This window comes from Neodiprion lecontei, chromosome 3 (assembly GCF_021901455.1).
Source record: "Neodiprion lecontei isolate iyNeoLeco1 chromosome 3, iyNeoLeco1.1, whole genome shotgun sequence".
In the NCBI taxonomy this organism is placed as follows: domain Eukaryota; kingdom Metazoa; phylum Arthropoda; class Insecta; order Hymenoptera; family Diprionidae; genus Neodiprion; species Neodiprion lecontei.
Window position 1 is genome coordinate 5,912,504 of NC_060262.1, and position 60,948 is coordinate 5,973,451.

Below are 60,948 nucleotides of genomic sequence, written 5' to 3' on the forward strand. Positions count from 1 at the left end.
GGGCCGTTTTGCGTTTAGTCGCAGCTATCGTGGAAAACAACGCGTATCACTTTCACAAACGTCGAGTGAAACCACAGAAATTCACACATAAATTTTAATCGTTTGCATCGCGAATCCGAACAACGTGTAATCACCGCGCCGCGTCTACCGATCGACTGACTCTGAATCGACGCTGAATCGTCAGCCCTTATTTACCCAAGATCTCAAAGTCGCTTCGGACGCTTTGTTTCCAAAACAAATGGGTCGTGTCCCGAATAACCGGATACGCAGATTATCTAATCTTGTATTTCTAGAGTCGAATTTCGCGCTACTACGTCAATTCCTCACAGGTTAAAGTCGGAACTGATTCGTTTCAGTTAAAAATATGCCTGTAGAAAGTGTCGAATGAAAATAAAACAAAGTGTTATTTTTTGTCAACTGTATTCTGACTTTCGGACGATAAAAAATACTTTGATCGAATTTTTATCAGAGAATTGATAAGTGTTTAGTGAAAATCTATTATTAAATGAAAATTAAAAGAAAATCTTCTCAATCAAGTGAATTTATAAAATTTTCCCCGCTAAAAAATGAACCATTCCACGTTGTTGTATACAAAAAATCATTGTTCGAAAAAATGTTGTCCTTAATAATTTTAACTGCATCCTCTGAAATTCGGCAAATAAAGAACAAGCCTTGATTTTTCTCCGCCGTCCCACCGAAACTTTTCACATCAATTAAACATGTTTTATTAATTCTTTTTCTTCTTATTCCGATCCTCTTTATTCTCGGAACCTTCCTTTCTTTCTTTCCGATCAAATTATCACCTGTATTAAGTGAGAGACACTGCAAACGCAGCTGAGCCGGTCAAGTTCCATAGCCGAAAGATCCGATAAGATAAGAATTCTCGGCCGTTCAAAGTTCGAAGCTTATAACGATCCGTTCCATTCATCGTCGACGCCCTCGCAGGTCGCCGTCCGTATATCCCTTTATCCCTTTCATTCGTTCACCCCCCGTTTCCTCATTCCACTTGCCAAGGTGTATTAGAGAACCATTGTATTATCTCCCCGACTCTCAGTATGGGCGAGATACCGACCGACCGACTAAGACTCTTGCTAAAGAACCGTCGGATGATATAAAAATTCTCAAAAATCCCCCTTCCCTCTCAAAAGAAAAAAAACCGAACACTCTTCGATTAGTTTCAATTTCTTAATAAGTAGAATTAGTTTTATACACTGAGAGAAATTTTTATTTCCGGTTACCGCTCGGTCCTTGACTATTTTCATATTTTACCAAAATCGAAAAATATAGTTCTGGGTACCCAATGAAAATTAGTTTTCTAGCTGTTAACGGAAAGTCTAGTAGAAGGGACACGTATTTTAATTATTTTAATAATAACTTTTAAGCAACATCCAAAAAGAGATCAAATAATATTCCACGCCAAAAAATAAAAAAAATAAAAAATATGCAAATTATGACAGTGGAATAAAGTTTGGCGCAGCTTTCATGTTTCGGTGAAATAAGTTTTGCACTGCGAATTGAATCCACAATCCGAATATCGAGTATTTGTTTTGGGTAATTTTTTTCAAATTTTCACTCGAGCTACAGATAGTTTCTCTTGAATATTTATTCTATACACCTGTTGTTTTCAAGGTAAATAACTCAAGTTTTTGTACCTCTATGATAAATAATTTTTTTCAATCATTGCACAGAAGCAAGAATGAGTTCGTAGAATTCTCTGTGACGCGGGGTGGTAAAAAAAAACTTGCCATTTTCAATGCTCCGAAATCTTTCAACAGGTTTGCAAACAAAGACTCAATAATATGTAGACATACATAAGTACACGAATATATAGGAACATGGTTTTGAAATAAACAAACAAAACAAGAACAAATGCCCGCAGTAATTCGTAAATACTGTTGATTTTTCTCAGGTTTTTCAACGCATCGTCCGTATCGTGCCGAAGAAATAAACCAAAATATTTCCGTGTCGGTATGAAATGATATACCAACTTTCATCGATCGCTAATAGCCAAGTTTTTGCGATATAATAACGGCCTGCGTGAGTCGAGGTTGCCGAGATGAAAGTTTAACTCGAGAGAGAGAAAATTTCGTACAGTAAAACTGCTATTAATACGTACGTACGCGTACATAAATGTATGTAGGCGCGTGTATGTATGTACAGGTTTAGAAAACAGTTGGTCGTAAAAATTGAAAGAATACGAGTAAAAAAGGTATCAACGGCAAGAAAATCACCGCCAATCTTCCAAAGCAGTAAAAATTAATAGACGAGTCGTCACATGTGCAGCGCGATTAAGGGGAATTAACGTAGAGGTTCAAGATTTTGAAGCTTTGCCTGAATTTGATTGTTTGTAACAATGGTAAGAATGAATCTAGCCGGATTATACTTTCAGGGGTGTTTATTCGCATATTTGGGAATAATTATCCTCTTTGGTGTGGTTTTCTGGTCAATTATGCAAGATTTGATTTACCTCGATTCCAACTGAACGGGTAATCCGATCCGGAGTCTTCTTGTCTGGATCTATTGATTAGACTCCTCTTTACAGATCCCCCTGGAAACTAATCCCTAAAAAAATTTTTCACGATTATATGATAACAAATATCCCGATTTGTTCTTAATTTCGGGTTTTTTGGTCGCCATTTTTGTAATTTTCGTATGATTTAAAATTTTTCAGGGGGAATCGATAGAGAGACTAAGAGACTCCGGGTTGGATTACTCGTTCGGTTGGAATCGTGGTTGAACCCAATTTTGGCTCGTTGGATCAATTACGTTGGAACGTCTATATTATTGACCTGGGAACCATGACACACGATATGATCATTCCCAAATATGTCAATAAACACCCCTAAAAGTATGAGCCGGTTGTACCATTGTTATAAGAAATCAAGGTCATGTAAAATTTAACAATCTTGAACCTCTACAGTCATCTTAATCCTGTTATGCATACATTTTTCCTTACATGCGATTCACCTGAAGTTTTGCAGTCATGGGCTTTTGGAGTCACTGATTACGAATTTGTACTTGAAATTCCAAAATTCAAAATTACGCATTCAATATGGCGGACAAACAAAACCAACTACGAGACAAATTTTAAAACAATTCTCTATAATTTTATGGTGTGTATCAAGTTTGTGTAAAAAATAGAATCTGGATTTTCATTGTAGATTCGCTGAGAATGCCTGTTTCCTGGAAAAGTACAAAAATCGACCGTTTGTTTCAAATAAATAAATAAATGAATTTGGTATGTTATTTAGACTTATAATTAGATATATTTCAGGGACCCTGTGGAACCGAAAAACTCGACAGTTGCTACCAAAAAAGTAGTTTAATGAACAAAAAGGTGGGACGCTGAGCTTCCCAGCGTGAATTGAAGGGTTGAAGGGAGAAATCTACGTTACCTGTATCGATTCCTCGTTGTCAACCGCAGCGGATCTCCAGATGAGGTGTTTCAGCGCGCGATTCGATCTTAAAAAGGAAACACGCTCGACCATGACCCGAGATAAGCGCGGCCTGCAACAATGGACAATAAGAATCCCATGCTCCACATACGCGAATCTCAAGTGCCGTGTAGAGACGCGTATACGGATAGTTATGCGGCAAAAGTGTTGTCGTTAATTGGCGTTACGCAAACTCCCCGCATTATTATACATGCATACATACCCTGTTACGCGAATTAATTGCACACTCGCCTGTTCGAGATAACACGATTATTTTCACTATCCTGTTCAGACGTTTGCCGTAATATAAATGCAGCTGCGAAGAGTGACTCATAGGGATTTTATTTCTCGAGTATTATACTTGATTGAAACATAGCGTTGTTCGTACGTTATACGCATGTACGTAAGTCGGTAAAATAAATTCATTGCACTGTTCAGTTGGTACTAAGAAACCGCGATTTTTTTAAAACGTTCCGGCAATTTTAGAAACACAGAAATAAGTTTGCGAAAACCTTATCATTCATTTTTCTCGCTTATCTATAGCAAAATATGGATTATTTGAAAAGGATCAGCAATAGCAATCGTCTTATGTTAGCCGAATAGAAATTTTCATTCGCACGATGGTGCCGAGAATTCAGTGATTTAAATAAATTTCAAGAGGATCGAACACCTTAACGATGCAGATAAATTATCGACATGCCCGGATAATTCAGACGTTTGAAAAAAATAAAATTCAGACTTCCGTATGGAAAAAGAGACGCTGCTTTCGGGGCAATTCTTCTTGAAAAAGGAACATGATTTATACATTAGTTATTCGAACAAAACTTTTGCACTCTTATTCATTAAAGATTAACAGTTATTATGAGCTGCAAATGGGAAAAAAAATTGAAATTCAATACAAAATGGAACATCTTGAAAAATGTTAAAAACAAAAATTTTGAATCAATCTTTCACCTGATATTCTTTATCTCTACGCCCATAACGATTGTGCACTCCACTTGTTCCTATGATTCGTCACTCACGCTGTTAAAGAAAGATTTACAGTGAAATTTTTGAAAATCGTTACTATAAGTCGTATAAAAAAAATCTTTCGACAATTTTTACATTATGGTAGTATAGGGTCTCAAAACAAAGTTTCAGCATCCTACGATGAAAGTTTATGCACAAGGAATTTTACCCAGCGGTGGACACAATCTTCTTTAAAGGATTCCTTGCATATACATTTTACATACAGCAGGAGGTTCAAACTTTTTCCCAATGCATATAATACCATAACTTAAAAATTGGTGGAAGGATTTTTATACTACTTTTTTTAAATCACGTAAAAATTATGAGACCGATTTTGGTCCAAAAATCTTCCCTTAACGCTTGTCTAACACCCTGGGGTACAAACGACCACACGTCCTTTTTTTCGTTAATTAAAAGTACCTGAATCTGAAAAAATCGGGTCTGCGACGCCATCTGGCATTTTAATATTCCTTTAAGAACTTCCAAAAAAAACATCAAGTGAAAATGTCGATCAGTTTAGTTTTCATGAAAAAATTTGTCGCTGGGGTACAAACGACCCCAGTGTGTCAAGTACATTATTCTACAGAAGCGTGTCGAACAAGGGATAATAAAAAGAATGTAAAGATAGTGGAAAAATGTAACCTCAATCAGGGAACGATGTAAAAGATCGACTAGACGCATCACATCAGGGAACCCCGGATCAGAAAGTCTTCGGCGGGGCGTACGAACCGCGAAATGTCGATAGAGGCCGGATGATCGGGGCGCGGGTCGGCCGCGAAGGCGTTGGAACGATCGCCCGCGGTGCCGCTGACTATTTATCATAAGATCGATCGGTATCTCGGACCGTATCGATTCTTCTAAGGGGTTCAATTAACGTTATTAAAGTACCATTAATCTCGGTCCCGGTATGCCGGGCATCCGATGGGCCGGATCGGATCCCCCGATGACTCTGTCACATTGCCGCGTACCCGGTCATCCGTGGGTTCGAAAGAATATAGGTGGAGGGAGACCGCTGACCGGTCGACGGAGGAGAAACGGAGGATCGAGAAGGTGAGTGGTGATTTTCGGGGCTTGTGTCCTCCCGCGGGATGAAGCGCGGTGAACGGCAACGGAACGTAAACATGTGAAGGTAAGAACCGCGTGAAGTGATCGCATTGTATCGCGAGATGAGACGGCCGATTCCCGGTCGGTATGTGCTGGAGCTGTGTCTTCGGGTCCTCCTCGATGATCTCGGTTGAATATGCATGCCCAGGTAACAATGTGCCGTTGTTGGCTCGCCTCAATAGCGTATCATGCAGCGGTTCTCACCTGGCTTTCGACCAAGGCCAACAGCCCGAGACCTCGAAACGACGCGACGATGATCAGGTGCTATCTTCACGTGTAATACCGGTAAACGGCTCACACTCCGCAACCGGTCCCGCTAACGAACTAGATCAAACCGACCGACTCCCGGAGGAAGGGGGGCAAGAACTGAACCTTGCTGGTTATAGCTGAGAGGCGCAGCTGCATTCATGAATACTCATTAGTCAACCACTTGCTTCAATCTCTTCTCCTCTCCTCTTCCATCATACTGCGGAGCTGAACGCCGAGCTCGAAACACTTTTGGCTCGAGTAACTTGGATTTTCTTCCATCGGCAGAATCTTGGTGAACGATAAAACAGTCAGACAATATTGGAAGGTAAAAAACTTTTCATTGCATAGCGAGACACGCTGTGTAATCATTGTAAGTACATGGTTTGGTGTCACTTGACCGATAATAAAACCCTTACAGATCTAAGAACGAGACAATTTATGGAGAGTAAAAACTTCACCGGTCAAGTCGTCCATCAGTCAAAATCAAACGACGTTCAATATAATTCCAAACAGTTCGGTATACTGTTCAAATTCAATCCATATTGAATTCGCCGCCACTTTGAACTCTCGAAGCCCGTACAGTTTCATAATCCTGCACACAGTTTGCTGCTGAATTTGACAGTACGTGTTGAGTAATATCCAACAGTCAAGAACACACTTTGCGGGTTGTTCCACCGAGCAGATTCAAATCTTGCACCAAACAAGGTTAACCATGACATATACCATGAAATTGTAACAACATCGAACGCGACTCAATATCATATTCACCGTGAAATCGGCATCCGGTATATTCCGATTCCAGACTATTCTCGATTCCCTGCCGATATGGACCATCAGCTGTAAAAGGAGCAAAGGCGGCTGGTAGGTACAAAATTGACGGTGTGCACCGATGGATGCACCGGATCGAGCGCGAGGTCTCGCCAAGGTAGAAACGTCCTTGTCAGTCACCGGAAGCATTGCCTTATTCCACTGTCTCCTCCCACCGACTTCCGGCAACGGGGTCTTAGGACGCGGCGGCGTGCAGCCACCGGTTATCTAGCATTACCACGGTCTTGTGTCGGTAGGTAGACGTTAGTTGGTTTGTGCAAAGTCCCCGGAATCGGGATCGCCATGGGCAGGGAAGCGTGCACCAGCCTCGTCGACATCCTGCCCCCCACGGAATTGCGACACCACACGGAGAGCGGCAGAGATCCCCGGACGCCGGAAGAAGTGCTTGCGCAATGAAACTTTACTCGTGAGACAATGGGTGAGGAGAAGTCAGGTTGTCTCGTGTCCCAGCCGAATTATATACCTTGCAACTCTTTTCGACCAATTCTAACGGTTTCCTTGTCGGACTGGTTTCTGCTTGACTAATTACTCTCCAAGCGATACGTTAATACAGACGCATGAATATGCAATATTCTTGACTCATATGCTCTTCGGAAAAGGATCGGTGTGACGGGTTAGCCGGCCTTCATCCATTCATTCATTCGTTCAACCATTCAATGCCTGAAATATATTTTTCGTGTGATTGATCGTCAACCGATTATAATCGCAAGTCACGGACTGGGAACCGTCAATCTCAAACTTAAATGGTCAACGAATTTTGCCGTATAATTCTTTCAATCAAAGTAAGACTTAATACTTCATCCACTGTCCTAAAATGTGAATCTGCCCTCAAAAGACTTGCGGCTCTTAATTACTATACGCAAGAAACAAAAAAAGGTGCATCAAAAAGAACCCAATCACATTGGAAAGGAATCCGGTCTAATTATGGAAAGCCTTTTGAACACGGATCTTTCGATCAGTCTAGAATAGATCCAGTGATTCATCGAAACAATTAGTTCAACCTCTGAGCATTGGGATCTATAAGATCAGAAACGCCCTGAACACGTAATCGACACCCATGCACTTGGAAGACGATTCGCATTGTTCATCCACAACGTCGAGTTTCTCCTCAGCGATTCGTGATGCAGTTTTGATTTGACCGAGTACTTACATTGGGCCATTAATCAGCCGACTAAGTCGCGGCTAATTGGTCCTGGTTATCCAACAACGAACATTAATACAAGGTGCACTTTGGTGCAGGTACATTATACACAATACGTAACTCTAAGGTTGATCCCTCCTGTACCCAAGGAACAAGGGGCGGCGAATATGCGCGTGTGTCGCGTGTGGGTCGCGTGTGATTCATCGGCCTAGATGCGGACAATCTACCGCCTGCGCAAGCCTAGGCATTATTACGGACTCAACATTAGCCCACACTGAGGAAAGCCTCGGGTATTCCACTCCATCAGCATCGGAAGTTATCCACGGTAACCGAAACAGTTTTCCGAATTTCGTCTACCTGAAAAACTAGTATTTAATCTTACTGACAAGCGGATTTCTACGAGGAATTTAGTATTCCGGAATGAAGTGTACGTATGATATCCAAGACTCGATGAAACCAGATGACTTCAAGTGACTTCTCACGAAACTTACACCTGACTTTGAGTAGTTCTTGAGATTTGCCCATGCGACAAAACGGACAAGTTTGTTTGATTTGCTTTGAGGAAGACTGAGTACTCTGATAATATTTTTAGGAGAGATTCGCTGTTGGTGTTTGACTCGTTGGCTTCAAACCGTTATTAGATACTCGTATTCGTGCAGGAGCGAGAACGAATAAAATCCATGCCCGCCAAATGACGTGCGCAGGTCATTGTGGTCGGATTACAATGGTGTATTGATTGCATAATGCGATGAATCTTTACACGTGACTTGAACTCTTCGAACCCTCCTAAACGGATCAGACGGACCGCCGACCATTATTCAGAGCGACTCGAGCTGGCTTCAGAGGTCCACTTTGTACCGGACACTCAAACAGCCCCGAAGGTGACCCTCATTTATTCACTATTTTCAATATTTTACCTGCCAATACTCGGTTCAGGACCTGACAAAGATCATCCGCAACTTCACTCGTGGATGTGTGTTTGTATATGTCCAGAGGTAGTCCGACTTTCCGCATACAAAACTTACCCTGATTTTCATTATCTTAAACTCTATCCCGGGTCAGTGGGGGATACATTCTGAAGTTTACGTCTCAAAAATGCCGTGTACGTGAACATTTTCGAACATCATGAGTTTCATAGTGAACTGAAAAACAAACGAGTCAGTATATTGGTAGAATAGATTTTTTTGGTGTTGCTCGACGTTCGTTTCCACGAATCTCTCATACCCGATTCGGCTGGTTCCAATAACGTTCTACAATAATTTTATCCGCAATCCCGAAATATTGAATGCTTAAAACCCGTCCTCCAATGGCTGATTTACATTGATTTGTTTATACTACGAACTGATACGGAAAAAAGCTGCTTAACTACAGTTCTGTGAATTGCTTGAATGGGTGAAGAAATGTCGTATTTCAGTGGAGGTTAACCTTTAAAGTAAAACATGGGGTCTTTCGGGTCTTGCGTTTATTTTGGCAAGTCCTTTGAGGCTTATAGTTGAAGATCCAATGGATCGAAATTTCTTTTTCGTAGAGTGGAGAAATCCGTGTGCCTTCTTGTTTACAAGATATACACATAACGAGAAATCAAGCGAGCACAAAGGTCTCCATGTTTCACTTTAAAGATCATGGTACGTAGGCGTGGCTGTTGATACGTGCGAAAATCGGGCAAATTAGCCGTAGCAGAGAGAATATAACGAAGAAGAAACAGCCTCGGTGTCTCAGAGTCTCTCGCCCACGTCCCTGATCGCGCCCATCTCCAAGCTTCGAACCGGAAGTTGTTCCTGGCACGAAGTACCGTGGTCTGGGGGTCAGGGGGTTAATAAATGCGGCTGCTCTCACGGCGGAACGGTTTATTAAGATTGTAGCTCTATCGGACGGACACGCGTGCGGTGGGGGTGAAAAACGCGGCGTGTATCATCTCGCATGATCCGCAGTCCACACACGAGATATTCTTCAGGTCCAGGTATATGCCCTCTACGCATATTCACTCTGGTATCTCAGGTGTAGAAGCTTGTTAGCGACGTGCTCCAGCAAAACCACACCGACTCGAGCGCGTGCTGCCGATTGACTTTTTCGTCACTCAGCATCGCACGCGCGTCTCTCTCTCTCTCTCTTTCTCTACCTCTTTCTCTCTCAACCGAACGTGCAAGACTCGTCTCGAGACTTCCCTCCAGAGATCTTCTCCTGCCACAGTTACGTTATGGAGGGTAGAAGTAAGGAGAATTTCACCAAAAATCAGGTAATAGTGGTTCAACGAGTCAACAAAATGGCGCTCATAAGTAATAACCCTTTCATGCATAAATTTTTTTTTTTTCTTCACATGCGATTCACTTGAAATTTTGCATACATGGGACTTTTGGGTCGCCGATGACGAATCTGAACTCGAAATTCGTAAATTCAAAATAGCTAAATCCAATATGACGCACGTGAAAGCAAAAAGTTATTTGGTCTTGATAAAACTTTATGTTACATGGATTTTGGGGTCGCTGATTACGAATCTGAACTGGAAATTCGAAAATATAGAATGGTGGATCCAATATTACGGACAAACAAAGACAACAAGAAGCGAATGTTTTGAAAAAATTCTATATCATTTTTTGGCCCATATTCAGTTTGTGTAAAAATTGGCATTCGGATTTTCGTAGTATATTAGCAAAGAATACTTTTTTATTCGTGGAAAAGTACGAATTTCGAACATTTATTTACATGCGCTATTTTTTCAGTAAACAAATAAATGAATTAAAATTTTTTTTCAAACTCAGAAATATTTCAGAGATCATGTGGAATCAAAAAACTTGGCAGTTGTTGTCAAAAACGTAGTTTAATAAGTACAAAGCTGTGAAAGAAAGGTGGGACGCTGAGCGTGAAGCTTTGTGGAACTTTTGCTGCAGCAACGCCATTTTAATTTTCCTCTACTTTATGGATACTTTCTTTACATCGAGATAGTCCTCGTTACCTCTATATCGTCGTAAGCTACGCTTAGGCCGTTTTTCGCCAGCCATTTTACTTTCCCCGACTAGCGCTGAGAGAAATTTATATAGTGCTGCACTTACTGTGAAGAAATTTTTCTTTCAAATATCTTTACAAACAAGTGAAATCTTTCAGGGTGTCAATTGTTTAAGAATTTTATCCTTTAACTTCAGAATGGTGCTACAGCAGCAACCAGAAGTATCATTTTTACGAAATTTTGTTAGTGCAGCTTCCTAAGGACTGTTTGAATATCCATTTTTTCTAAATTTCCTTTTTTATTGAGAATAAAAACACCAAAAAAATGTAAAGATTCAGTTTAAAGGTCGTCGAACCACAACGGTGATCAACATAAATTTGTAATTAAATGTTGGACCGTGTAATAAAATCTAATGGATTCATCTAAAAATCATCAGTTACAGATCGAGATTCGTAATAATTTTAGTACATTAATATTACCGTGTTGCAAATTAAGTAGAAGAGTTGAATAATTTCTCCTAATATTTCCGTTGGATACAAAGTGGTATAAAACTTGTTCAATTACATAATTCTCAAATATACAAATCTCAAGTATTCAAACCGTTATATTCTAAAGTTCTATGCTGAATCCTAAATAAATAAATTGCCGTTCTTAACTCACACTGCCCAAAGATATACAGAAATGAAGAAGCTTGAAAGTTCATAAACATTTGTATAAGAAACTCAGTTTGTAGAACGATTATTCAACCAGCCACAATTTGGATAATGAATAATTGGTATCAGGTCCGATAAAAATCGCGCATGTATCATTCGCTGTAAATTGATTGAAAAAAACCGAATGAAGTCATGCCAAAAAAAAAAAAAAAACACACAGACAGATCGTCTTCAATCAGCAGAATTTTTTGTTAATAAAATATAATAAATGTCTGTAAGCTTGTGCTCAAACATGCATTGCGTTAAATTGAAAATTTACTCGACCAGTATAATACGGTATTATATAACCTAAAAAAGCAGAAGAGTCGACGGCTAGCCGAGTGATAAAAACGGTTCCAGGATAAAATGTTAACTAATTAATTAACGAAATAGCAATTTTAGAACCGGTCCAATTCTCAGCAAATCTCATTCGGTCATCGCTGTCTGCCGAAATTTTTGTAACCGGTTAATTCAAAGAGACGCGAGCTATTTGGTATTAGAAATCTGTACAATACACGACCGCATACCCGTACCGACAAAAAAATCTTACCGATCCATTTTCGAACTACAAAGTAAGAAGAAGATCGAGTCGCTGCGTGGGTTTTCAACGAATGCCTGTCGGGTTTGTTATCTTAAGGGGGTCACTCGGCTTCTTGTGGTTATAAATTGCGACGGATTCAGTCAGTCTTGTTGCTATAATCGTGATGGATTTGAATAAAAACTGTGCTTACATGTGAATGTGTATACTTATAACGTTGGAAAGCTTTCGCTACGAAATAGCTGGCTGCGATTCTTCTCCTAAATATCACAGCTGTCGAGATAGAGGATTGTGTCTCACTACATAACAAAAAACAAACAATTTATATGCCGTGCTCGCGGTATTCCTTGACATCCACTCTTTCGAAATGACAAACTGCATTCCATTAATGATATCGAAAATATAACGACTGCAAGGCTCGTAAACTAATAACTCTTTATCGAGTATAACGTTATACAATAAATTTCAAATTAAAATACAATTTTACAATTTGTATTTCGTTTCGCCGTATTTTCAAAAAACAAGTACAGTTTCCATCGTATTTTTTTTCTAATTGCAAGATGAGTTTTTTTGTATTTTTTAATCTGTTTATTACACTTTTGTAAACAGTGACAAAGTAGAATTAAAATATATGGGGCATTCCATGACATCTCGATCAAGATTCTATGTCGATGTCTCAGGTTGGCTTTATCATTTTTTGTATGAAAGTACATGACGAAAAATGTAATCGCAATTTTTTAAAGAATTTTTCTACCCAGCATATGTGAAGTGTGATTTGAAAACTTTAAAAGAAGATTCCACTTTGTAAAGTCTGAAAATTTTTAACACTTATTTGAAGATGGAGATTTCATAACTTCAAAAAATAAATAGAAAAAATGAAAATAAAACAAATTTTTGTTAATTGCATTTTTGACATAAAAATGAACATAAAAGCTCGTTATTATATGGACCGAAAAACGTCTATACATGCGTTTTTCGTCATGTACATTCATATAAAGAAAAAAAAAAATTGTAAATCGAATCTGAGAAATCGACGTAAGATCTTGATCGAGATGTCACGGAATGCCCCATATATAAATAATGAAGAATCTTTTTACAGAACGTGTGTCGAGTCAATGATATAATTACATAATTTTATCGCTTAAGAAAACGAGCAAGTAATAAATAACGTAAAATGCACAAAAAACAAAAACAGAAAATTGGGGGAAAAAAATTCTCCTCACAGCCAATGACGAGGTGAAACAAGTATATTACAATCCGATCGCTGATGCCTGTTGGCAGGTAAATGGGAGCCCGAATTGAACGAATTTCTGTCATTTGCTAATGAGCTCTGAACCGAGCGGTGACTCAGGATTAACTTCGCAGACTCTGGCTTCACTGTAATCGTCGTCGTTCAACTTAAATGCCTCAGTCACTCGGGTCTAGCCGGTGTTCCTCTCAGTCTCACCGCGTATTCTTATTATAATAATTCACGCTCTCAAGAACCGCAAAAGTATACAGACTTATGCTGAAGAAAAAAAAACAAATAAAATTCCGCAAACGCGCTGCAAATTGAATTTAATGAAATGAAAATTTTCCGGGATATATGTATAGCAAAGTCTGCGATTTTATATGAATGTACCTTAACGTTTTGGCCATCGAATTGAACGAATTTATTCAGAAACATAATCAAAAACATAATTTGCATTTATGCAGGGTTATTTTTTTCTGTACGTAAACCCAGCGTTGTAACCAAAATTCATTCAAACCTCTTGAATGTTTTTTGTTTTTTTTTTTTTCATTTTTTTGCACTCGTTGCCTTAGTTGCTCTTTTTAGCTTCGGCATATCTAAAATTTCACATTTATAAATACGATCAAATAAGACCTAAATTTCAACGAACATTACGAAATGAAAATCGTCTTCTCGTTTTCCTGTTCTCAGTGATACGTGCACCGGTTTTTCGTACCGGTAAAGGAGTCAAGCTGCAATTAACACATTTTCAGGGTTCCTCGCGGCGCCTGAAAAAAAAGAGGAATACAAAGTTCGGTCAGTTGGTCGGAGGGCTCCTGCAGGATGCCGTTGAGCGCACGAGGATAAAGAGCGAATAATCGAGCGAGATAATCTTGACGAATGTCGTTTTCCTCTCGTGAGCAAAGTCACCCAGTAACCGTACCCGAACTCCTTCGGGCAAAGGAGTTGGATGAATTAGATATGCGAGCCGCTTTCACCCTTCTAATGGGCCCTAAAGGTCCCGGGTCCCTGAACCAGGTGCGGAGGCAGAGAACGTCGGACGTCTTCATCTGCTGGCACACCCTGTGTGACGTCAGGCGTCCCGCGATGTGGACGACATGATAGATCCGAGCGTGCAACGTCGTCACACGGAAGCCCCGCAATTCATTCATCCGTTCGTTCATTCATTCATTCGTTCATTCGTTATAATGCTTTCACGCGCGCATGACAATGGCTCGTTTCACCAACCGGATTTCGGATTTGTTTCTGAATGTTACCTTATGCCGTCCACTGCAGCGTGTACAACGCGTTCTCCTTTATTCTTCCTTATTCTCCTTATCCTATACTCCGCGTATTGTACTGTACTACATAAAGATGCGGCGTGCCTCCGGGCCCCATCCAACCCATCGCATAATGGGGCCCGTGCATCGTCAGGCCCAAACTCTACCGTCAATGAGCCCACGATCCGCTGATAGGATACCGTCGACGTTCGCCCTTCTAATGACATGCACGCGCTGTAGGTACACTGTCAAAATATTAGGACGAACGGCTTCCGTCGTCAGACCTGGAGCACTGCCTTCAACGAATAGAATACGGACACGGGAGTGTCTTGGTATTGCTATTCAACTGCGAGGATCCGAGCTGTGAGTTATGTCGTTGGTGAGAAATTACGTCCAGTCGGTGCGGGGCAAAATCTGGACTGATAATTATTTCGAGTCTCGTTACTTCGGTTGCGCAAAACTCGACACGGTTCAAGATTCGATGGTCAGAATTTTTGGAGAGTGAATGTGGACGTTGGCCATCAAGTGTCGAGTCACGTTGGTCCGAATGTTTGTCAAAGTCGAAACTGTCAAATTTTGGAATGGAGTAATGGATATTGGAATTGTAGGTCAATGAAGTACGTCGCATCATTTTTTTCGTCAACGTTTCGACCCGAGTACGGATCCTTCTCAGAAGATATATCATTCATTTACACAGTCATTGGATCATTATTTCATTGGCCTACAATTCCAATATCCATTACTCCACTATATCAGCGAGGTCAAGACTTGAATATTCTTCGAATCTTGAAATCTTTATGAGGTAAGAAATAATTTAGATTGACCATTAAGTACCAAGTTTTGAAAATTCAGACCGATCAAATTTTCAAACGATTCTACGTTTTTAATTCTGCTCATTCTGCCGGGCTCCAATTTTTGGGAAGTATCTACAAATTCGAATCAACCGTTAAGTGTTAAGTGATGTCAGTCCAAGTCTTGAAAGGTCAGACTGATTTAATTTTCAGACTATTCGAACTACTCAGGGGTCGAAATTTCGCTCGTAGTTAAAGTTTCTCAAGGATTTAGGCTCAGATTGATCAATATGATCAATTAAGATCTTCTCACAAAAGTCACCTTTTATTTCTCTCCGAGTTTCATTCTCGCCTTTACAATATCCCCGCAGAGATCCGAGGTGGTAACGCGAATCGCATATATAATACACATTAATTTGTTTTACGACAGGAATTATGCAAAGCCGTGGGTTCTTTGCATAAAGTGCCCTGGATTAAAGACATGAGCCAGAGGCGAGCGCGGAGTCGAGGTTGCATATCATCCAAAGAAGAGAGAAGACGCCCGGAGTCCGGGAGTCCCAAAATGGAGTTGTAAATTCAACCCTGTCAAAATAAAGAAACCTTTTTCCCCTCCCTCGGCTATCAATTTCCCCGTGAGACAGGACCGTTATAACTTAGACTCTCGGCGATTTTTATTCGCACAAATAGCGCGCGACAACGCGAGCAGCCGGTTCCTTCCTTTCGTTTTTGACTTACTGGATTGAAATAAAGGAGCGAGAATATCGGCGCTTCTCCAACCGCTTCCTCCTAATCAAGTCAACAAAATTCCACCGCACTCGGGCAAATCGTGCCGGTTTTCGGTCCCCGACAGCCTTGACGATCAGGGACCACTCCGCATGGTCGAAGGCCCAGACAAAAACCGAGGATTCCAAATCGGCGAGCGTCGGGCACCGATGATCATCGGCTAAAAATATCCGGTCAGACTCGCGGCTCGATTCTATCCGCCGTTTCCTATCAGCGTATAAACTCTCCGACACATTCTGAACCTAGAACGGTTCGCCGCCCACGTCGAAGTATGACGTCCATCGGATCGCCGCGGATATTCCAACCTTGAATATCGTCCCGGTAGGCTTGTTAGATTTCAACTCATCGCTCACTTAAACCTGCGGCTCGAGGCTCGCCTCGTGCTCTCCATTATGATACTTTTTTTCGCTGGACTTCCAAGCGTCGATTCATAAAAATTGTCCCAAGGTTGGCATCTCCTTCGTGTTAATTGTGGAACTTCTTTTTCGACTGCTCTTGTAATGCCGAAAACGACTTCGTCGGCATTCTTCTATAAACAGGAATCGACGAATATGTCTCGCACTGGTTCATTCTCACGATGTTCTTTCCTGCGTCTGATAATATATCAGAATTGTTAGGAAACTGGTTGAAAAACTGAGGATCGTTATACAGCGAATAACTTGATGTGTTATAATTGAGCGTCAATCAACATCATCGGTTCGGATAAATGTTGGAAAAAAATATTCCGGATGACTGACGCTGTAAAGAATGGTGGTATTCAAATTCAAATTAAACAAAAATTGACAGGTCTCTATTACCGTAGAAAAATCTTCACGGTTATTCCAGAAAGACATCGGATGTTGACACAAGATCATGCTAATCTTCGGTAATCCACACCGCACTTTTCTCACACTGAGTAAACTCCGTCGTAATTCCGTGTTCTTTGTAACTGATTAAGTCAGCAGAGGCGTGGAAAAGACGTAAGACGAATTCGAGTAACGATTTTTACCAAGTAGAGGTAAAAAGCTAGGAATGCCGGTTGATGGAAGAACCAAAATATCGAATTTTCATCGATGCGAAAGTCTTGTTCGTAGAATTTAAAAATGTGGAAAGTCCAAGTTTATAAAGTTGCAAATATTCAAAGTTGAAATACAGCAAGACAGAATATAGAAAGGTCAAAACATAGTACAGCAAATTCGATAATATGTTCACGATTTAGAGTTTTGCATTCTATGTTCTCACCTTTCAATCATTTCCTTACTTCTCCATACTTCGACCTTCAACGTTTCAAAGTTCTCTTCATCAAGTTTCCGTTTCTTTGAAAATTCGATATCGAGACCCTTCAATTTTTCGATCTTTCCATATTTTTACCTTCATCCTCCGGAGGTGAAACCTCGCTCGTTCGGAGTCTGAAGTCGTTGGCCGAACAATGGTAACAATTTTTCAACACTAGTACCTGTAGTACCTGTATCTGACAATTATCCCGAGGTATAACCGCGCCCACACATTGTCCGTTCGACCGAGCTGGTTCTGCAGTATTTGTACGATGTGTAACGAGCGGTTATTGGTGCCTAACGAGTCGCGGAAGACGTTCGTGCCTCCTCGGAGGTGCGATGAGACCTGGATGAGGACCAGGTGCTTTTATTCGGATTTACAGTTAGCCGCGCATATGCTCGAATCGGAGTTGCCCAACCTCGTCGAGCATTCGGACAAACGAGCATTCGTATAAATATGTTGGAAATTCCGGGCCCCGGGTCTCTAGACAAACACGAGCCATTCCCGTCCGGGTTCGAGAGCTCGATCGTTTATCCCAGCATCCAGCATCCAGCATCCAGCGTCCAGAATCTCTCCCCTTCAGCCCCGTCGGGGATAAGTTAGTGAGCGCCGGACGGGCTGCATTTACTGGTACATTAAGAGATAGCGTAATAGAAGCCTTTATGCATACTTAAGCGTTATTTAATTGTTCCCCACGCTCACCGGCGCACTTCCATTAGCCGGACTCCTTCGCAGGCGCTAGGGTATGAAAATTAAACTGCCTCATACCTTCAGATTACGCGATATTAACGCTCCTTGACTTAATTTACTACTCCGCCATTTACCTATCTACGGATCGAGATACACAAACGATTTTGACGATCGGTTCACTGCCGCGGGGCAAATCGACTCGAACTTCATTCAGTAACGTGGATTACGGAATTGAGAAGAATTAATAGAAATGTTTCATCTACTGTGAAGCTGTTGTACGTTTCACCGCAATTTTGTTTTATTTCTAATAACTGTTTCAAAATCATGTTTCGTAGGTATGAATCAAAAACATGAGATATAAAATTCTGAAGATCGACTGATGCTAAAGAAATATCGATTCAGTACACGGTCAACACTGACAACAAAATTGAGAAAGAATTGAGGAGAACATAGTCTTGCTACTTTTGGGCAAACTGGATTTTTTCTTTTTTCGACTAAATATTTCTTTCGCACAGATAATAACACAATTTTGAAATATATGTCCATTTCACTGACAATGAGTGAAAAAAAAAAATAATGGATACGATTCCGTGGATACGACTTTTTTTTTTGTAATATCGAATTTGAGCAAAGTATTTGTTCACCAAAATGAATCGCTGTAACGTTTCTCTTTTGAAAACGGTGATAATCAAAAGTATCATTGTTATCCATTATTACACGAAACGCTGAAAAATGTATTAATTCGACAAAAACGTATTCCTGCTTGAGAATAAATTTTCGACCCGTTGTAAAATGAAGTTTAAAAGCTAGAGTTAAAGAGTTTTTTTCTTTATTGGATATTGATCAGCGGAGTAGATCGTGCGTTGCGTGACGGATATAGAGAGGAACGAGGAGATTTTATTGGTCCGAAGAAACAGCAAGTCCTCCGCCTTATCTAAATTGTACCGCCCTCCGGGTTATCCGATAAATGACAGCGGTCGTAAAATTGACCGAGCAAAACTTTTCTATAAGATAGTCGAGCGATGCCACGCGGCTGGTGATGGATTGTACGAAGCCTTCGAACCGCCAAGACTGGTTGAAAAAATAAAGATTAAAATAAAGATGAAGAGAACCCTGAAAACGTGATAATGGATAGTCAAAAGAAGGGAAGGGGGGGGGGGGGGGGGTAATTAAGTAAGGTGTAAATTCACACGTGCAGCGAATGGACAGAAATGGTGAGAATGCGGTATAGTATGCTAAATAAACTACAATTTAACGACGACTAATTGTAAATCAATCTCGTTGAATTCCTCGCCATGGTTGGCTCGTTTGTATTTCAGATTCACGCGTGTGTGAGTCCGGTGTGTCTAATCGTAAGCCTCGGGTAGAGGTGCTTATAACTCCTACCTGTATTCCCGGTCTCCTTCACGGACCGATGCCCTGGGTATATATGCAAATGCGTGTCGCCGTCCCGTGTGTTCGCGTAACCGACCGACGGACCAACCAACCGGCCACGTCTCCACGTACGTGACTTAATTTCAAACTTTAACTCGGGTTACCATACACGTGTAATTAACACCGGATAATTAATAGACTACCGGTGAATTACGAACTGTTTACCTTCCCCCTGACACGAGCCAAACACGCACACGATTTACCGCCAACTTTCCCGCTTGCCGCCGCACCGGAAACACCGGGGAGAAGGTGAAGGAGAAGGAGAAGAATAAGAAGAAGACGGATGAAGAGTTAAACGAAGGGGAGAAAGTGAGATCGGATGCCTCAAATATGGGTTTAATCAAACTTTGTTTTCATAGAAAAAAAGGCAAAGAAGAAGAAGATGAAGAAGAAGTTCGAACAGTCAAGCAAAGGATGGAAATTGAGATCACGTGCGTCAAAGATTGATTGAACAAAATTTTTCCGAACCAGAAGAAGAACGAGCAGTCGAGCGAAGAATTTCAAATAACATCAGATGCATGAAAGATGATGTTTGCTTAAATTGTGTCATAAGGGGAAAATTCAAGGAGGTTGGATAGTCGGGGTTTCTCAATAATAACACAATCGTTTCGCGGGTAATTTAGTGAATTACAACTTGCTCGGGCGTAAAAACCCTCCCAGGGTGGAGGGAAAATCTCCGAGCAAGACGGATATTGCAAGGAAGTTTGTTGACTGAAGTAACATCAGACCCAATGACATAAAGATGAGGAACTCCAGAGGTCGACCTTTATTTCTAGCTTAATTATCTCTACCTAAGACAGCTCTCTTATTTCAGTCTCATCATCGTAGGAGGGACGGTCTCAATAGCAAACGAAAGAGGACTTGGACCAAACTTTAGAATTGTGGCAAGCACACCCTACCTAAGCCTGCAACGCGGCCGCAGCCGGGGCCTCTTTCCACATTGCAGGATGTGGACTCAAGGTCCCAATAGGGGTGTGCCCCGGCAGCGATTCTAAGATCACCTGCCCGCGAGCACATCATGTGACTCGTCCAGCCGATGTCCCATGACTACCTTGATGAGCTAGCCGAACAATTGACTAGTGACTCTGAAAGGCGAGCTCATAATAGAGAGCGGACCCAATACAGGAAAACCAGTTGAGGATAAGGCGGTTTACGAAATATGCGCCAAGCTACGCTCGTCCGCACTCACTCACGACCGAAACTTATCTGCTCCAATCCGCGAGCTCATGGTTATCAGGGCACCAAGCGGCACCCGCCTGCCCTCTGGTTCTAAGCACTGAAATTACAAACTAATCAAGCTGCTCTATATTCTGAGCTGCACTGATCGCCAAACGGGCGAAAAGATGAGTTAGACCAAATTTTGTTTCCATTAAGTTTGGATCGATGAAAGAATTGTCTGGATCAGCTACATTCTTTTCATTTCTAGCAGTAAAACTTTTGCAACAGGAAAAAGGTCTACGCAAATTTGTTCGTTTCGAATAGCGCAGCTATTGCACGGAATCAAGTTGATGTCTTTACTCGAGTGTCCAAAGTATCGTTGTTATGCGACATGAGGTCCAAGACCATGACACAAAACAGAAAGCAATTCAAAGAAAAGGTTGACTGGTGCCAATTGTTCAGAATTCGAGGAATTTCTGTGTTCTGTAAAGAAAAAGCTCTCCATATAGTCAATTTTTTCTATAGTGGCTGAACTGATTCCATGCGTGTCTTGAATTCATGATCTAAAAAACTGGTTGATCAGCCAGTTTTGAAGATTAGACATCACCGATCGAATTTCATGCATTTCTATACTCTAAACGATCATCTGTCAGACCGAGTTGAGAAGTTCCGGGCTCGGTGACCAGGAGCTAAATGAGTCGAAGATTGCGGTACACAGGTGCACACCGAGGGAAGGAGTGTGCATGATGATCATTGGTGCAATGGTGAGACCAGGGCTGAGATCTTCATCCCGAGTCGGACACTGAGGAATACTTCACCTTGACCTTGAATCGCTCACGTCGGGTCGCTAATCACGCGAGTCTCTCGAACGAGAGAGGTATGAAGAACTGAAAATGAAAAGAGCCTTCTTAATTAGCGGGTAGTCAATCTCGAAGCTGGTAGCCGCGACGTGCGGGTAGGATTAATAACGACATACATTCAAAAGCCGGGGCTTCTCTCCTCCTAATGACTGTGCGAGAATATCGTCCGTTTCAAATTTCCTTTATCATTCAACTAGCTTCACGCACACTTGTGGACACTAGCTCACGAAGCGGTCAGGTACATACGCAACTCCGCTTACGCTGGGGCCCCGATCAATCAACCTTCTCTGCTCCGCTCGAACACGCTGGAAGTAGAACGTTGCCGATTTACGATCAGACTACAGGTCTCCGGTCGTCCATGGGCAGCTTTATTGCCGTTTTTTAAAGCTCCTTCTTGCGACGTCAACCTCTAGTGTCTATGAAAGCGCCCGCGAAGAAGCGGACAGTCGTTATACGTGCAACCAGGGGCTTCGGAAAAACCGCAAACTGAAAGAGGCGGAAGAACCATTCGAAAGGAAAAATTAAGACTGAAGATCGCAGCGGATAAATGAGGTACGACTAGCAGAGCTGTTATTAGAGTTATTCAATCATCGGCAAACTTTCCGTATTTCAATCCTTCTCCAGTACCCTTCACGCTTCTTGAGCTCATACCTTTTACACCTGTCGGCATCCTTTCCTCGCCAGCAGATTCTTATTCATTATTCTTTGTAGTCCCAGTTCGACGGTTTTTCATCTTTACGCTAGAAGCAACCGTTGCATCGTTTCTGAAAAATAGTGTTTCCATTCTTTTCGTATAGATCGCTTCAAGATGTCCGATCGAAATTATCCACAGAGCATGTTACATACGTCAGACCTCAGTCGTTCGTTATTCCTTTCGTCAAAAGCACTGCAATTGACACCATTTCCAAGTGAAAAAGGAACTGACCTCAATTCGTCAATCACGGGGTCTACTGAAAATGGTTGATCAGAGTAGCTGGAGCTATCGGACAACGTGATCCTCGAACGGCAAATGACGTTAAGATCTGAGAAACAATGTTCAACTGTCTACACGACCACGATTTCCCCACATTGCAGGAAGGGAATTCGATGGAAGTACGTTTCGCCGATTAATTATACCCAAGCGAGTCGCGAGGCGCACGATCCTCGAGTGGTGGGTACAGAGTATAATATCGGTTATGCAACTCCCGGTGCAGTCTTCCCTGAAGATGAGCAGCGGCCTCCTGCGGGCGACCACGCTAACGACCGCGTCTCTTGAATCGTAATGAGATAATTTTGCGTAAATCATACACCGCGTACGTGCACACGGCCATTCTTGTCGTCGGTTTCAACCACCCAGCTGCCGCCGAGCGTTCGTCGGAACCACGGAGTGTGCACTCTTACTCGGCACACCGCTCCGTGTAACGCACTTCTCGGGACTACCTGCAAAAATCTTTATTTATGGCTGTAGCCAAGCTCGAATGGTGACCAGCGTCTCTTCGTGAGAAGACAAGACTCCATTAATACCTGTATTAATAACGCCTCGTGATATTCGGGATCTTCAGTATGCCCTTATACCCAAAATAAAGCTCAAGTTTAAGTAACGATTTCGAATATGCACGGTATACTCAAAATCTTCTTTAAACTCAATCTTTGGACACTTGTTTTACTTATCGTATAAACGGGTGCCGTTAGTGCGTGACTCAAGCTTATGGTTTCGTGTTGTCCACAGCGATTCACAACGGAACATAAACGGTTCATCCAAAAATGATTCTCAACTTAACACCTGTTCAGGGTAACGTCACATCATCGATGCATACTGCCTCTAAACACTATACAAATGGATCGATGTATCATTTATTGTTATATTTTATATATCCACAGGGTTTTGAATGTCGTTTTATCTTTCGTTTGAAGTCATCCTCATACTTTTATACCAAACCTTGACACACACAATTCTTTATAAACAATCAAAAGAGGAATTGTTATCCACACTTGTGAGGAAAGTTTCTAACTGATCGGTATATAATAGTACGGATCAATTTATCCATAGCGAGTTGCGTTGTTGATCATGATCGAAAAGGGTTCTCAAAATCAGAACACTGTAAACAATTAGTCGAAGAACCTCTCGTTCGTGAATATCCTCCACCAGCACGAACCCGCGTCGGCCAACTTGAACCATTCAGAGATAGAGAAGAATGCGGAAAAAATAAATCATTCAGACCGATGACCCTTCTTTAATTCGCTGGAAGTTGCCTCACTGGTTTCCGTGAAACGGACCTGCAGTATCCTCTCATGCAAGCGAGAAGAGTGCGTTTTCATACGGTAATGTGGGAGAGGTCGATGGAGGTCGGATCCAGAGGTTGTCCGCGAGGATGACCCTGCCTCACCGGATCCAAACGAGCCACACTGCAGTGCACGCACGCCTAGGTAGCTGGAGAGGCGTTGACTCGTGGTAGCACATACGGATTCCAAAGCTTTCATATGAGCTTTGTAAAATTTGAAAACTCGCTGATGCAAGTAGCTGACATTCGTCGCTCAATGGTTGGGTAAAATGGCCTGACCAAAGAGTCGGGTGGAAGTATGATGAAAAACGAGAAGGCTTGGAGTGCAGCGGCTCAATTCTCTCAGCTGTCTCGTTCGCCAAGAGCGATGAGTGACTTGACACAATGACGCAACGTGTCTTACAGCTTTGCAAACAGATTCACCGTCGTCGCGAATGAATTTTCAGGTGTTGATCAGGCCCGGTGCTCAACGATGGATCGGATGTGCGATTCGGAGGCTGCCGTCCAGACGTCTCACTCCGGTAGGTCCGTGGCCAAGAAACTTGACGAATGGAAAGCATCAATTGCCGAAGATGGGTGAAAATTCTAGGCCGTCTTCGGAGACTTCGAGACGAGCTGGAGTGACCTCGGGTTAAGCGTATCCATCAACGATTAACCTGTTCTCATGCTCGCGGTCCGCGTTGCGACACTCCAACGTCGAATTATCCACCGCTTAATTCTGCGCCGATGCTGCTGTGCCGGGAACGAGTGAGGCGAGAACGGGAAGATGCTCGTCGAGAGGAGCCGGAGAGAGGCGAGGAAAAAACGGTCCAGGAGAAAAGGAGTCGCCTCGGGTTACCGGCCGATACTTATATCACCATCACCATCACCACCACCTTCAAGCTTCGACCCGCGTCTCCTCCCACGACTAACGATTGCTCGACGACGATCATCGGAGGAATCAGACTCACTTTCTCTGTCTCTGGTCGTCGCTGCTGGAGTCTCTTTGAAGATGCTTCTCGTAGTTTTGTACAGTTACTTCTTCAACACCGAATCACTTCGCTACTCGGGAAGATGCACGTCGTGACAATCGAAATTCCTCAAGTTGACGGGAAAATTTCATCATCAAACCGTTTGATCGAAATGCCATCAGCGACATCGGAAGGCATTGGTTTAGTTTTAACTCTGGCTTGGTTCTTACGAAATTGATCCTGATCCTCGGTCGAGATCAGTCAAGTTTTTTGCCTGTTTTCTTAACTGGTTAAAATCACTGTAAAGCTCAGTCATAAGATCACATTTTTTGGGACGTATAAACACAACCGGATGTCTAGACGCAGAGAGACTCGTCAATCACTTTTATGTATCCCTCACCTCGGATTTTATGTACTCTTCACGACAATTGCTGGCTCTCTAGCAGCACGGTGGTAAATTTTTTTCCCTGTCTTCCTTCGATCGTTTTAATTCTCTGAGTGAAGAAGGAAAAAAAATATACACTTTATTTCAATAAAAAAGGTGTTGATATACGGGCGGCAAAAAGTCGGCTGCTCTATCAGCAGCACTTCCGCACTTTCGACCGAAGGCTTCAACCTATAAGATACGACGATCCGTTTTGCTTACCTGTAAAGAAACTTGTTTTTGTCGATGTGGGAATGAGGTTTTTTTTATCTATAATTCGGCGTAAAATCGCGGGATTTTTAAGAAACATCGTGATACGTGAACGTGGAAAGTTGTAGAACAGAAAAAATTGTTTGGAAGGTAAGAATGATTTTCGAGGAACGTTGATTACAAGGTGTGGAATAAAAAGAGATAGGAGAGAGTAAAAAATTCAGGCACCCGGCTTTCGTCGCGCGTTCCAGCCTCTTCTTTACGGGTCAGAGTGATACGAGAAGTTTTATAACCAACCACGGGGCACGTGTCAAAGTCGCTACGCGATACGTGGAATCCAAAGATTATATCCCTTCTATCTTGAGTTTGGAGTAGAGATCCGTTTTACAACCGGTTGACACTGGTTCCCTGGCATACCTACGACTCCATTCAGAAGTTCATCTCAAATAACTCGAATGTCGCTTCTCTTCGGTCCGTTACACCAGAATTTTTTATCCTCAGACGAAGTGATTACTTCTAGAAATACCTGCTTTTTTAATTGGAATGATTAGATTTTCGATCTCTTCGATTGCAATTTTTTTTTTGCTTATGCGTTTTTAAATCCACTCAAACGAGAATTTTTAACACATGAAATTCCAAACTAATCATCTTTTTTGCTGGTTCCGTATATATATTAAACTCTATCGAAAAAATCAATAATTTTTTTTTTTTTTTTTTAAACTCAAGTCGAAAATATTGGTCGAAATAACAGAAAAAAATTCTGTCTAATTTTGAGCTCTTAATACTAATATTTAGTGGTTCATAGTCGCGATTTTATATTTCCTGTTTAAATAACACGTGACAAAATCCTTTGTTGACATTTGACCCTGAATAACTTTTGAAAGAGTTGGTTTATCATGAAATGATGAGAGATCATTTTTGCAGAGCGTTCAATTCCCTACAAAAATACGTTCTGATCCCATCAGTACACTAACGCGTTGACGAGTTATATAAGTCCAAATTTGAAAAAAAAAAAAAAAAAAAACTTTCCCGTATTATTTAAATGGGAAACAGAAAATCGCGATGATGAATTTCTGAATATTGACATTAAGAGTTCAAAAATTGACAGCATTTTCTTTCCATCCATTTGGAACAATGTTTTCCACTTGAAATTTGAAAAAAAAATCTTTGTTTTTTTTTGATACAGTCTATTAGTGTTGAAATTAATTTGTACCGTTTCAAAAACCTTTGTTAATGAAAAAAATGTAATAAAAGTGTAGAATGGAATCTCATGTTAATAATCCATTCCCTATACTTTTATCGGTAAATAATGTACATATCAGAAATCAAAGATAAGGATAAAGATTGAGAATAAATGGACGTTAAAACATATTACAATCAGAAGAAATTGTTGTTCCAAAAAGTCGGTGATATAACAACTGGCTGGAAATAACAGGCGTAAGATTTTAAGAATTCGAAGTTAATATAAATTTTATTAGCTCAAAGCCAGTGTTCAACAACAATTTCAACCGGCATAATTAACGCGTGCAAAGTCCTCATTATTATACACGTTCAGTTACACGTCATGACGCAAGAAACAAGCAAAGTCGTTTTGTTTCTTCATCCGAATACTTTGCCCTTTCTTTTTCTGTCGCGGGTTAAGGGGACCCTGGACGAGTAACGTTCTAATAAATTCATTCAAACAAAAAACATAAACTCGAATTCTCAGTTACTATAAGCGAATGACATCAATGCCAGTTTCAACGTACGTGGTTTTAAACTCGTAACGCGTTAATATTGACGTTGAATTTCATTTTTCGAAGCAATTTTACACAGATGAAGAAATCAAGCCACACTAAGGAAGAAAATCACAATTCAACATCAGAGAATATTCATTACAATACTCTTTGGCAGTTATAAATACGATTCATTGATTCATGGAAAAATATTCTCCTACCTGTAACGATTACAGGTAAAAAATTAATTTACTTCATGTAAAATTTCCTTTCGTATAACAGGTGAATTAAGCCTGTCGAGTCATTAAAATATCTCATCCAGGGGATTATGAAAATAAATTACATTGTCTTCGGACTTTTTAATGTATACAGTCGAATAATAACGCGTCATTATGAATACTTAATTTACAAATGTTGAGAATATCATATTTTACGATTAACTCTCTCCGCCATAACTTCAATACGAAATTTATTTTCCCAGAGAAAGAAATAACGACTTGGCTAAATCCGTACTTTTCCTCATTCTGTAACGTCCAACGATTAATCAAAAATTCGGTTAATCGGAACGTTGTAAGATTTTCTTGTTTTTTTTTTTAATTTGTTCTCGTAAGCGATCTTTTTAGACTCGATGATAAATTCTAACGTTTAACGTTAAAAAAAAAAAAAATAAATAAGTAAAAATTTCTTCGATCCCGATACACTTAGACGTGTGTTCACGTGTAGTACATATACAGCGATGAAAACAAGGTGATAAAATATTCGCGAGTTATCTAGGCGCTGGTTCCGTCGCCCGTGACGACTTCCTCGGATTTCTGGTTCAAGGCTCGCGACTCCTCTCGTTTCTTAAGATATTTTAACGACGTCTGGCACGAGCTCTTCAGAGCATATATATATATACAACCGCGTTACATGCACTAACACAAAATACGATTACACGGATTGCACGGGCTGTTTGGCGAGCGTTTTTTGCAACCGCGGCAAAAAACGCGGATCGGACCGCGAACACATATAGCTACCATACATGTAACATCCGCGCATACGACAGGAACGCGTGTTATCCGCTTGCCTACACATAAAACACAGGCATTGATGAACACGCGTGTGTCTGGATGCGTGTATTCGCATCTATACACTCACGCACGTGTGCAATCAGGTAGGTATTATGCTGCAGATTCACTCGGGTAAACACATTCACTTTAGTGACGGTCCTCCTCCTCTTCCTACTCTTCTTCTCGGCGTCTTGTGGATCTGCACGGTAAAATATGTACACGTACATACATGTATATATATATATATATATATACATATATGTATACATGTATATAAACACATGCAAGCAATAAGCGTCCTCGTTTAATCGTTACATCGATCAAAAATCAAGACCTCCTTTGCGCGATTATATTATTATAGAGGCGGCCGCCTTGCGCAACCGAAACGTAAACGTTTATTTTGCGGTGTTTTATTTTTTTATTTATTTATTTTTTTTTCTAAATTGTTTTCTTCTATTTTTTATTATTATTGTTTGTGTCTTTTTTTACGTAGCTTTATTTCTCACACGTTCGAAATTAACGTTAAATCCCCCCCCCCGCTGATCGTCGGTATCTACGGTCAACAACTTTTACCATCAACGAATTAGCAACCGATTGTGTTTTTCACTCATCCCCGCGGCTTCGGTGATATCTGCCAGATGTATTCTCTTCTTTCTCACTTTCTTCACCTTACCTCATCTCTTTCTTTTTATCTTGCCTGTATCGAACCATATTTATTTAAATTTTATCCTCTTGTTGCATACCGAAAATTACAGTCTAACGAAAATCGATCGTTTCGTTGGGGTGAAATGTTTTTTTTTTTGGTTTTTTCGAAGACTTGTTGGACATATAGGAAAATAGATCGGCTTTTAAACTTTGCTTGTAATTCTTGTAGCATTTATTGAGGATTCTATGAATGCGCGGTTGAAATTGATGGAAGTGAAATTTATCAAAACGACAAAGAGAATGTCGCCAACTTCGTGGTAATAATGCCTGCAATAATTAAGAATCTTGAAATGAATTTGACAATATTTTTAAGGCCAAACGTATACAGTTTGTGTAGTTTTGATCGGCTATACCTCATTTTGTTTGCAAATTAATTCTTTACAAATCGTCTGACACCAATTTTTTTCTACTTTACCTGCTTAGTTAATCGTAAGAATACGGAATAATCCGTTGTCACCGGTTGTATAAGCCACGAATTTGTTCGTACTTTGGTGGAAAAATTATAGTTGGTTTTGAAAATTCGTTTCAGACAATTTGTGGATAACGAATCACTTGCCATTGCAATAAGCCGTCAGTAATCGTATTTGACAAACGATATGCAATTTCCGTTTTTTTTTTTAAAAGTCCAGATAATATCGAAGAATCAAATCCACGACCAAATTCTAACCCCACCGTTAGATTTTTTGTATTCCAAACAGATCGCTAGATTTATCAGAACTCCCGACAATTGTAAAAAACGTTCTCGATTATGTCCGCAAAGACTTTACTTTTTTCAAGTGAAATTTCATGATTGTAGAATAAAAAAACTTCCTACCGACCGATCCGTTAATACAGAGAGTTTAGTCACCCGCAGCCCGTCAGAAAAATATACATGTATATAGGAGAGAATTAATTTTGAGGTGAGAAAAAGGTGAGTTGAAAAAAAGAAAAAAAAAAAAAAGAATTGGAATTTAAACCAATTCGTAATTACTCATGCCTCGCGTATAAGATCGCTTAAAATGCAACAGTGACGGGCTGGTCATTAACGAGCTCGTCAAGTGCCCGGAAATAGCTTGGAATTTGGTGTAAGCGAGACTTGGCCGAAATTAATTCCCACGGTGCATCTGTACCAAAACTTTACACGTACGTACAAACATTCATAAATATACATATTGCACACGTGTATGTGTATATAGATTTTGCCATTAAATCCCTCGTTACATAAGGACCACTTTATCCGTGATAAATTTGAAATTCGAAAAACGAGCGAAAGAACGATTCGCGGTGCAAACTGAGATAGAGACGGACGAATTTCTTTAAAGCGGTCTGTGATTAATTACCGTGATCGATGGAGGGATCAGCCGGTGTGTATCTTTCTCTATCCTCGGACCCGATTTACGCGGATCATCATCCGCCAGTTTCTACAGCGTTAATTCTCACCCGGCGAAAGCATCCTACAATTAAACAAGCGAGACAAAAGGAGGGCGTGTGAATTTTTGATCGATTCGAGGTTCAACGCAAATTTTTTTTTTTTTTTTCTAATTCCATCAAAAATCATTCGACTGACCAGCTTCCTCGTCGAAATTCAAACTTTGTCCAAACTTTAGTCAATTTATAACAATCTCCTGTACCGATTTTCAAATTTTGTTTGAGAAAAAAAAAAAGAAAAAAAAAAAAACAACATTGTCGTTTCACCGACCCTTCTACTTATGTCTCGTAATTTAACTCGTATTCTTACACGCACACAACTTCTAACTAATCGCACACCTCTTCAGATGCTCTTTTCACTCTGGAAAGAACTTTTCACACTTTTTTTTTTTTTGACTTTTGTTTTTTTTTTGTTACCACCTGAGTAAAGCGAGCCCTGAAAAATTGACAGAAGAGAAACCGAGGAGTGATTCGGGTTTCGAGTATAGTAAACGGAAAAAAACACACGGGACGTAAATATATGTGGAGTGGTTCGTAAGGTTCGACGCCAAATGAAGCCCGAGGGCAGAAGCAATTCGGGGTCCAGGTTATAAGCGTCGCAAGACAAATTAATGGCATGGAAACCCGGGCTTAAACTGACCCGATTTCTTCGACACTGTCACCCGTTACGCAACCGAATTCTATGTTCGTTCCTTGTAAAATTTGTTTTTATGTATTTATAGATATTAATTTCAGTTTCCTTTCAACCGTATATATTTATGACATTTCTGTTGACCAGTAGTGAATATTTTGTTTCGAAATCCGAACATTCCGCGGTAAGGATTTCGAATACGTTCGAAACCGTACGTAATGCCGCATTTATTCTCAATCTGAATATGAAATTTTTACCATGCGTATCGTAATTACAGTTTGCCTGCTTCACTTTAACTTGTCGTGTAAAATTTTCGATATTTACTGCATGTAATGTCCGGTAGTACGACCTTCGTTCGTACGACGAAATATATAAATATCGATAGTTTTTCTGGGAGATGTCTTTTATTTAGAAAAAAATGGGATTATAACAAACGAACAATTTTCGGGTTGAAATACTTTAAATTATACTAATAGAGGTGAAGTATTTAAATTGGAGTATAAAGATGACGTTAAAACTTTTATAATACATTACCAATCGTGTGAGAAACGCTTCGTTCTGAATTTTGAACGTTCGTTGTACTGACAATGATGTATTTTGAAATTTTTTTGTGAGTTCAATAATTAGTTTCATGCATTATTACACGCGTGAAGTGAGGCGAGTACTTGCAGCCAGTTTCAAGAGACTTGTTGTACGTTTTAGGTACTTTATGATATATGTACATCTTTCCCTCACTTCGTTTCACAACGCATTTAAATGAAAAACTTTTTTTTTTTTATTTTTTCCCCCTTCATACGATGGGTATTTGCTTTTACTCACAATTTGGTAATTTATTTACAACAAACTAGCTGGATAAATATACGAAGTTTACCTCTTCACACCAGGCATGACCAAGCGCGGTGCATGTTCGACATTTCATCACGGCTGACTTGGTGGTACCCACCTCTAAGGTGTGTATAATAATGCGTCGTTAGCAATCGATGCCAAGTACCTAGAGAAATTTCTTTCGAGACTTTTAAGATCTTGACATTATGAATTTATCTTAAAGAACAAAAATTAACGTGTTGTTCCTTTTCTCTTACCTGTTGTTGTTGTTTTCTTCTTTCCCATTATTTCATTCCACGAATGCCCCTTTAAGTGCTAATATATACAGTCCGCTTCAAATTTCTCGACTTTCACTCAAATATAAGGAATAATTTCAATACTGCTCACTTTTGTATTCACAAATTATGTATTGTGTACGATCTACGTATCACGATACGAATATTCAATCAATTTGAAAATTGCTGCAAAACATTTTTGAAATTGTAAGAATTTTTCTCAGTGAATTTAGAATTCAATTTAAGTTTTCAAATCCTGAACTGGGAGAAATTTTTAATTCCAGTTACCGCTCAGTCCTTAACTATTTTCATTGTTTACCACAATCGAAAAATATAGTTCTAGGTAGAAAATGAAAATTAGTTTTCTAGCTGTTACCAGAAAGTCTAGTATCCGTTACTATTCTTTCTCCCTACGATCACTGTTACTTTATTTTCTTGCAGCTGTTGCGAAAATTTAATGCTTGTGCAACAATAAATTGACGTTAAAGCCTTGTTCAACTACATTTTGTCAAGAAGCTTGTTGTTGTCATTGGAAAATTGGTAAGAGAAATGAATAAAAACTGCGTGAGCAACGCAGCCCGCAACCAGCCGATTTAAAATGCAACAGGTGCGTATAGCGAAGACTGGAAAGTGGTTCGCCACAGCGATCATGAGCATGATCGCATGTTCGTTAGAGTGGCGATTCGTGTCTAATGACTGAATGCAAAATAGCCTTTCCTCAATTAGTCACAGGTGAACCGTACAGCAAACGTCGGTTAACCCGGTGATGCGTGCCTTTGATACGTTGTGCTGTGTGCTAAGTACCGTCACCGCAACTCTAGTTTCATTTCATGTAGTCCGGAATAATCTGCAGCTAACAAGCGACCGCAAGCCTAGTTCCACATTATTATCCTCCACCGGGAATTACTTTCTGGTGTCCAACTATTGCTCATTTTTCCTGTGAACATTAATTTTCTTCTCGGATCGCCCCGCCACGCGACGAATGAATCACGAGTTATTTTCCGATCCAGGAATATGGATCCAGCAACGAGTTATCGTCGATTACTCGAAATAACTATCAAATGACGGAAAAAAAATATTTCCACATCAGGGCTCGTCCGGGATTTGAACCCGGGACCTCTCGCACCCGAAGCGAGAATCATACCCCTAGACCAACGAGCCGATATAAAATCTGTTTTACGCGCGTTTCATATCGCAAAGCTTGACCCAAACGTCCGTCTTTTGTTTACAAGACGCTGATCACGGATCGTGTTTTGTTTATCGATAAGGAAGATGCGTTCGTCGATAAGGAACCGGATAAAACAGTTTCGCATTGGGTAAAAATAATCCGAATCTTCGTTCCATTCGTCGACGGCGTTCGTTCAAATTTCATTCTGTTTTCTACCGATTACAATATTTATCCTTGCGTCGAAGATGGATACAGTAACGTTCGTTAATGCCTTCGGCTTTCGGCCGACTTGTTATCGGTACGAAGCAAAGCACGAGTTCGATTCCACGTTCGATTATTATGTGAAAATGACACCGAATCTCTCACGTCGGCAGCATCGCCGATCGTTGTCACGTAATTCGTATAGAATGGAGCTCGCATTTTCTTTCGGAGTGGAAAACAAGCTAGCCCGAAGCCCGTAAGGTATTAACGAACGTTAACGTTACGTTTGATATTCTCGAACAGTTGAGCAACGCGACAACAGTCTTTGAACTCGGCTTAAACGGCCCCGTTTATAAAGGTGTCGCCATCTGTTGATCGTAGATAGAAGCGGCGCTGAGTTTCTTCGCATCGTGTCTTGCGCCATAAAGCTAGCATTGAAATCCCCGGCTCGTTTATAGTTGTATGTAACGCGTTTTAGCAAGTACCGCTGCATAAATATAAAGCTCGTAATCTTCCCCGGTCGGCAAATTAAAATGAAAATCACAACGCGCGTTTGCGTAATATTTCTTTTTTCCCCCTCTTTTTCTTCCCTACTCCGCTTTTGCACCTATCACCGTTTCTTTAAATCAAACCTCGATCCTCTTGACTCCCGTTGGCTATGGATTATTAACAAAACGCTCTTTATTTTACGACGCTTATTATGATGTGTACCCATTTTAAACACTCGGGCCTCCAATTGTATCTAAGTATATATAATAAAATGCATATATAGGTATATATATATAATATATATATATATTGGTCGGGTGGGTGTAACGCGTTCATCTGCATATATACCAATATATATATATGTGTGTGTGTGTGTATACATGTGTGATCGTGTATAATATTGTCTCTGCGAACGCTGCTGAAATATAATGTCGCTCGTTCGCATAACAGTTATTCGAATTTATTACACGCACATATGTTACACACACACACACATATATATAGATATATAAAATTATGGGATACCGTTGATACCTTGTTTTTTTTCCTCTCTTTTTTATGAACTTATATTTTTAGATACATTCGACATTCGATGTTTTAACAATGCTGCTCTTAGGTGGAACGATTCGAAAAGCTCCACTGTTATTTTGAAATGGAATTCTCTCGGTGCGAAGATATTATACTCCTTCGTAATCGCGTCAAAGAAATCTTTACCCTTTAACTTTTAACCTAATTGATGAAACTGAGGTCGAATATCACCCCAAAAATCTTTCAAGCTCCTCGTAGAGTCCCTTGGCCGTGGTAATTTTGGGTGTGAAAATTGAGAGAGCTTTTTTTCTATCCTTAAACAATACCTATCTTTTTTAGAAGTCATTGTGGAAACAGGATACGATTTTTTGTACAACTGTTAGGCGATTCTACCAAGATGTGACCGAATTAGGGTTAATCGATGAGTAAACATTTTTAGGTTAATAGAACGTTGTAAATTCAACTAATGCGATGAATGGTTACAAGATTCTCAAAACAGTGGGATCAAGAAAAGTTGGCATTACAGGGATTTCGAGAAACTTGAAGGAATCTTGAGAACAACTCACATTCTTGTTAGTAAAATTACCGTAACTGGAAAAATATTCATTCTGTTTTCAAGTCGATCGAAAAATGAAATCATGCAAGATGTGAAAAATTGATTTGATCGTTTGAAAAGTTGTGCAGCATAGCCGAGTGCTTGAGTAGGTTTAAAAATTCATTTCCTGTCATAAACGAGTGGTCAGAGTATCGAATAAACTTCCGCCCACGAATATAACTTCGGTTCCTAGGTAGAAATGATAATTATTAGAGCGGCGCAGGTAAACATAATTACACACGATTGCAAACAAAATGAAAATTCAACGATACACATACACGGCGAGAAATGTTGTCTTCTGCTCGGGAAAATCCTTGATTAAAACAGAAATACCAGCCCCGGAAATGCCGAAAACACTGCCTTTCTATGTCGACCCTGCAACAATACGAGGCATCATCGTTTTACGGCTATGGGACCCCCGTGGTGAGAGGAATACCTTTGCAGTAATAGTTTATTCCCAAATAACCGCTCGGCCCATTAACGAATACACACAAAACTGAAAATCATAATATACCCGTAAAATTATTAATTTTTTTAAATCGGTGTGAATATTCACAACCCTCATTCTATTTACATTGCCAATTTTTTATCGCGTGACGCTAGACACCAGAGACTTTTTCAAATTGATTCACGATTTTCAAATCAAATTAAATCGCTGTGGTCATTTCCCAAGCAATAAGTTACACAGGTGCCTCAAAATACGTTTCGATCATATCTTGTATCCAACTTCGAAGCATTTAGACGTTTTTAGTCAGTTTACGATAGGGTGTTGTTTTTGCCTTTCGGACATGTTCGAACCAAGAAGTCTTTTACGTTGAACCTTTCAGGTAATATTGATCATTTTTAAGGGTTTAAAAACAAAACAAAATAAATAAAGATAGAAAATTAATGCTTCTCTTGCATAATTTTGCCCGCCAACGTATCGACTTCTTCCTCTGCAAAGACCCGGCCGAAACTTTCTTAAGACGTCTTTGAGACTTTGAGACACTTTTCCCCCCGCTGCGTTTTATGGGAATCCATAAATTTGAGGCGTTCCAATTGAACGCCCCGGCTTCTGCATTCTGGATTGACGTCCAAGTATGCGCGCAAGGTAGCCGGCAGATCAACGGGTTCAACTCACCGTGTTACAACCCGCTCTTTGAGCAACCCGGACGGTAGGCTAATGGTAATTACATTTTAACGCTAGGACATAGAGAGTACGCGCACTGTGTTATACATAAAAAAAATTATGTAATTCGTTGTGCGGATACCTACGTACAGCTTGTACGGTATAACGTCCCCGGGTTGAACGGGGTCGAGGTGATTTCCTCCATGCGGTACCTACACACTTGTTGTACACACAGCGTGTAATAACAATTACAATAATGATAATAACAGTCTCATACATCCTCGGTCCTCGGAGCGACATTTGGAAACGGTTTGATAATACTTTAATATCGCAACGATTATCAGGCACCGAAACATACTTTCCGTACTTCGTTATGAAACATTAGGATTCCAAAAGTTCCACACTGAGAAAAAATTTCATTTGTTACAGTAACTAGAAAAATTCAATAAAACAGGTATCGTTAAGAAAAAAACTGTTTCAACATTGTCGGTATTACGAAAAAAAATTTTTAGTACGTAAAAAAATTTACTGCAAGATTCATCATCCAGACCATAGCATAACCACTCATCAAAATATACAACCAAAGTCCGGTGAACGTGAATCTGTTGACTGTATTGATAAAATTACGGAACCAAAATCGAAACTCTGAGTTATGTATAAATACACACACATATATATATATAGTATATGTAATACGGGTATGCATGAACACGAAGTTTCCCAACGCTAACGAACCGTTAATTATCGTCAAAATCGATCTATTTCTGCAACCTCTTTGTAAACGAGCTCTCTAATTTTCTCTTCAGTAAACGTAGAACTGACAATTGTTTCGATGTGTTCACGCCTTGGGCTATCAGTACACACATCGACCACCCCCCAAGTACACGAGGCGAGGTGTTGCACACACGTACCCCTTGCCAAAGACGTGTAATTAGCATTTTATGACGGTCGGATCGACGCCTTTATCACACATGATCGCTATAAATAAATACGTATGATACGACAACTCGGATTAAAATCAGTAACGATCCATCGGTGCACCGAATAAATGTAGACAAAATGATATTGTCTTATGCGAAGCAAATCTAAATGTGTTAATGAGGAAGGAAAATGAAATTAAAAACTTTGATTAAGAATTACGCAATCTAAATTCATAACGGAATATACCCTCAATATATACATAAAATAGAAACAGTTTATAGAGTCGAAGAAACTGATTGACGGAAATTTTAATCGAATGCGCCCGTGTATATATATATATATGTGTGTGTGTAAAATATTCATATACATGGATATATATAAAATGGTGTTGATGAGTCGAAACCTTAATATTAATAAAATAATTCGCCGTCAATAATCGACGATAGACACAAAACTGGGTAAGAAAGGATTGATTTATCACCTTATATAGCTCACCGCAGTTGAAGGAAAAATTCAACGCTTCACTGTTATTGGCATAATATTTAAAGGTATGTTGTGCAAAAATTTATCACTTTATTGCAGGTGCGAAATTTTGTTGATACTACGGTCCGTTCTTCGTGTCGTATAAATATGGTTCACACCTAATCCCGCAGCAACAGCCTACACATGTTCAACCACTCGCAATCAAGTCGAAGGCTGTAACAAGAACAGAAATGCACATTGCGCATAGATCGGGTGATAAAAATCTCGTCTCGAGAGTGGGAGAGATCGATTACCGAAATATCCAAGTATCGATACGGATGTATTGTAATAAAAAGGATACGTACAACTGCGTTTAAAAAAAACAGTGCTAATCAAATTCCAGACCAAAAATACAATATCGTAAAAGTCAACAACGTTTCAGTGTTAATTTGTTGATGGGTACCGTTTTGTGTTGCAAAAAAAAAAAAAAAAAAAAAGAAAGCAAGCACAGTTTACACCATCGCCGTTGAATGTTGCTTGAATCAAACTCCTCGGAGTCTCATTGAAACATGTCTTACGTAAATTGTATGAATCTTATCTTAAAAAAAAAAAAAAAACAATAACGCATAACATCGATCCGACGATTTCGATGAAAGATGAAAATCGTCAACGCCGTGCGATAAACTCCTCGCAAGAAAATCGGCAAGTCTAATAATCCCGTAATGTTTGGAATCTGCAAAGGTAAACACGGCTTAACAAATCTCATGCCAACAAATGTATGGAAATATTATTGTACAAACGATAAGTAGGACACTAGCAGAGGCACAGTATCGTGATTTCCCACGGCTTATCATCGTCACCCTTGAGGGTAAGACGGAATCTCCGAAGCCCCTCCCCTCACCTTCCCCCCCTCACCCCCCCACCCATTCGTGGGCCTCCGTCTCTCGCTCTCTTTATCCTTATCTATCGTGTAATTTTTGTGCGCCTCCCCTCTCTGTCCCGCATCGCTCCCTCTCTCTCTCTCTCTCTTTCTCTCGCGCGCTCTCCCCCCTCCAACCACGAGGGACCGCAATCGCGCCCGGGCATCATCGCATCGCGCATCGGTAAGTCCCACAAGAGTCGACGTCCCCTCTCCGCCCCCCTCCCGTACTACCGTCATCCCTCCTCCTCCTCCTCCTCCTCCTCCTCCTCCCCCTCCTCACGCCGAGGCGACAGCCCGTGTGGCTCACCTGTGCCGTGTGGATGGGGCCCTACACTTCTCCGGTGATGCCCGCGCGCGTAGAACCAGCCAAGACGAACGAACCAACGTATTTCGTATAGTGTCTAATCGTAAAGCCTGACTGAACATAGTGTTGTCCGATTTTCACGCGGTATTAAGGCGATCGTGTTCCGACGGTAATCGGGGGACGCGATTGTTTCGTGATATATAAGCATACACACACACGCGCGAACGCGTACATATGTATGTATATATACGTATACAGACGATTGAGACGCGTCGGAAATTGTGATATCGCGGGTAAAGCTGGTTTCGGACAATTTTAAACCACCACCCCCCAACCCTCCACCTCCTCCCCCACCCCCCACCCGCCCCTCAACCCCCCGCTTATCCCTTCCATTCCGCTGCAGTTACCCTTCTTCTTCGTTACTCCTTCTGGGTGCATTTTTTTTTTTTTTCTTGAATTTCCTCTCTCTCTCTCTCTCTCTCTCTCTCTCTCTCTCTCGCTCTGTCTCTTGTTGAGAAGATAACCCAGGCAGTGGGGGCGGAGCTGGGGACCGAGAGTCCAGGTGGACACCCTCAATACCAAGATCAGGAAAGTCATTCACCCACCGCTCGTCGGATCGGAGAACATCCGCTGGTATTGATGCTTCATCTCCAAGCGTCCGTCCTCGTCGATATTGTAAATCGTTTGTGAAAATCGTGGTAACAACACACGCGCAGTGGCCAAGGGATTATAAAATCAACGCTGATAATTGTGGATGTTGTGTGCGAAATTGGACTACAGATAACGTTTGATTTTATTGTTGTTTTTTTTTTTTTCAAATTGTTTTATCCATTTATTTATTTCAACGTACTGTTTTTGGTTCTTTCTCGTTTTTTCACTTTGGCGAGTTCTTTTTTTTTTTTTTTCTTTATTTTCCGTAACACGTGTTGTATAACAGTGCAGAGATTTTAACTCCGGTCACGTTGTTTTGCCGAGTTTTGTGCAGACTGATATTGTAACTATACATCGATGGTGTTAAAAGACTCGAGTTCGTCATTTTGACAACGTCGTGAATACACTTGGTGCTGATTTTAATGGACACATTTGCTCATCGTTCTTGGATTTCCTCATCGGTAGCCGTCGCTCATCGGCAACGCTTCTAACAAACTACACAGTGCTATCCGACGTTGAGCCTCTTCCTGTACGCCGTTAGATTGTGTTTAAAACGGAGTTTTCTTTTTTTTTCTTCTTCTTTTGCAAATCGTATGACTGACAGTGATAATATGGATTACGGATCGTGAAATTTTTCCACGTGGTTTGTCTCCGGGAAATATCCGAGGAAACTGACTCAACTTGTACGAGAGATCCGCCAAAGGTGAGTCATGAAACGATCATATTACGCACCGAGAAATAAAATACAATTTTTTTTTCAAATTCTAGACTATAAAATCGAGGTAATTGTGTGATAAAAATGTCGGCGTTAATCCATTTTGACAAGTAATTGATGTCGCTACTTTGCTAAACAATATCACAAACTTTGAAATCGATCGCTTGAAAAAAATCACTCATGCGAAAATAGATTCAGAGTAGCTCGGAAATTCGTTTTAGTTTAGTCATTCTGAGCACTTGGCAAATTAGAAATTGAATTGGACGGATCAAGAATTTTCAGTGAAGTGACTCGGTTGTGGTGAGACTGCAAGTATAAGATCGTTAGACTGACTGAAATTACTGTACGAATCCAACTCGTCGGAAACGAGGAACAGCGGTTTTTTAACAAAAGAATTTCTCTTTTTTATGCAGGCATATTTCAATGTTAATTGATAAGTTTGAAACAGTAAAACAAACGGTGGACTTTTCGGGATTATCTGGGTCGAAAGTGAGCTGATTTTTATCTGTCAGATATCACGATTTTGGTTTCATTTCCGAAGCATCGCAATGATTTTCGTTCATTGAATGAATAAATTTTGTAATCTTGACGAAAACTTATTTAGTTGCTGGAAAATCGCGGTTCATCAATTTTTACATAACTATCACGAATCTTGTTCGATGACCAATTGACCAGAACGAGTTTCATCAATCCTGAACCTTGATTATTCCAAATCACTGCAGAAGCCGATCGTTATTATACACTTAAAACAAAAAGATTTCTTCATAGAAAGTAATTACACCGTGACTAATAATCTACATTTTCCCGCTGTGACTCGAACTCGGGACTCAAACTGAACGTATTTCAGTTGAACTGATGTAGGATTTTTCATCGTCTCATTTTTTCATTTTTATTTCGCAACTGACGGCCATAATCTGGAATTCATTCGAGTTTTCGATTGCGCTGTGAGTGATTAGGCGATGGAATTTGCGGGACTAATCTGCTCCCATATAATAGACCAAAACGGCATCGGTACGCTTTACTACAACTTTTTACAATTGTCCAAAATAATGCTCGTTTACTGCCACCCCTTGTAACGCTCGGCTGCCGTTGGAAAAAAAAAAAAAAAAAAAGGAAAAACATGACCTGGGACTTATTTCGAGTCTTACGGGCGCCTCCGGGGTCCGTGTTATGGGTATTAAACCTATGCCTATCTATAAAACGAATGGCACGATTTAGCCAGCGTTTTACTGTTCAGTTCAAAGCCGGTGCAGTTGCGGCCGATCGTTTTTTTCTTGCCAAACCGGGAGCTCCCGATCGCCAACCTTTTTTTTTACCGCAATAAAACTTCACTACGTGTTTCCCTTTTTCATTCGCCAGTTTACACCTCCTCGAAAATATTGAAATATCGCTACAGTCGGTTTTCTTTGTACGCTTTTACGAGTTTTTCAACTTCGAATGCTCAGTTTTTTAGTATAATTCGTAGTTCCAACGGTAAGGCTGATGAGTAAAGTGATCGTGGAGGTAAAATCGGTTGCGTGGAATCGTTGAATCACCGAAAAGAAGTAATCGGAACTTTCTTAAATCCTGATACCGAGTGTGCGGGCATGCAGATCACAAGCGATCCGCGCTCTGTTGCCGATCTCACCGATAAAAATTCGAAAAATTCAGATATCGTTCGATTTTTAATGCATGGCATGGTTTTCATATTCCGAAGGAAGTCATCGTAGCGATAAAATCGGTTGTGAAATCGGTTGAGTGGACTCGTCGAATCACCGAGAACATTACTTACGAGTTTTTAAACTCCTAATTCCAGTATCTGTACGTGCAGATCACAAGAGATCGGTTGTCGATCTTATTAATGAAAATTTGAGAACATTAAATATCGTGCTATTTTAAAGTAGGTATAGTTTTCACACTTCGCACGGTAGAGCCGGTGAAAGAAGTGATGGTGGAGGGTAAATCGGTTGCGGAATCGGTTGCGTGGAATCGTTGAATCGCTGAGAAGAATTACTTGGGAGTTTTCATTCACTTAATTCCAATATCCGTACATACGGATTACAAGAAATCGGTAATCTGTTACCGATCTCGCCGATAAAAATTTGAGATTATCCGATCACATTCGATTTTCAAGTGTGGTTTTTCTACTCGGAGAATAGAGCTGGCGAAGAAAGTGATCGTGGAGGTAAAATCGGTTTCGGAATCGTTGAATCGGCGAGAAAAATTAAGGGGATACGATCGAAGTCCCAGCTGCGATTCGTTTGCGCATTACCGACGCGATTAGATACCAGCTGCGCTATAACGTGACGAAGGATTTTGCGGTGCGCAGTTTCAACGAAGCTCTGTGCGCGGCGCAAAAGCTCAGCGTCGCGGTGTCGGACGGAATTATTACCGCAGGTACGATATTGAATGAATAGAGGAAATTATTGCTGCAGGTTATAATTTCCCAGTGCCTGTATACTCTGCTCTCCAGATATCCGATAATCAAGATCACAGATCGTGCCGCAAAAGGCCTTGTCGTAAGTTGCGAGATCCTGCGCAAAGCCGTGAGAATTATAACGCGCGCGCGCTCGAAATGTGATCGTTCTTGCTACTCGACCGCTGCTGCTGCTGGTTACTGCAGCAAATGCGCCTCTCCATTCAGCGATTATTTGAAATCGCGGTTTGATTGGCTGGGATTGAAATTAAAACACTGAGGAAAATTTCGTTCCGTCTCGGTCAAGTATTACGAATGATTCGTATGGTGAACCCTGACTCGCGATCGGATCGAAAAAAAACAATTATTTATCAACGCCAAGCACTAAGGCTCGCATGCTTTGTCTATAATAATAGATTGTCTTTGGCTTACGGAGAGAATTTAATGATTCTAACTTAAACAATGTTAAAAAAATGGATCCCGAACCATGAGATACTTTTGAACTCTGCATGTCAAACTCACCGGCATTTTCTGTTGCAAAATTGACTCTTCGTCACAGCATGCTAAAAAAATAATTGTTTATTAGAAATCATTCCGGATGAATTGATCGCGAAAATGAAACGTGCTATCGACTTTTCGCAAATGCTCTACGATTTGAGTAAAATATCTTTAACAGGACGTTATAGTTTACGAACCCGTTCGTCAAGTTCACTGTGACTTTTTAGTTTAAATAATACCTCATGGCATCGCTGGCTACCTCTTTATTATTGCACCACTGCACGTTGCAACAGCAGTAAGAAAATGTAACACGGGTGACTGGGCAGTAAAACTAAAACAATTGCATGAATAAAAATGATTTGAATAAAATATTTATACAGCAACAATACAGTTTTCTGACAATAAGTAGAAACACTAATTTTTTATTTCAATTTTTTATACATTAATTGCGAATGCACCAGTTGAACATTTTTATAAATATCTCAAACGCAACGTGATATCTCCTATAGTTTTGAAATGTTTTCGAAATACATTAATTACATAATTCGAGCTTTCAAAATTTTTACGTAGATCTTAAAACGTTCCGGTAAGATGGAAGAAACGCTTCCAATAAGTAATAATAAGAAATTTTGATTACTTTCGAAACGTTTTCGAAATAATATACAGTCGTTATGAAACGAAAAGTATGTCCGAAGTATATCAGGATGATAAATCAGTAGTATCTGAAAAATATCGCGAATTATATACTTGTAACTGTCAACGCAAGATTAATGAAACATCAATAAATACAAACTAATGTATACGTATCGTTTAAAAAAAAATATTCAAAAGAAATGGGTAATCAAAATGGCAGAAACATTAACGACAAGTTTACGAAATAATTAAGCTTCACCCCAATTTCAGACTGAAATATTAGTGAAAAAAAAAAAAAAAAAAAAAAAAAACTGGGATGTAATCGCGGGCTTCGCGATATAGGTATACAAAAATAAATAAACACCATACAGGATACTTTTCACTGATTTCCGGCAAGAGAAAAATGTACAATAATGAGAATAAAAATGTCAATGCAGTGTAACGATAAAAAGAACAAGTAGAGTGGTGTTCCACATATACCCGTACTGGAACCGACTTTCATAGATGACGGACTGTCGCTAAACGAAAAAGTAAATTCGGTCTAATGGAAAAGGCATATCCGTCTCGGTGTTTGATTAACCCATTGGACAGCTCGAGGCAGCTCTTGCACCGAGTACACAAACGCAGACCGAGTCGACTCGGAGGTTTCGCCTCCTGACCTACACTCCGTTGGGTTCCACATGTCGGTGGGGGGGGCCTCTTCGATTTGTTAACTTTTCTAATTTATACTTATATTCACGGATAGGACGCGCGTGCGTATTAGGGAAGGCTGATCGCCGTTACCACGAAAACAATTATTCACCGAGTCTATACGATACGTGGGTATAAATGTGCGTACATGTCTCCAGACGCACACCAGGTGACTCGTATTAACGGTCGGACGTTATGAAAGAAGCGAAATTCTGTCAACAGTTGTATGTTTCTACATATATACGAGCCGCGAGCATGCCGACATACTCGGAAATTATTTCGAGGGGATTCATTAGCGGCAGTGCAAGTCAATAATTATACCAGTTCTCCTCTTTCGAAATACTCGGTGGCTGGTAAGTTGTGACACTTGTCTACGTGGGATTTTGCATCCTGAAACAAACCGATGCAGGGCTTACGTTTTTCCGTCGAAACTTTCCCCCGTACATCTTGCGCTTTTCACGAAAATCAGGTCTGATTTTAGTTTTACACACTTTTGACCCCATCCTCAACTGCGAGTTGGAGTCAAAAGTCTTTGGACAAGAGTCAACGCCATTGGAATTAAACCGCGAAGCTCGGTATTCTTCGGGGTTCAATATTTCGAATAAAGGCAAATGAAAAATTCGTCATTTTTGAAAACTGTGTTGAAATAGAATTTTTACCCAATTACGACGTAGTATGAAAATGTTGGTACAAGATATTCGTTCACGGTGACGGTAAATTGCAAGTTTTTGTTCGATTTTCAGAGTGTTTATACATGTACTGAGAATATTGTCACAATTCAATTTTTAATATTTGTCAAAAAAAAAAAAACAATAAAAAAAACATAAAAACAGACTCAACAGAATGTCACTGTTTGAAAATACAAGATGATATCTTGTCAGGTTTTTGGTGTAGACGTAATCATATCAAGTTTCGTAAGATCAAGAAAAATTGATAACATTCGTTCACGAAATTTAACTCAATGAAGAAATTTTTTCTTTCATACCGTTCAATTTCAAGAAAACAGTTCTTTTTGATAGCTGAAAGAAAAGCTACAATACCGTCGTTTATAAAACGCGTATTTTCCAAATTCGGAACTGATTTTGTATGAAGTTCTTATCAACCGATATGATTCTGAAAGTGATCGGTGTGAAGAAAAGTTTTATTAGAGAAAAAAAACCTTATCCAACGGTCCTAAATCTAAATGACGAAATCGCTTTCAGCTTTTTTATCGTATTAGAAAATGCGTACAACGCATCAGCGATCAATCTTTCCCCAAGTTTAGTTCTTGCTTTCCTTCTCGCGTTCTCGCCATATTTTGGTTTTTGCAACTCGATCATCGTTGTAACAGGTATATAATAATAACAGATATGCAGATATCGCCGTCACGCTGCGGTCGATTCCGTACCGATCGCCAAAAACCGCACGCGCTAAGATTTCCGGTAAAGCCGCACGGATATCACTTAGCCACAAAGTAGAATCGGCGGCTCGTGATTTAATCTATACGAGAAAGTCGAACGTTTAGAGAATCTCGCCCGCGGAAGAAGAGTAAATATCTAAGGGAAAAAAGTTTGAGCACAATATAATAAATAACCGGGAAAATGAATTAAACCAAATAAAAGAACGCGCGTAATGATATACAAAAGCGAGGACCGTGTGACCGCATCGATTATCCATCGCGGCTACAGCAAACCGCTGAAACTGCCGCATTAGCGATTCGATCGATCGATCGATCGATCGATAGATAGATAGATTGATCGATCGGATTAAATTTCACTTTACAACTTTTCGCAATTGTCACACTCGCTGAGCAATTTCGACTTGAACTGAAGGTAAATAAGGGGAAAAACCGAAGCTCTGAATAAAAAAAGTAAAATAAAAATAACAATCGGCGATAAAAAAAACATCGGTGAAAAACCGACAACGCGGTCGATGTGGCAATTTAGGTTGTGGCTAAATTGAGGCGGTTCACGGATCGAGTAACTTCTGCAGAAGTCATGAGACCATTGTGTGTATAATGTTTATATACAATACAGACACGCAAAAGCTGACAGAATCGAAGGAGTCACGATAAGGTAAAAATAATAAGAAAAAAAAAAAAAAGAAGAAGAAGAAACAATCGCTGACAAAACAACGAATACACCTTAATTTAATTAACACGTTGCATTTTAAATTGAGTGACTTGTGTACGTATAAAAATAGCGCGGTCTGTGTAAAATTCGGTTAAATTGGCGTATCCTAAACGATTGCTGCACATTATTGTCACAAATCTGCAATTCTGCGGTATAGAAAACAACCTCAACATCTAATAGCTGCAAAATCAGACCACGGGCGATTCTACAATCGTCTAAACGCAACGGAACGAGTAAAGACAAAGAACCTGGTCGATTTTATTCCGTAATTGGTCAGCCCTTTTATTCACCCACGATCGGTTCCTCTCGATCAATCCATCTGAAATTTTTCAGTGATCCGCACCTACGGCTGTCGTCGTTGATCGTTTCGAGGTGGAAAAAATGCTAGGTGAGAAGTTGCTGCACGGTAATAAAAAGATGACAAACAAAAAAAAAAAAAAAAAAAAAAGAAAGCGGGAAAGAGGAAGAAAAAAAAAATAATGGCTAGTTAGCGAGTCCGAGCATAAGATCGTAATCGCGGATGGACGATATTACGCTGTATAATTTTTGCGTCTGTGAGCTATATTATGTCTGCACGATCGGATGCACTTGTACATCGGCGTAGGTTATACCTACGATATCATCAACCTTGGATCGCGTTAGCTGAAAAGATGCGGAGTGACGTCATCCGAGAACGAGATTCGCGATCGATTGCGTAATTTTTTCGTGTAATAATAACCTACACTCGACGAAACTGACACACGCGGACATCGCTGTAATAACGAGGCGAATCTCCCAGTTTTCGACCATATCCGCATTAATTATCCGTGTACAAGGGTACCGTTGAATCATGCTTACGCGTTATTTGTACATATGAACGATACAGTTAGAGCGAATTCCTAACGACTGCACGTTCCGTTGTCTTTTAAAATTTTCAACGCGCATGCGCCACAATCCAACAACGGCTTTTTCACAGGGCAACCAACCGTCATAAACTTAACCTCAAAATTTTTGACACTTGTCCCTGGCAGTTATGCTCAATACCGAAAACTGTCAAAATTTTGGATATTAGAGACAGTTGGTTGCCCTGACGAACAGCCGCTCCTGGCTTGTGGCGCATGCGCGTTGAACTTCAGCAGATGACGGAACGTGCGGTCGTTAGGAATTCACACTGTATAATACAAATCGCCGCAGATAATAATTTGTCGAAAAAACTAATGCCAATATCCGTTCTTTTCATTTTTTCCAGATGAACCAGCAGTGCAAAGTGTGCGGCGAACCAGCAGCCGGTTTTCATTTCGGCGCCTTCACCTGTGAGGGATGCAAAGTGAGTTTGATTGTCGGCTTCTCATTTTCCAATTCGGGTTTATTCGTTCTTACCAGTCAAGCATTTGTTTCTTTCTTTGCGCGCTGTAATTGAGGAGGAGGATTGAAAAAAGGGCTGTTGCTGCTATTTTGAAAATAATAATAATAATAATAACAACAATTTTTTGAAAATCATGTACGTGCCAAAACTAATGTTTGCTGAAGAAAGAAAAAATATCAACTGTTTGAAGCATGCATTTTTCCTTGCAGCCAAGTTCCTTGAAACTTGGTGTATGTGAGTTCTCCAGGCCGCTGATTTCAAAAATGGGGTCAATAGTGAGAAATTTTCAAAATTCAAAACGGCAGATCTAAGTACATTCCGCATATTGAATCTTGTAATTTTTACGTTAAATTCGTTTCCATTGATCCCGAAAACCCCCGAATGACAAGTTTCAAGCGAATCGGATCAGTTTTCATATTTTCAATCCGCCATATTGGATCCGCTGTTTCGAATCTCGACGTCAGATTCGTTTTTAGCGACCCGAAAAATCCAAGATCACCGAGTTCAACTTTTTTATTCCTCATATAACCTTCCCACGATAACATTTATTCCATAAAAAGAAGCATTTCCGGCACCTTGTTTATTTATAGCGCTAACTGCATTCGCAAATTCATCACGATCTCTCTTAAAACATCAACATCGATATCTGGAAATTGAATCACGCGAAAAACAACGACAGTCACATCTCAAAAATTGAATTTAAATGTTGAATAACCGATTCAAAAAAGGTGCATGTCTCGTATATGTGAGTCGCTGTGCGGCAAGGGGTTAAAAAAATAAATAAAAATGACAATTGCAGGCTTTTTTCGTGGTCCTCATCTTCAATCGAAAACCCCCGTGGTTCTCAGGTCGAAACTACAAGTGTTCCCATTACCGTTGTAACGTACGATATACGCGTGTATAATTCAGTCGGCTCGTCTAAGCTCCAGTGAGTTTCAACCGTTTGAAAGGCGGTTTCCGGCGCTTCGCACTTGTCCGCCACAATTGTTTCCGCCCTAGTTAACGGTTACGTCACTCGCCACGGTATTGTTTCGTTTCGTTTCGTTTCGTTTCGTTATTTTCGTTTTCAGGCCCGCTCTAGCATGTCACCCTCCCACCTCTGAGGTTACTCGCTTTACTAACACGCCAAACGACTACGAACTATTCTATCCCGCGGACGAGGTGCCGATTTTCTTTTTTCTTCACCGGTTCGCAATCGGCGAATCAACTCGAGGGAAGAATAATAGAACGGCAAGAAATAGGACGTCCATTTGTCACCTCTTGTAACAGGCCTGACGGCTGGAACATTATTGTAGAACAATTTTTTTCACAGACAATCTTGACTTGCCGTCGATTTATTAACTCGTAACGAAGATTTTACAAAGATGTTTGTCGGATTTTTTAAGTTCTTAAATAAAAAATCAAAAATGAGACTCGATAATAGATGGTTGTGCGAAAAATTACTTCAAGATTTGTTGGAAATTTTGAGAATAATCAATTCTTCGAAACTTGAAGTGCGACTGCCGTTTTGAAACAAAAGATTTCTGCTAAACCAGTGCTTGCAAATTATTTTTCAAAGTTTCATTGATATCAGTGAAGACGTATTGTTTCGATCTTCACCTGGTCAGAATTTAGGGGATGAAGCACGCTTCTGAATAATCTAAGCAATTTAATACGGCAGGAATGTTCAGAATCATGTCTGATGGTGAAAATAACAATACACGTTTGAAAAATCGAATTAGATGCGATCATCGGGAAATAATAAACACTTTCTTATAAAAACCTGTTTACTTGAGAAAATAAAAAATTCGACGTTTTTGGATATGTAATGTTTTGCTTCAGTTATTCTGACGACTTTTTTGTCTTTTATTATTTTCAATGATTCCTGTTGTTACTTATGCATTCAGGATAAAAAATAAAAAAACGTATCATTGAATCAGCAAATTCAGAATTCATGATCATAATGTATAAAATTTTCTTCAATTTTGGTCACGACAGACGTTTTTCATTCGAAATAATTTGTGTCTTGCGACGTTTCGGCTGGACTTCTGAACCGAAAAGAAACCGTGGTAAATAATTACACACCGGTTTTGAGAAAACACAAGTGACATATTATTTGTGCAAAATGAAATAGCGAATCTGTAAGATCGCAGGAGAATTTTGAAAGCAAAGCGAGCAATCGACAATGCAAAGCGACGAATTATTATCATTGTCGCGAAAGCTTCTCGGAGATGCTGCTGCTGCTGGAGCATTGCAACACGGAGAATTTTAAATTGGCGCAAATATTGACAAGCATGCCTGAGTTCTGCACAGACGTTTGACCTGACTAAACCGAGAAAGTTTACTCAGTCTGCGGGCGAATCGGTGAAACGCGAATTGGCAAAACATCAACAGCAATAGAGGGAAGAAAAAAGCGGCGTTTCGACCGCCTTTTGCCCGCCTTTGTTGGATCGGCATAAATCGTTCAGGCAACCCCGTCAAGCTTTGTTAATTTTTTTTTTCAAAATTACCCCACTGTGAACGATAGTTGAAAATGACTTTTTTTTTCAATCACGTGGAAGAATCGCGGAAATTTCACCGATTTTCCTTGTTCGAAAAATTGAAGAATCGAAATTCAACCTTACCTATACTTATCGTTCCAATAACTTTACGATCTTAATGAAACACAATTGTCATGTAGTAAAATTTGAGAAGGACTTTGAAATTGATAGAATATCGTAATTTGCGAAACGATTCATGAGAGATGTTCAATTGAAATATTACAATTTAAAATGTGTAAAAGGTGGGGCAATTGTTCAACTTAAAACCGGTGTAATTAATCCTGATATTACGTACAAAGAATATAGATTTAAAGTCGGTTTAAAATTGGAATTAAATCAGCGTCTCTGTAACCTGAATGTCGTTTAATTCCGGTGATTGCGCACCGCGTCTGGGTGGAAAAATTGCGCAACTAGATCTGCAACAGAAAATTGAAGAGAGGATGGGAGGACGCGTAACGCTAGGATTTTCTCGGTTGTGTCACTCGCTAAGTACAGACTAACATGCCGAGTTCATATCGCAGTTCCATTGCGTTCCTGCACGGACCGATGCTCGACATTACGTGCCACTTATGCCTTGCCCACCATCGAGAGGCAACGCTTGTAACAATAGCGTCGACGTTGCCTGTTTCGCCGACTCGAGCATCGAGAACACTGGGCCAAGACAGAGGAAGCTCTCGATTTCAGGATAATGGAACCGCGAACGAATCATTTTGCGATCCCGCCAGCCGATGCGGCGTTATACAACGAATTGTTCTTCTGCAACATTCGCTTTCGTGCAGCCACGTGCCGAATATTACCGAAAGCTCGGTCTCAAATCCGTACGATAATTATTCGGTCGCTGAATCGTCGAGGAAAAATGTCGAACCGCTTAAACGTTTTTTAAATCTGATATTTTTTTTTCCCCGTCTTTTTTAGCCGACACACCGGGTTTCTATGAACTAGTAGAATTTCTCAGAAGCACGGTATCTCAAGGAAATCGTCAAGTTTATGAAATTCGTCTCTTGTTAGACGTTAAAAAATTTACATCTCTTAAAATTCAAGTGTGTTAGAAGAAAAAAATCGACAGTTCTTTTCCGCGGTTACGTGCGTTATTGACTATCAACGTTGTATCAATTTTTTGTCAACCACGACGACGGGACGCTGGAAATTTTTTTCTGAATTCAATTTCGAATTCTGTAAATTTTGAGATGATTTTCGCAAAGTTCATTACGGCGATAATGGCATCGGAGACGTGTTATATCGAGATAAAGAATTTGTAAATGAACGATTCAATATTCATCGTTAATTTATTACCCGATCTATCGCAGAATTTGTTTAACCAGATTATTCTGTACTCAAGAACATTATTAGATCATAAATTTTGATAGAATATCGAACAGAAAAACGGCAACTCGTGATACAGAAAATTGACAAGAATCTTATTCGTGTTATCATCGTACGTATCTAGATTTTTTGATCGATAAATCTTACGATACAGCAATGAAGAAAGAATAGAAGAAAATAAAAAAAGAATAACAATTAGCAATCTTTTATAGAACAACCTCGAAGGTAATGAGGCCAAACGTTTTGGAATTTAGTGAGATGGTGTTGTTCGTTGTGCTGATACGTTCTGCAGGCAGAGATTGCGCAATTTTGATACTCTTTAAGAAGCCAGGATTTGGTAAGAGATGTAGAAAACGATAGGAACCGTAGCGGCAGAGGTGAATTGAATGAGAGGAAATATCGTATTTTTTTGGTAATTGCTGTTCGTTCACAGCAGCGCGATATCTTGTACAGACGTAGGAATCTTTACGGATGCGCGATTTCGCAGATAAGAATCTATATCACATTTGTTGAAAATTTCAAGTAGGCAGGCATAATTTCCATCGTCGAGTGCCTGATGTCGAGGCTCGAAATGATTCACGCAAGTTGCGAAAAACGCTGCTCGGTATTCGGTTGATACTTCGTGTACGGGAGGGCGCTGAAAATCGCGTCGACTTTTTCGGCCTGGCGAAAAATCGACCGTTTCCGGTCGTGTTTAATTACACTCACTCTGCGACGCGTGGCCGAAAACTTGTTCCAGAAAAGAATTTATGGCGAAATTCCGCGCGTTCACCGCAGATCGTTGTGCCGGATGAATTTCGTGCACCTACATAACGCTTATTGCAAATCATCCGCCCTGAAATTTTCTCCATTCTTTGAAAACACGCGCGGCCGGCAAACTTGGAAACATGTGTGTTCAAAGAGTTGCGAGAAAGTTGAGCATGCGATAGTCTACGCATACGTGTACCTACACTTTCGTACCAGTTCAGCACTGGATTGGTCGGACAGATTAACGAACAGACACGCGAATTCACACGGCCAGACTAGTCGCGACCTTCAGCTTTGTCGAGACACTCTAATTAACACGGTTTAATTAATACACTCGCAAAATGGGAGTACAAAGTGCACCTCAGACCATCGGACGTACACAGTCAACAGTCACGTACAATATGATTGTTATGGTGATGACGATGATGATGATGATGATGATGATGATGATGAGATCGTACAACCACCTAACGTAACCCAGAAACTTTGCAGAGTGTTACAACGTCGCGTCCTGCTTCGTCTTCTGCACTGTAATCTCACTTTCATTGTTTCATTCATCCATTAAAGTGGAGCTTCCGACTCCCTGGATTATGCATAACTCTCTACATCTTAGTTGGATGTACAACATGCATAAAATCCGAACGTTACTTATGTTCGGTAATTATATTGTAAAACGCGCAAATATAGGTACGGACAACGTTTAACGCTCTGCACAGGTAAAGAGCAACCGGTAAAATGTGTCGATTCTTCTACGTACCATAAGACGGACACCTCGACTTCTCCCGTGTGTCTTTATTTAGAGAGTAAAACTACGCGCATGATACCGCAGCGGCAAGTATTCTATAAACGTGAAAGTCGCGATATCGAATACGAAGGTTCAAAATTTATACAAGTACTTGTAATACTCGGGATTGGAGAGCAGAGTGCAGTCCTAACCTAGAAAATTTTCAAATTCTTAACCATGAATTCAATCGACTCACCAAAATATGACATTATCTGATCTCGATGAAAAGTTTTGGCCTCAATATTCAAAAACGTATATGAAAAGTATGCTGCGATAAAATTTTGGCAACGCATGAAGTTAAAACTCGATAACGTTAACGAATAACGATGTATCTTTGTAAAAAAAAAGTATGATACCAGAATTCTTGGGTTTTCTGAAACGCATTTTTGAGAAACTTGACACCTTCGAAGTGATTGTGAATTTGTTCTTTACGCTCAGCGTTGATGTAACCTGATTAACAATTAAGTCCTAACTCTCACTCTTAACGTGACATCGTAGTTTCAGTTTCGATTATCTGTTTCAGTCTTTCTTCGGGAGGTCGTACAACAATCTGAGCAGCATATCGGAGTGTAAGAACGGCGGCGAATGCGTGATAAACAAGAAGAACAGAACAGCGTGCAAAGCATGTCGTCTGCGGAAGTGTCTTCTGGTGGGAATGTCGAAGTCAGGTTCGCGTTACGGTCGCCGATCGAACTGGTTCAAGATCCACTGCCTACTCCAGGAGCAGCAGCAGCAGCAGCAGCAGCAACAGCAGCAACACCAGCACCAACAACACCAGCAGCACCAACAGCACCAGCAACAACAACATCACCATCAGCAGCAGCAGTCCCAGAGCCAAAGGAGTCCCTCCATGAGCGGGAACATGTCCCAACGAAAAGAGGAAATGCTGATGCTGGGTCTGGACGATTACAAAAACTCGACGTCGCCGAGCATCAGCTCTCCCGAATCCCACAACAGCGACAGCTCGGTCGAAGTCTCGGAAAGACGGGCCCTTAGCCACCCAGGATTCCGACCCTTGCACTCCCACCACGGTACCGATCTCTCGGCCTTCAGCAAGGAGATGCTGGGACTTCCCTTGGGCTTTCCTCTGGGCGGTATGCCACTGATACCCCCGGGCTTCCTGCCGCCCCACGGCCTTTCCCTCTTCCCACCTTACCACCTCTACGGGACCCCCCAAGGAACCCCTTACCCCCTGCTTCCGGGTCACTGTCCCGGGGTGCTCCAGCACTCGACGCTCCTTGGAGTACACGGCGACGCTCCTCAGGAAAAGCTCGAGCTTACTGGAAACAACAACAACAACAACAGTCGGTACGCCCAGAACCACAACAGCGTTAGCGCCGCTTCACCCGTCGGCAACACCGTCGAGACTTATTCGAAACGTTTTTACCTGGAGGCGGTGCTCAAGAGCCAGAGGACGACGCCACCGCCGCAATCACCAACGTCAAGCAAAACCAACTCCGACAACGAGACTGCCTCACCGCTCAGCAGTCCGAGACTTCGTCGGACCAGCGCCACTCCCCCGCCTCAGGACAACCCCATGGATCTTTCGATGAAGAATTTGTCCACTGTCGACGGGGAACGACCCGAAAGCTCGCAAAGCTCGCACAACGAGTCTGAGAAAAACGGCGACGTGGACGATGTCAGCGAGGCTGATTGCTCACCTCCCAAGAGAAGACCGGCTCCCATTGACCTCACTTGCGCAAAGGCGTAGGAGGAATGAGGTGAGTCGGTTTATGGTCTGCCGATAAAAGAAAAACGGCTTTTCGGACCTCTGGTTGTCACGATAATCAATCAATTTATTAAGAACAATTGGAGAACGCGATCAGTTTGACATCACGCGTAAACATTTCCGCCTTTGAAAAGACACTTTGAAAAGTCTTGAGAAGCTCTTCACGTCCAACTGTTTCGTCGAAATACTAGCTGATTTGAAGAAGGATCGTTCCTCGGAATAAATTCAATATCTCGCAAATTCAGGCTCAATGTGAAACCACGTTTTCCACGACTTTAAACAGAGAAGTTGCGATGTTCTCGATATATTTCCGAGTGAACGTCGGCAGCCCCTTGCATTAGGTACCAGCGACGATGTCGTCGTTCTTCCTGAACTCTTTCTTCGCACATTATATTACAGTGACACGGTGCTGCGAACTAGGAAGGAACGCAACGTGCCGTTCGCAGCTGGTGAAACTCTTATAGCAATCAATTAAATTGAATCGGACAATAATTATCCTACCGCGTTATCTTCCCGTAGTGTGTATATATATATATATATACATATGTATGTTATACCCGGAGCTTGTGTGCATGTATATTATATATACATATGGATGTATGTGTAAAGTATATAAGACAACTTGCCGAACATAGTTTCGCTTTTAGCAAGAATATACATCGGCGAGTTAAAAAATCTATTCCCAAGGTTTCCCGCGACTCGCTCTGAAGTCAACCGCAAGTGAATTCGCCTATTATAGAGTGAGAAATAGAGGAAGAGAGATATGCAACCCACGTAATATAATAATTACCGCTGCAATAGGATAAAAATAAATTAATTATCATTGCGATACGATCGGGTGATAATATCGTATATACATATATATGTATTTATATATATATATGTGTGTGTGTGTAGAGTGCCGAAGTAAACACTGAAAAGAGAATATTTACCCCATGACATTTGCATGCTAGCCGTCTAGGTACATACAAGTGGTATAATTATACGCAGACTCAGATCTATATAACACGAATTATATACACATAAAACCATGAATGTATATCTATAAATATCAACATAACCACGAAAAATGATCGTTACCATTTCTATGTATGAATAGGTGCGCTATATATTCACATATACGTATACCTATATACACGTATACATGTATAGGCGAGAGTTTTTATTGTTAATTTATAGCGTTTAGTATTTATATATATTAATTGTAAATATATATGTCTACTTATCACGAAGCGCATATACCATATTTTCGGTGCAGCTCTCTAAGTTGTACATAGCATGTATACTAAACCGTTCCCCAATTACCTGTACGTTTATAAATATGTACACGGATCTTTTTTTTATTTTTCATTATAAATCCATCTACCTGCGGATTCTCGGATTTTTTAAATTAATTGCCACGAACGCTGATCGACACAGCTGATCAAATAATAGGCCAGTATTCTCAACGATTAGATCTCTAACTATACGGATGGATCTGTTGTCGGCTAATTTGAAATTGGAAATGCGCAATCATGTTGACCACAGTGGAACCAATTTCGCAAACCGTTGTAGCGTTTCATATACATATGTATATACATATATATCAATATCAAATCCTTACAGTTTACTACGTTTATCGATATTAGTAAACCTTGATTTTTTTTTTTTTTTTTTTTTTTTTACCGTTTCCCACTTCATCTCCCCTCTCGTCTATTTATCTTTTTTATATCTTTACTGTCAAAAGTCTCAAGCACCAATAAAATAAAAGCATGGCGTATACCTACTATAATATTATACATAGTGTAAATATATAAATGTGTATTATTACTGCGATATGGGACCGAAGCCAGTAGTACTGTAAATAGTTAAGATCATAGAGTTTGTTAACAAAAAATATAAAATATAATATAAACAATAATTGAAACGCAGTGTATTTTGAACCATAAATTTTGTATTCTAAAAAGAAAAAACGCACGCATACACAGAGTTATTCAACTAACCAATTCAATCCGTTACAGCTGTTTGATTCTGCAAAAAAAAATAATGACAAAATCACACGCAACATTTCGTCTTTGCTTATTTGACTGCTGCTTTTTTTCGTACTCATATTTTATCCCCCTATCTCTATTTCTCTTTATTTATTGACTGACGAACGTCAAGTAATTACGACCACTTTTTTAGGATCGAAAATTATCGGTGCAGCTTGTTTTTTTTCCGCATCAAAATGTCGCTGGTAATGAGTCGAAATGGGTTACCATAGGCCGTTATAACAGCGTGGGTAAGTACATAAGAGTCGTATTTGGAAATTGACCTATCCGTTGAATATCGTATTCACCAATTAAGCGGTCAGCTCCTTCGTGCACCCGATAAAACAAAAGTTGTAAATAAATTTAATTGAATTAAAAAAAAATAAACTAAAGTCTTCTCGTCTTTCGAAACTAACTCATGAAGCCTGGGAACTTTACAGTGACGTTAATTTTCTCACCGATATACACGTGTTCCAATATTTAATTACAAATATTGTCTCACCGCAAATATAAAATGAACGATTATTTGGCAATAGAATAAATTTGAAGATATTTTGTGCCAGTGTCAAGGATCAAATACAGATATGTGTATTTGATCTGGGTCACGTAAAACAATTTGAAAAATCTCGATTTTAGAGGTGATAGGATTTTTAAAGTTTCCTCTTTACTCCAGTTGTTCTTCGCATTTTTTTTCTTTCAAACGTCGATTCGCGGAAGGTTGATGATAAAGGAAAGGATACGGTTAAAACTGCGAAGAAAATGCGTGCGTCGATGTTGCTGCGATGGTGCTGATGGTGAAGATTGCGTGCACGCGGAGGTTCGTTGAGCGAAGAAAAAGGTTAAGCGCATAAATAGGCAATATAATAAACCTTTGCATAGATGGTGGCACTAACTCATAATAGCACTACATGAATATTCAACGGTCGACAAGCATAAAGTAGAAATTCTTAGCACACCAATATATGCACGCATGAATATAATATGTGTACAAATCCGCATATCCGCACACACGTGAGCTCAAATGATGCAGTTTAGCATCCGCGCACGAATAATGGCAAAGGTATACATTCTTCTTATTTTTTTGCTTTCTCAATTTTTTTTTACAACCATTCCCGACTTTCGCAGCTTGCAGGTATATCAGCGTGGTCATCGGTTTATTACATATTTCAAAACTTGTGAGAATATTATACGACGTTGACATATGGGTTATAAAAATCTGTTCCATATGTGAAGTAACGACTCACCTACGTGTCAAGGACCTCCTCTTTTATTGAATCTTACGTTTGTCATTTTGAAATTTTTCATCGTTGGGACTGATCTAAACATCTCTTGATCAATTTTACGCAAGAAAGAAAACAAAACGCGAAAACAACGATTGGGCAAACCATTATATCATCTTTCAGCTGACAACAAACAGTATGGCGTCGAGAAAAGGATCAGCTGATCGTTTTAAAAGATGTGTTCTACTATTATCAAGGGGCAAAAGGTATTGAGTAAAAATCAATTGATATAAACTGTAGACTTATATCTTGGACGAAAAAAAGAATATATTCTTTCCACATTATTACAACCCATAAAACTATAATGATGAATTGATTCTGTGTATATAACCTGAAACAATCGTGTGCAAAGTAATTACAAAAGCTTTGTCTGCAACGGTTTTAATCATCTTTTATCATTCCAGTTTTTTACGTAAGGTGAAACAGAGGTAGCCAACTCATCATCTGGTTAAAATTTGGCGTTAATCGTAACATTTTCCTCACAGGTATATAATATTCGATATTCAGCGTAAATGCGCATTATAGACAGTTAATTAACCGTGTAATTATGAGAAGTAGAGCGATATGGATGATTTTTTCCGACAACCAATTCAACCGCAATAACCTATAACACACACCTGATTGATTGCGATGCATGCGGTTAATTACTTTTGGTCAAAATTAATAGAAATCAAAGGATACTACAATATGAGCAGTAACAGTATGGCAAGAGCAGCAGACGCGGCAGTAATAATGAAAATAATTCACGTTAATTGGAGGGTAATTAAGAGAAGACTTCGGGTTCATAAAGCGATCGTCGATCCATATCCAAACCGCGGCATTATATTCGTAAAAAACTAATTTCGCTCTCCAGTGAAGGCGACCTAACTTGTGTACGAGCATAGTACACTCGATGCTGTACGGTCTCTGCAGGCTGGTCATCCGGGCGATGATTAATAAGCTCGTTTTAGGCCCAGTCGATTAGAGAAGGCCGATCCGCCGGCATGCAGCCAAAAAAGACGTAGCGGAGCCCTAACTCGGATCGAGAGTCATCCGTGTCAACAGAACGTTAAGTAGCGCCGCACTTCACCGAAAATTTAATTAAAACTTCAACCGTCTTCGGGCCAATTAATTAAAAACTACAAGACAGCGCTGCTGCAGGTATACACATAATATAATCGGTAAGAAACCATACACCTACCTACCTATCTACCCCGTTTTTACTGTTCCCACGGAACAGATATACGAATTTGTTTCTTTTTATTCTGTATCATTTCGTTTCATTTTTACTGTTTCTTCTTTCGTTTATTTGACTTTCAGTTTTTTCTTACTTAAATACAATTTTTTCCCGATCTATGAGAGATACGAGTAAGTGATTAGCTGGTATACATATTTATATGTATGCCTCCACGTAAGTATATACATATATTTGTACAAAACTATACGCGGGTAGCTTGTCTTTATAGCCTCAATCTTCCGTTGTTATTAGGTATACAGTATATCGGGTTATTTCGTTTACGGAATGTCGCGTGAGCAGTTCATAGTAGGATTTATCCGCCTGAAGTTAAGCAACTCAGGTTACACATCAACGACAACCGCCTGCAATTCGGCAACCGACGGTACATTTTATCGATCGTCATTTGTCTCGTTGAATGACGATTGGCCGACTCTTCGCAATCTCACCAATTGTGGACCTTGAAACAAATGACAATCGGTAAGAATGTACCCTGAATTGCATACAGACAGGCGGATTCACCCCGTGTTAACCTGTCTATGAGATATTTCCACGAAACAACCCGGTATATGCGCACCCACGGTCATAGACAATAAAAATTCAAAATCACTTGCGAGCAATGAGCAGAAAGAGCTGGTCTGGCTTATTCACCTTGCACCCAGCCAACGCATCGTCACGATATTCTCGCATGTAAGGATCGCGCAGCGCGTGTAGTTCAGGTCGGGTATACATCCCGTAGCCTTACATATAAATCCATGGTTTATGTGACCGGGGTTCAGGAGGTTAGAGTGGTTTCAACTTATCGTTCACCTTGCTTTATTAAACACGTTTCTCTTATAGGGACGAATGCTGTTACTACTGAATAATTATCGTGTCGTTGCGTGAGATTATACGAATTATAAGTGGGTTTATTATTCTATAGTATATATTTATTGTTATTTCATTCACTTATGTTTTTTTCTGTTTGAGTTTCCATAGTCCTGCAAGAATGTTGCGCTCTTCGGAGTGAGCTTCGATTTAAACTATTCTTAGTTGTAAATTATCTTACATCCGCATACGTTTAAGCTCGAGTCTTAATTCTTCGCACACCGATTGTATAACCAACATTTGCAGTAAATATAACCCCCGAATTACAGATGTATTCGTCATTTGCGAAACATGTACTGAATTCACACCATTACGAAAAATCAAATTCATCTTGACAAAGAATTGATAACTTGTAATTAATTTGAATCAAGTATCATTACATGTTAGAATTCGGATTTATAATATCGAAGACTACCACTTATTGAAAGAATCATCTTACCTCTAGACAATCGTATTTAATTATGAAGCAAGAGTAATTTTCAATGGAATCCAATACCGCAGAGTGTAAAGTAAAATCACGAAATTAAATAGGAGCATTACAATCTGCGCAAAGTTTCCTGGTCATCGCGATTCAGATTAATTACCTATAACGATTAACTGATCACTGTTTTTAATACCAAATTGGTTAACAAGGCCAAGTCATACAATGTTGAATACCAATAGGCAGACCTGTTTGTATTCATAGCGTAGCCATTTTTTTAGTATTCATTTTTTTGAACAACACGTACACCCGTTCGATTTTAATATTGGGGGAACGAAACTTAATACAAGTCGCCTCCTGATTGAGTTCCGATATATATGGTAGACATCGTTCAATTTGGATAAACCATGAATAATCGTGAATAGCTTTTGACCATTATCAAAATTCGACAATAATGTAGATGAGTTTGC

At 40.1% G+C, this 60,948-nt stretch overlaps 1 protein-coding gene and 1 non-coding gene across 2 annotated transcripts; one reads left to right on the forward strand and one right to left on the reverse strand.

Annotated features, from left to right (window-relative positions):
* Positions 1–32,939: 32,939 nt before the first annotated feature.
* On the reverse strand, positions 32,940–33,011 carry Trnap-cgg. Its single transcript has one exon. It is a non-coding gene; the product is annotated as a tRNA-Pro (tRNA).
* Positions 33,012–39,406: 6,395 nt separating this feature from the next.
* On the forward strand, positions 39,407–56,588 carry LOC107220231 (knirps-related protein-like). The gene is made up of 3 exons (XM_015658734.2): positions 39,407–39,902; positions 47,470–47,547; positions 53,483–56,588. Exons 2-3 carry the CDS (start codon positions 47,470–47,472, stop codon positions 54,668–54,670), a joined length of 1,266 nt encoding a protein of 421 aa, XP_015514220.2. The 5' UTR covers positions 39,407–39,902; the 3' UTR covers positions 54,671–56,588.
* Positions 56,589–60,948: the final 4,360 nt, after the last annotated feature.

Coding starts and splice junctions, on each gene's coding strand:
- LOC107220231 (XM_015658734.2), top strand. CDS start 47,470: ATGAACCAGCAGTGCAAAGTGTGCGGCGAACCAGCAGCCGGTTTTCAT. Junction 47,548..53,482: donor TCACCTGTGAGGGATGCAAA/GTGAGTTTGATT, acceptor TATCTGTTTCAG/TCTTTCTTCGGGAGGTCGTA.